General features: G+C 45.0%; 1 protein-coding gene across 3 annotated transcripts; it reads right to left on the reverse strand.

Annotated features, from left to right (window-relative positions):
* Positions 1-17341: 17341 nt before the first annotated feature.
* LOC132387136 (NACHT, LRR and PYD domains-containing protein 3-like) lies at positions 17342-53483 on the reverse strand. 3 transcript variants are annotated; one of them, XM_059959481.1, is made up of 14 exons: positions 53157-53482; positions 50260-50428; positions 45161-45220; positions 43400-43463; positions 41088-41173; positions 38871-39158; positions 38134-38300; positions 27733-27904; positions 27560-27625; positions 21110-22847; positions 18894-18980; positions 18566-18736; positions 18243-18410; positions 17342-18081 (listed from the first exon to the last, which is right to left on the reverse strand). In XM_059959481.1, the coding sequence occupies exons 5-14, from the start codon at positions 41095-41097 to the stop codon at positions 17922-17924; spliced, it is 3027 nt and encodes a 1008-aa protein (XP_059815464.1). In that variant the 5' UTR covers positions 41098-41173; positions 43400-43463; positions 45161-45220; positions 50260-50428; positions 53157-53482; the 3' UTR covers positions 17342-17921. The 3 variants fall into 3 exon arrangements, with proteins under 3 accessions (XP_059815464.1, XP_059815465.1, XP_059815466.1); XM_059959482.1 differs by lacking the exon at positions 53157-53482 and adding an exon at positions 52608-52724; XM_059959483.1 differs by lacking the exon at positions 18566-18736 and having other exon boundaries at positions 53157-53483.
* Positions 53484-72089: the final 18606 nt, after the last annotated feature.

Genomic DNA, 72089 nt, shown 5'->3' on the forward strand with positions numbered 1-72089 from the left:
GAAGTGTTTTTCTGAACGTCTATAAGCGCACAGACTGTTCTGTTGATTGAACTGAAGTGTCTTTCGGAAGGTCTATGAAAGCACAGACTGTTCTGTTTATTGAACTGAAGTGTCTTTCTGAAGGTCTATGAAAGCACAGACTGTTCTGTTTATTGAACTGAAGTGTTTTTCTGAACGTCTATAAGCGCACAGACTGTTCTGTTTATTGAACTGAAGTGTCTTTCTGAACGTCTATAAAAACACAGACTGTTCTGTTTATTGAACTGAAGTGTTTTTCTGAACGTCTATAAGCGCACAGACTGTTCTGTTTATTGAACTGAAGTGTCTTTCTGAAGGTCTATAAAAACACAGACTGTTCTGTTTATTGAACTGAAGTGTCTTTCTGAACGTCTATAAGCGCACAGACTGTTCTGTTTATTGAACTGAAGTGTCTTTCTGAACGTCTATAAGCGCACAGACTGTTCTGTTTATTGAACTGAAGTGTCAGAACGTCTATAAGCGCACAGACTGTTCTGTTTATTGAACTGAAGTGTCTTTCTGAACGTCTATAAGCGCACAGACTGTTCTGTTTATTGAACTGAAGTGTCTTTCTGAACGTCTATAAGCGCACAGACTGTTCTGTTTATTGAACTGAAGTGTCAGAACGTCTATAAGCGCACAGACTGTTCTGTTTATTGAACTGAAGTGTCTTTCTGAACGTCTATAAAAACACAGACTGTTCGGTTTATTGAACTGAAGTGTCTTTCTGAAGGTCTATAAAAACACAGACTGTTCTGTTTATTGAACTGAAGTGTCTTTCTGAAGGTCTATTAAAGCACAGACTGTTCTGTTTATTGAACTGAAGTGTCTTTCTGAAGGTCTATGAAAGCACAGACTGTTCTGTTTATTGAACTGAAGTGTCTTTCTGAAGGTCTATAAAAACACAGACTGTTCGGTTTATTGAACTGAAGTGTCTTTCTGAAGGTCTATAAAAACACAGACTGTTCTGTTTATTGAACTGAAGTGTCTTTCTGAAGGTCTATGAAAGCACAGACTGTTCTGTTTATTGAACTGAAGTGTCTTTCTGAAGGTCTATGAAAGCACAGACTGTTCTGTTTATTGAACTGAAGTGTCTTTCTGAAGGTCTATAAAAACACAGACTGTTCGGTTTATTGAACTGAAGTGCCTTTCTGAAGATTTATAAAAACACAGACTGTTCTGTTTATTGAACTGAAGTGTCTTTCTGAACGTCTATAAGCGCACAGACTGTTCTGTTTATTGAACTGAAGTGTCTTTCTGAAGGTCTATAAAAACACAGACTGTTCTGTTTATTGAACTGAAGTGTCTTTCTGAACGTCTATAAAAACACAGACTGTTCTGTTTATTGAACTGAAGTGTTTTTCTGAACGTCTATAAGCGCACAGACTGTTCTGTTTATTGAACTGAAGTGTCTTTCTGAAGGTCTATAAAAACACAGACTGTTCTGTTTATTGAACTGAAGTGTCTTTCTGAACGTCTATAAGCGCACAGACTGTTCTGTTTATTGAACTGAAGTGTCTTTCTGAACGTCTATAAGCGCACAGACTGTTCTGTTTATTGAACTGAAGTGTCAGAACGTCTATAAGCGCACAGACTGTTCTGTTTATTGAACTGAAGTGTCTTTCTGAACGTCTATAAGCGCACAGACTGTTCTGTTTATTGAACTGAAGTGTCTTTCTGAACGTCTATAAGCGCACAGACTGTTCTGTTTATTGAACTGAAGTGTCATTCTGAAGGTCTATAAAAGCACAGGCTTCTGTTTATTCAACTGCTGCGTCTTACTGAAGGGCTATAAAAGCACTGACTGCTCTGTTTATTGAACGGAAGTGTCTTTCAGAAGGCCTATAAAAACACAGACTGCACTGTTTATTGAACAAGTGTCTTTCAGAAGGCCTATAAAAACACAGACTGCACTGTTGATTGAACTGAAGTGTCTTTCTGAACGTCTATAAAAACACAGACTGTTCTGTTTTAAGTGAAGTGTCTTTCTGCAGGTCTATAAAAACGCAGACTGTTCGGTTTATGAACTGAAGTGTCTTTCTGAAGGTCTATAAAACACAGACTCTTCTGTTTATTGAACTGAATTGTCTTTTTGAAAGTCCATATTTCGGCTTTGATGACTTTAAAATGTTGGCATAACATTCAGTTTGTGTTCGTCTCTGCTGGTCCTCTTCAGTCCTGGTCGTGTCTCTCCGGGAAGTCACAGACATGCCGAGTGGAGAGTTTGTGCCGATCCCATCGGAACTGATTCACTTCCTTCTCCGTCTGCAGATTTGCCTCGATTTGATTCCCTGCTGCGTACAGACTCACATTCACAAATCTTTAAAACGCACCTTCTCAGTTGTTTGGCAGCGGCTATCGGCATATGTGTAGCACTTGGGGGGAAATAGTTTACTTTTCTTCCACACCCTCCTGTAACAGCCAGAAAAGAAAAAGATCTTGAGGCAGGATATGGTAACATATACGGATTTTGATGATAGACTCACTTTGAACCGGTGATTTCTAAAGTATCCTGAGATTGGAATAACATAGGGATTCGTGTTTTAATTGCAGTTCGTTTAATAAATTATCTTAATTTGATTTTGCGCAATCGCACAACTGAGAAGTTCATCCCGTGATTGTACACTTTGGCTCTTGATGGAAAATTCACAATTTAGTATGTAGAATTGGGGTTGGGTATTTAGAATTAAATGTACAATTGTGCTCGGATATTCAGTCACAGTCCGTGGTCGATGATTAAGGGGTATTATTATTGACGAGTTTAAATATGAACGTCATTGCTGTGTCCGAGTTGGGACAGGAAATGTAACGTCAGTGTTAGTTTAGTGAGGGAAGTTCTGAATGAGCAATGACATGATCTGTGCGAATATTCATGGACCTGATAGAAACATTTCTAACACGATTGCCGATATTGAGGGAGAAGCCTCGTCCGTGTGGTCAGTGACCAGTCTGAATACACAGTGACAATACCAGAGCGTCAGTGATGCGTCACCAGCCGTCGTGATCGCTCTGTTTACTGCATGTTGAAGTGATGGGTCAGATCACTCGTTTTTCTCCTCTGATTCAGGGAATAAAGTGATAACCTATTCAAGCTATCCTTATAGCTCTGTCCTCAGCACCCCGCAACAGTCTCGTAAAATCTCTATGAACTCATTCAATCTTTTTGATATCGTTCCTTCAGAAAGGTGACCAGATCTGCATACAATACTCCTAATCCGCCGTCACCGGCGTCATAAAATGTCAACATAACATTTCATCACCGATACCCAATACCTTAACTTATGAAGGTCGATGTACCAAATACCCTCTTTACGGCCCTGTCGACCTGTGATGCGGCTTCCGAGAGTTTATGGATCTCCATTACCCGATCCCCCTGTTCCACTGCACTCATCGCTGCCCCAACATTCAACGTGTGAATCCTCCTAACTCAACAGCTCGCAGTTCCCTGAATGAAATTACATCGACCACTTCTCAGCCCATTTTACCGGCTGGTCCAATGACTCTGAATGACTTTGATAGATTTGGGGGAGTCAGGTAAGTTTGGAAGACACGCCAATAGCATTAGGACTGCGTTAAGTCTGAAGGAACACGCAGTTCCAGAGTTTTCAGTCTCTCGATCCCTATAGATAAAACACCAAAGTAAGTGCGCTGTATTTTCCCCGCGTTTCTTTCACATTGGAATCCGGCGACGTGTCTGTCCCCGCCTTCCCCCTCGACCAAACTGAGGCTTTATAAAAAAACTACAGCAATTGCACCCCTCATTGCGGACTGACGTTCGCATTTCCACCAAGCTAACACCGACTTTTCAAGCTCCCGTTGACACTGAGATTGCAAGATGTTTCCGGAATCCTTGGTCTCGGTCACCGATACCCGGGACACGATCTCCAGTCTCGAACTGCGAACTGGGAGAACTGGACCGCTGAATAGGAGAGGTTTCGGGAACACAAAATCTCACGCTGGAGTGGGGCAGTGCATCCACACCAGGTGGACGGTGGGACTTGCAAGACAGAACTGTGGGTCACCAGGGCGGCGCTATATACACTGACAAACGTAGGTCGTTCCACTCGGGAAGAGAGGGGAATATACACTGGTGAATGCAGAAAATAAAACGATTGAAAGGGTCGTCAGTTGAGCTGGAGTGAGGAATCATGCGCGATAGTAAAGCGAGTGACAAATGAGACGAACACGTATTTACACGGGTCCCCTTTGGTGCAGAGATTGCCTGCAATGAGTGGTGAATTAGTAGAACCAGGCAGGGAAACATCATTACTTCATGATATCCTACCAGCAATGAGAGCCAGGGGATACTTTATCGTGTCCTTCAGTTGCTCCCTGAACTTGGTCTGGGTGACCGCGTAAAGAGCCGTGTTTGTGCAGCAGCTCAGAAGCTGCAGCATCGAGCCCAGTTCTCGCAGAGAATCCGGAGGAAGATTCGCCGCAGAGGCAACAGACAGTCGGGTCCACAAAGAATACACAGTGAACGGTCCCCACAGCAGGACGAAATTGCCAGAGATGATCAGCAGTAAAACGAGGGATTTCCTGCGGCTCTCCATCTCCGGGTCCCCGGCACCCTGTCCCTTGTCAGCACACCGGAGTCTCCTTCGCCCTCTGCTGGTGACTAAAACATGCCGGACGGTTAATGCGTTTGTCAGGAGAACCAGCAGGAATGGGAATACAGGGGTGAGAAGGTAACGAAATAAGTCTATTGGCATTGATACAGAAAAAGACAAATAATACACGTTGTCCATGCAAATAAAAGGAGCAATTATCCATGTATAATGCCTTGAGAGCCGAAAGTACCAGTAAATGTTCTTGAAACAGCTGATCACAGTCACTGTCCCCAGAATCTACAGCCGCAGTTTTCCCGGTGCAATATTTTGTTTTCAGCTCCTGGCAACAAATGGCCACAAACCGGTCAAAGGTGAAAGTGACGGTGAACCAGACCGAACAATCGGTGACGGCGTAAAGCAGGGCGGCGTGGATTTTACACAGTGGTGCATCTATAGGCCAGAGGATAAGTTCCATTGGCGCGTAAGTATACGGAATCTTGCTCAATATCAGGTCCAGGACAAGGACCATAAGATCCGCCGCTGCCATGGCAACCAGGTAGCGAGTGACAGCTCTGGAGAGACCGCACTTTCCTCTGGACAGGATTAAAATCGTCACCAGGTTCACTGCGAGGAGGAGAAAAATAATATTCAAGTGACACACATCAGGAAGCGATTTCTGTTAAGAATCTGTCCGATTTGTGGCTAGTGTGTAGATTTGTGGCTGGCGCTCAGTCGACAGGGCAGTTGGCTGCGAGAATATTGCGGATTTGGATTATATTTCCAAATATTTGGATTTGGAAAATTAATTTGCTTTGTAAACACAAGGTCTGAAAGCAACTTGATTCGGCAGTTGATGTTCTCGAGGGAGAAGAAGCGACAGGAAACAAGCAACGTTTCAGATGCAAAATATCAAAGGTCATGACATTATGTGTGCAACGTTTGGACAGATTTTACCGGTTACATCACCGACCTGCGCAGTGCCGGGAGTCACAGGGAACAGCATCGCTACAGAATTTGAATCTATCAAAATGTCTTATCCGCAGTGTGCGACAGCAGCAATGATTTCAAATGGGTGATAAACATTAGAAAACAGTTTAATAGTGTTGCATAGTTGAGCTTTAGAGAGAGACTTACCGGGAAGAGCAATGATCGCGAGGACGGGGAAGTAGATCAATTGAATGATTTTTAATGCATACGTAATTCGAAGGTCTAGGGTCATCCATTCATAATTAGCAATGATAAACTGAGCAGCCCAGAAGACATTCTTCGGAATTTCTGTCACTCTCCACTCTGCTGTTCCCGGACTCTGATCCATTCCGGAACCAGCAAACCTTCCTTCTGCAGCGTGCTCTCTCTGTCCCGCTGTGTGGATCGGCGAATCACTGTGAGTGCCGGAGCGGCTGTTCAGTGAGAGCTCAGTGATTTAGATGCTTATTAATAGGAGAGGGAAACTCCCTTGTGACGCTGAAACCTTCCGTGGAAATGACGACATCGGCATTTAATGAAATGACACATGCAGTTAACTCTTTTTGCATAGTACCTGAGTAGCAGGTGTGGGGAGGTGTTGTCAAGTAATACCGATGTATGAAGTTTTATATATTCACAATTTATTTATAAAATATTCAGTAGATTTCGCAAAAAAACTGAGAGTAAAATTCGAAGATAAGGTTAGAACAAAACGTGCAGATTCTATCATTAAGCTCATTTAAAGAAAAGCGCTCTCTGTTTCAGAAGCTGACTTTTGAATATTGTGATTGAAAAGCAGGCTGGCATGAGTACGTAGAACATAGAACTCCGTACACAGTATTTGGCTTAAAGAGAGAGAAAGTGAGAGCGAGAGATAAAGAGAGAGAGAGAGAGAGAGAGAGAGAGAGAGAGAGAGAGAGAGAGAGAGAGAGAGAGAGAGAGAGAGAGAGAGAGAGAGAGAGAGAGCGAGCGAAGAGCATTATTATTCTGTGCCGTCCGTCTTTCTGCTCCTTTTCAAGTGTTTCATGGCCAATTTTCATATCATCATAATACAGTAGAATGTCCATGAAACATATGGGGGAGAGTTTCTGATTTACAAAACATTTTGCATTGGGACAGTTCCACTCTTTTGACCTCAGGAGTCCGTATCCAGTGGCACAAAGTGACCTCTTTCTTGGTTCCAGTGAAGAACCATGAATTCATCTGTGTCTTGACATGTCCTTCGCTCTCCGCGGAGCGTTGCAGTACCGGACGCAAACAGATATTCTCATGATCAAAATCACGTTTATCACCGACATGTGCCGTGATATTTGTTATCAGCAGCAGCAGGTCAAAGCAAACCATAACATAGCAAAAGTAGATAAATAAGTAAACTAATTACATAGGGTGCAGAGTGAATTTTAAAATTCTTGCGAAACAGAAATAATATATGATAAAAATGTGAGATAGTAAGCACCTGCTCAATGTCCATTTAGGAATCGGATGACAGAAGGGAGGAAGCTGTTCCTGAATCGCTGAGTGTGTGCTTCAGTCTCCTGTACCTCCTCCCTGATGGTAGCAATGGGAAAAAGGTATGCCCTGGGTTACAGAGATCCTAAATAATGGACGCTGACACTTTCCAAGATGATGTCCGGGGAAGTTTAGAGGCTATTACCCAAGATGGAGCTGCCTAAACTTCCGACACTCTGTAGCTTCTTTCGGTCCTGTGCAGTAGCACCGCATTCCACCCCACCCCCCAACAACCCTCCATACCAAATCTCTTCAAACTAAAAATGATGTATAGTCTCTGTCTTGCCGTCTTTATTGCTGCATCGATAGGTTGGCACCAGGTTAGGTCCTCAGATAAACAGACACCCAGGAACTTGAAACTACTCCTCTCTCCACTTCTGATCCCTCTGTGAGGATCGGTATCTGATCCTTTGTCTCGCCGTTCCTGAAGTCCACAATCAGCTCTTTCGTCTTACTGACGTTGAGTGCCAGGTTGTTGCTGAGGCGTCACTCCACTAGTTGGTATATCTGTTCCCGTGCGCCCTCTCGTCTCCATCTCGTATTCGACAACAATGGTTGTATCATCAGTAAAGTTATAACCACACAGTCATGGGTGTACAGAGAGTAGAGCAGTGGGCGAAGCACACAGCCCAGAGGTGCACCAAAGTTGATTTTCAGCGTGGAGGAGACATTTTCACCATTCCGCGCAGATTTTCGCCTTCCAGTTAGGAAGTCGAGGATCCAATTGCAGACGGAGGCACAGAGGCCCGGGTCCTGTAACTTCTTAATCAGGATTGCGGAATGATGGTGTGAATGCTGAGCTATTGTCACCAAACAGCATCCTGCACAGGTGTTTGTATTGTCCAGGTGGTCTAAAGCCGTATGAAGAGCCATTACGAATGCTTCTGACGTTGACCTGTTGTGGCGATAGGCAAATTGCAGTGGGTCCAGATACTTGCTGAGGCAGGAGATTTCCCTAGTCATAAGCAACCTCTCAAAGCATTTCATCACTCTCGATGTGAGTGCTACCGGGCGATAGTCATTAAGGCAGCTCACATTATTCTTCTTCGGCACTGGTATATTTGTTGTTGTTGGTTTTTTGAAGCAGTGGGAAATTCCGCCCGTAGCAGTGAGAGTTTGAAAATGTCCTTGACTACGCCCACCAGTTGGTTGACACAGACTTTCACAACCTTACCAGGAATTCCATCGAACCTTTCCACTTGCGAGGATTCACTCTCTTTGAAGACAGCCTAATATCCGCCTCTGAGACGAAGATCACAGAGTCACCGCGTCCAGCAGGGATCTTCACAACTGTAGCTATATTCTCCCTTTCAATGCGCTCATAGAAGGCGTTGGGTATATTTGGCAGTGAAATGTCGCAGCCATTCGTACTTCCGGGTTTCGCTTTGTAGGAAGTCATGTCTTGCAGACCGTGACGGAGTTGTCGTAATCCGATGTCGCCTCCAAACCCGTTCGAAGTTGTCGCTTCGCCCTCCGCAAATCATACCTGGTTTTCTGGTACAGACCCTGGTCGCCAGATTTTAATGCCACAGATCTAGACTTCAGCAGACGATGTACCAACTGGTTCAGCCATTACCTTTGGTTTAGGAATGTACAGTAAATCTTTGTAGGCACACAGTCATCCACACAGGTTTTAATGAAGTCGCCAACAAATGTACCATACTCATCCAGGTTGGAAGATGAATCGCTGAATACAGTCCAGCCCACCGATTCAAAGCCGTCCTCTAGGCGCTCCTGCGCTTCCCTGGACCAAACGTTCTTGGTCCTCAGTCTCGGCCTAGACTCAGGGAGCAGAAGTACAGCTAGGTGATAAAACTTCCCGAAGTGAGCGAGTGGGACCGCACGGTAGATGGTGGTGTAAGAGTGGCCCAGTGTGTGGTTTCCTCTGGTACTGCAAGCAATCTGTTGATGGTAATTGCTTGGTGATTTTTTGTCAGGCTGGCCTTGTTAACATCCCCCAAATCTCTGGTGAAGGCGTTAGGGGGCGCTGTTTCATGCATGTTGATCCCATTTCTTCTTCCTTATGCCACCGAAAGTAGGGTTCACATCTATGAAGTTTCTGACTGAAATGTCTGTTCTCTCTCTTCTCTCTGACAACCTGAAAAGTAGTGGAGTTACGGTCATTGGTCGCGAACGAATTCCCATCTGACACAGGAGCGACGTGAAACGTCTCGTCCCCTCACAAGTGATCGAGTGTAACGGTCTGACTTTCAGCATCATCTTCATTTCACTTCTCAAAGCGGTCCTGGATTCACATAACACATTTGACCCGATCTACATTGGTGGCACTTCGGCAGTCTTGGGCAATATTTGGGGGGAATTCTTCAAGTATTACTACTACTTCTATTATTATGCTATTATAGCGATTATTATTCGTATACCTATCTCGGAAGTCCACACGTATTCTCACCTCTACTTCCTCCTCACGACTGGGTGTCCCGGTGTGCTGTCCCAGGTATTATGGATTGACATTCCCGTGATAATGGATCGCTCGTCACGTTATTGTAGTCCTCTGAATCTAAAACATGACGCAGATGGTATTTATAGTAATCTATGGCACCTTTTATGAGTTTGCCGTTTAGAGCAACATTTTGGTGAATGATGTTTACCACGTGATTGTGTCCGTGTTAGTAACCAGTTGATAAACTCGGGCACGGGAGGTTGGTCTGGAAGGTTCAGTCGCTCGGCATTCATGATGAGGTAGTAAATGGGATCAGACATCGGCTTTGTACTGGAAGCCAGAGAGTGGAGGGAGATTGTCGCATCTCTGACTGGAGGCCTGTGACTCCTACGGTGCCGCAGGGAGCAGTGCTGGGTACGTTTTTGTCTCTCGTCTCTGTCACCCATCTGAATGATAATGTGGTTTACTGGAAATCTGCGGATTACAGCCTTATTGGAGGTGTAGTGGACAGCGAGGAAGGCTGTAAGGACTTACAGCGGGATCCGCACCAGCTGGAGAAATGAGCTGAAAATGGCTGAAGGAATTTAACGCAGACAAATGCGAGGAGTTGCTCTTCGGTAGAACTGACCAGGGGAGGTTGAACGGTCGGGCACTGAGGAGTGCGGTAGAACAAAGGGAGCTGGGAATACTGGTCCAGAATCTGTTGAAAGTGGCATCACAGGTAGATAGGGTCGTAACGAAAGCTTTGGGCACAACTGGTCTTCATGTATCAATGAGTTAAGTACAGGAGATGGGATGTCACGCTGAAGTAGTATGATACAGTTTTGAGGAAATTTACAAGGATGTTGCCGGGTCTGCAGTTCATTCTATTCCATTGATTAACAGTTTCTTCTGTCGTGATACATTTTTCACTTTACATATTTACACTACACGCTGCATCCGCAAAGGAAACAGCATTATGAAGGTCCCCATGCACCACTCATACGATCTCTTCTCCCTGCTGCCGTCTGGGAAAAGGCTCCGAAGCATTCGGTCTCTCACGACCAGACTATGTAAGAGTTTATTCCCCAAAGCTATCAGACTCAGTACCCGATGCTTGGACTGACACCTTGCCCTACTATCCAGTTTATAATTTATTGTAATGGCGGTACTGTTTTTGTGCACTTAATGCAGTCCAGTGTAGGTCTGTAGTCTAGTGTAGCTTTCTCTGTGTTTTTCTCTTTATTACGTAGTTCAGTCTAGTTTTTTGTACTGTGTCATGTAAACCATGGTCCTGAAAAACGTTGTACCAGCAGTTATGGTCGAAATGGCTAAAAATTTGACTTGACTTGGCTTGATTTTCATCCTTCTGCTTTCATTTCATTTCAATTTCGTGTACTTCATATCAGAATAGTTTGATTCCCGTATTTGTCTGCCTGTCTGACTGTCCCTCTCTTTCTTTTTTCACACTGCCTCTAAATCTTTCTGTATAACAACCCTTCTCTCTCCTCGCACTTCCTCTACTTCCTCTCGTGGGAAATTCTGGGATTTGGGATAGAGCGAAAGGGACTGCGGCAAAAGAGGAGAAAGAGAAAGAGGGCGAGGGAGAGAGTGAGAGTGAGAGAGAGAGAGAGAGAGAGAGAGAGAGAGAGAGAGAGAGAGAGAGAGAGAGAGAGAGAGAGGGGGGGGGAGAGATAGAGGGAGAGAGAGGGAGAGGGAGAGAGAGGGAGAGAGAGAGAGAGAGAGGGAGAGAGAGAGTGAGAGAGAGAGAGAGAGAGAGAGAGAGAGAGAGAGAGAGAGAGAGAGAGAGAGAGAGAGAGAGAGAGAGAGAGAGGGAGAGAGACTGGAGAGGAAGAGTCCTGGGTTAGCGAGTCTGGAGAGGGACTGAGAGTCTGAGGCCGACTGATGGGGTGAGGAGAAAGTGCAGAAGGACCCTGCCTAATTACCATCAGCAGATATATTTCATTGATTCTATGCTGGTTATAATTTTATGTTGTTTTGTGTATGCCTGCAATAAAATGGCATGTTCGGCTCAGTGTGGGCCGAAGGGCCTGTATTGAGCTGTAGGTTTTCTATATTTCTGTGTTCTATGTTTCTAAGCTGAATCTCAGAGCTGTTTCTGGTGACATAGATGTGCTTGCATAATAAATTTGCTTTTAACATTGACAGAGAGAGTTCGAGAGAGGGAGTCTGGGAGAGAGAGAATCTGGGAGGGCGGAGAGAGAACGACTAGGGAGGGCGGAGAGTGAGACGGTGAGAAAGGGCATTGAGAGAGAGGGAGAGACCAGGTTGGGAGAGACCAGGAGGAGAGGGAGATAAGCCATAGATGCGAGAGCAGCCGGGGCGAGATGCGTGGGGGAGGGTAGAGAGACTGGGGGCCAAGACAGTGTAGGAAGGTGGTAGGAATAGACAGGTGGGAGCACGAGAGCAGGAGGGGATGAAGAGAGTGATGTGGACGGGGTAAATAGGAAATAAAGGGCAGTGAGGGGTGGAAGGAGGAGGATAGGGTGGGGAGAGAGTTGGGGGAATAGATGTAGTGAGAATAGGGAACAGAGAAAGGAATGTGGCAGAGGGAGGCTGAGGGGGTGGGGAATGGAAGATGGTAGGGTGATAATCATTTTATTCATCTCGTCTTGTCTCCCCACCTTTTCTTTCTCCCCTCTCCTACTCAATCTGATTCCTTCCTCTCATACCCCATCCGCAGAGAATAGTGGTGATCCACGCTAACCAGTCCGCATCACCGGTCCTCGCCTCCATCTCCAGCGAGCCAACGCCCACTCCTGCCTTAGACGGGTCTCAGTGACGTCACGTTCTCCAGTCTTCGTGACAGTCTGAAGGATTCGGGCCGAACCACCTGAGGACGTGTTGAAAAATTATCGAAGCGGTAATCTGGAGACCCTGGTGGTGGGGTCAGGTGATATCTGTTCCATCCTCTTCCTCCCCATGGTGCCTCATAGTTACAGCACCCTTGTTATGGGTCGCCCTCTCCCATCTTAGCCATCCCGCCACTCCTGAAACACTCCGCTCTCTATTCCGTCGCTCTCCCCTCTGTTACAGTCCATCTCGCCCTGGCTGACGGTCATTTTGTGATGGTTACCATTTGCAACCGTTCTCCCAGCATCGTAGAATGGGTCACACACATTTCCACACCTTCCCTGTTTATTCAAGCTCAACTGCCCATCCTTCCTCGCCTTTCCCTCGGTGCCCGCTGTCACATCTCTCCATTTAACTTTATACAGACATCTCACCACCTATCCTTCCTCCACTATTGAAAAAGTCACTCACCCACCCTTCCCAACCTGTTCCTCCCCTCCCTGTCCAATCAGATCACTCCCTCCCGTCCCATTACATCCTCTCCCTCCCCATCCCATTACATCCCGTCCCCCCATGTCCCATCACTTCCCGTCCCTCCCCGTCCTGCCACCGCATCCCCCCCCCACCTTTCCGGCAGCTTCATCCCGTCCTTATCTTTTCCATGTCGGCCTCCAGTTTGTGACAGGAATTTCCGCCCCTCCCTTTTCCGTCCCCTATTGAGTCAGTGACTTCGCCACGCTCACCGTCTCATCAGTCCACTCCTCGTCCCATCACTCTTCTTCCTCCCAAATCCCTCACCTTCCTCACGAAAACCCTCACGTATATGTGTATGTGTGAATATCTGAGATATATAGTTTATTCAATGACAAAATTATTAGAATTAAAAAATATACACAATACCCAGGACTGTGCGAAACATAAATTAAAATACTGTTATTACAATCAATAACACACTGGTTCCCGGGATTGTATCCATGGGCACCGCATGTTCCTTCGCCATAGATTCTGAGTGTGACAGTGGCCATTGTAAGTCAGTGTCTCACTCCATCCCTGGCGGCCACATTAACCAAAGATTCGCCCATTTTAAATCAGCGCGTCCCTCCCTCTGTTGTGCTCACTTCTACCAAAGCCGTCACTCCCTCCCCAGTGGCCATTTCAAGTGAAGCGTCGGCAATTTGAAGTCAACGTGTACTTCACTCCTTCTCTGCCGCGCTCTTTATCCAAGGCGTCGCACCCTGCTTGGTCCCGTTTCAACCCGGCCGAACGGGGTCTCCTACAGTCAATACATCTCACCCATTTGCTCAACAAAACTAACGACGGTGGCGGTCAATTTCAATCGGCCATTCACGCCCTCCCTACACGGCGCTCACTTTAAATAAGGTATCACGAACACTAAACTGCTTCGTCAGACAGCTGAAGCGAAGCAGTGGCCATTTCATATCAGTGCGTCACTTTCTCACATTTTATCATTTTACATCGACCCATTATTCCCTTTCTCTTCTCAATGTGCAACTGTCTCCATTTCGGTCATTTTACCCGGTGCGTTCTTCCCTCCCTGTGGGCCATTTGAAGTCTGTCCATCACTCTCTCCCTGTTGGCCATTGTTACAAAGAAATCAGGGGCTATTTCAGGTCGCGCCGCCACTCCCTCCGACTTGTCACTTTCTGGGGTCCATTTTCTCACGGTGCATCCCTCCCTGTGGGCCATTTGAAGTCTATCCATCACTCTCTCCCTGTCGGCCATTGTAACAAAGAAATCAGGGGCTATTTCAGGTCGGGCCGCCACTCCTTCCGACTTGTCACTTTCTGGGGTCCATTTTCTCACGGTGCATCCCTCCCTCCCTCCCTCCCTGGAGACCATTTTCAATTCGCACGTCACTCGCCTGGTGGCAATATCATGTTGATGCGTCACTCTGTCCCGGTAGTAATTTTATTTTCTGGATTTAATTCAGAATCCTATTTTTTAGTCAGCAGGTAACTGCCTCCCTGGAGATAATTTTCACCCAGTGCTACATCCCCACCCTGTTGGTCATTTTAACTCCGCCTGTCACTCCCATTTTCTTGTCAGTGTATCACTCCCTCCCTGCCGGCCCTGAGAAACGTGGTGACCCCGGCCATCTTAATTCCGCCCATCGCCCCCTCCCTGGCGCCCATTGTCACTCAGCCCATCACTTTCTGCCCGGAGACCATTTCAGTCAACCGTTCACACGCTCTCTAATGACCATTCTAAATCCTTCTGTCGCTCCCTCCCTATTCACCATTTTCAGTCAGGAGCCCCTCGCAGGACAGACACTCTCGACCACCCTCCACTCAATTGCGCGGACTGTTTATCACAAATAATAAATATATCCCAAACGATGGAGACCGATCCGACATCCTCATCTCCGAATCCTGTGCGTCATCACTCCGAGTGTCGTGGAGAGAGGAGGATACAGACACCAGGAAACGTGTGCGGTATTATTCCCGGTGTCGATACAGAGAACCGACACCGTGAACGGTAAAATTTTCCGTGTGGAAACAGAGATCGGGAACCGTGCCTGGCAAAATTTCCAGTTTGGGATATGGAGACCGGGAACCGTGCCCTGTATAAGTTCGTGTGTGCCACCCGGGCACCGGGAACCAGGCGTAATGAATGACCCCGTGTTGGGACACTGAAACCATAAACCTCTCTCTCATGCACCCCACCCCATTTGCAGGAAGACCTGCCGAAGGTCCTTCCTTTCGATCGTATCCGCCGTGTCCGCCAGAAGTGAGAACTCGTCAGTTTTACAAAGTCGTCAACATCCTCACGACCCTCGACTTTCCTTGTAATTAATAAACCATCGGCGTTCTCGTCAAATTCCCTAAACGCAGCCCTGAGTTCTGTCAAACACGGAATTCAGGAGTGCCCGGAATTTCCAGGTTCAAGAGACACGTTGGAAATGAACTGGAAGGGGTGCCATTGGGAGTCAGATGGTGGCAGTGAATAGGAAGGGGTGGAGCCCAGTTGAAATGTTCGGACGATGGAAACGAATGGGTAGGGGTGCGTCCCGTTAGGAATGCGGATAGTTTGAGTGAATGGGAAGGGGTGTGTGCGGAGGGATATTTACTCTGCGTCTGACCCCGGTTTGTGTGATGGGACGGTATAGAGGGAGATTCACTCTTTGTCTGACCCCGGAATTGTGTGATGGGACGGTGTGGAGGGAGATTCACTCTGTGTCTGACCCCGGTATTTCATCCCCAGTTCCTCTCGTACTACGGAGTTTAGTGATGTCACGTCTGATATTACAGTCGATTTTAACTGTCTCCCGGGGGGGGGGGGTGGGCCGAGAGGGTGTCAGTTAGCCAGGAAGGGGTTTTGGAGGAAATGAGATCCTGGGCATCCGACCTCCCTCAGCCTAGAGCTGAGACGCGACTGTGTCAGTGTGAGGAGTTCCGACCCCCGTTGCAGTGCAGAGAACTGCAGCAGAAAACTCAGATAAAACTGGCACTTTTAAGAAGTTTAAAAGTGGATAACTCTCCGGGTCCTGACAGAATATCCCCCAGGACCTTAAGGGAAGTTTCTGTAGAGATAGCAGGAGTCCTGACGGAGATCTTTCAGATGTCATTAGAAACGGGGATTGTGCCGGAGGTTTGGCGTATTGCGCATGTGGTTCCATTGTTTAAAAAGGGTTCTAGAAGTAAGCCTAGCAATTATAGACCTGTCAGTTTGACATCAGTGGTGGGTAAATTAATGGAAAGTATTCTTAGAGATAGTATTTATAATTATCTGGATAGACAGGATCTGATTAGGAGTAGCCAGCATGGATTTGTGCGTGGAAGGTCATGTTTGACAAACCTTATTGAATTTTTTGAAGACGTTGCGAGGAATGATGACGAAGGTAAGGCAGTGGATGTAGTCTGTATGGACTTCAGCAAGGCCTTTGCAAAGTTCCACATGGAAGGTTAGTTAAGAAGGTTCAGTCGTTAGGTATTAATGCTGGAGTAATAAAATGGATTCAACAGTGGCTAGATGGGAGATGCCAGAGAGCAGTGGTGGATAATTGTTTATCGGGATGGAGGCCGGTGACTAGCGGGGTTCCTCAGGGATCTGTTTTGGGCCCAGTGTTGTTTGTAATATACATAAATGATCTGGATGATGAGGTGGTAAATTGGATTAGTAAGTAGGCCGATGATACCAAGGTAGGAGGTGTTGTGGAAAATGAGATGGGTTTTCAAAGCTTGCAGGGAGATTTATGCCGGTTAGAAGTATGGGCTGAAAGTTGGCAGATGGAGTTTAATGCTGAGAAGTGTGAGGTTCTACATTTTGGCATGAATAATCCAAATAGAACATACAGGGTAAATGGTAGGGCATTGAGGAATGCAGTGGAACAGCGATATTTTGGAATAACAGTGCATAGTTCCCTGAAGGTGGAGTCAAATGCAGATAGGGTGGTGAAGAAGGTTTTTGGAACGCTGGCCTTTATAAATCAAAGCATTGAGTACAGAAGTTGGGATGTAATGTTAAAATTGTACAAGACATTGGTAAAGCCAAATTTGGAATATTGTGTACAGTTCTGTTCACCGAATTATAGGAAAGATATCAATAAATTAGAGAGAGTGCAGAAACGATTTACTAGGATGTTACCTGGGTTTCAGCACTTAAGTTACAGAGAAAGGGTGAACAAGTTAGGTCTCTATTCATTGGAGCGTAGAAGGTTGAGGGGGGATTTGATCGAGGTATTTAAAATTTTGAGAGGGACAGATAGATTTGACGTGAATAGGCTGTTTCCATTGAGAGTAGGGGAGATTCAAACGAGAAGACATGATTTGAGAGTTAGGGGGCAAAAGTTTAAGGGAAACACGAGGGGGTATTTCTTTACTCAGAGAGTGATAGCTGTGTGGAATGAGCTTCCTGCAGAAGTAGTAGAGGCCAGTTCAGTTGTGTCATTTAAGGTAAAATTGGATAGATATATGGACAGGAAAGGAGTAGAGGGTTATGGGCTGAGAGCGGGTAGGTGGGACTAGGTGAGTTTAAGAGTTTGGCACGGACTAGGAGGGCCGAGATGGCCTGTTTCCGTGCTGTGGTTGTTTCATGGTTATATGGTTATAAAACTCAATCCGACAACAAGACAGGAAGTTACAGCAGTTTATTGATTTCATTATGACAAATGCAAATTAAACAGTGTATGAGCTTCTGACGTGCGGGAATAAATAAGCTGTTCCCGATTCATTCACGGTCACACACAATTAACTGTTCGGAGACAAGGAGTGACAGGTTAAATATTCAGATACGTCTTTCACCGTCACTCTGTATCGGGGAACCGATGATAATAAAATCACACTTTCGGGCCGATTTCGAGATCGCTGCAGATCCAGGGTCACTGCCGAGGTATTTGTCAATTTAACTTCATTATATCTGCCAGACTGTGAATACACCGTCCTCAGCAAAGGGAGTAAAGGGATTCTCTCCCGGGATAATCCCACCCCGGGACACCGGTGTCCCGGACTGAGCCCCGGATCACGGGCTCTTCCTGTCTGTGTAATTCCGCCGGGTCTCACGTGGGGGAGTCTCGAACCCGCACATCCGGCGGAAGCTGCGCCGCCGAACAGCAGGCGGAAATACGGGATGGCTTCCGATGTCACTGAGCTGGAGACTGGAATCGGTTCCATTAAAACCGTTGGGAATTAACCCCGGCGCCAGGCCATTACAGGTAAAGGCGGGAGTTAAAGGGGAGGGGGAATTAAAGGGGAGTGCGCGGAATCGGCCAAAATGTCCCCATCCCGCGGGCGCGGATGTTCACAGTCCACTCTCAGTCCCGGTCTGGGTTCCTGCAGAGATCTCAGTTCCGTCTCCCCGGTCCGACTGAACCGATTCTCCCCCAGCCTGAAACAGATGGAAGAATAAAGATGAAATAAACAGATTACACGACAGAGTCAGTAACAGGGGACTGGGGTTAATGTTTCAACACTCACAGACAAATATCACCAGAAAACCCGCGGATCCGCTGATATTTTATCCCATTGAACATTAACACAAACACTCACCAGATCCGCTCCAGTCTCGGGAGGGTCAGTATGAGGCGGCGCAGAGCGGGGACAGATCGGTCTGTCAGCGAGTTGAATACCAGGTCCAGCTCCGTCAGGGATGGGTTTGTTCTGAGAGCGGAGACGAGATCCTCGGCACCAGAATCTGTGAGACCGACACACCACAGCCTGGAGATGAGAGAGAGTGAGGGTGAAGGAAACAGAGAGACAGGAGACGGTGCAAATCCCCAGTATTTATCAGTGACACAATTACTGATCACATGAATGTTCAGTGTCAGACACCCAGTGACTGTAAACACAATCTCCCACAGTCTGGTACTTACCGCAGTGTCTGTATTTTACACACCGGGTTCCTCAGAGCCGCAGACACCTGTTTCACTCCTGAATCTCCCAGTTCATTATGACTCAAGTCCAGCTCTGTCAGTGATGGGTTTGTACTGAGAGCGGAGGCGAGAGGCTCGGCACCAGAATCTGTGAGACCGACATCCCACAGCCTGGAGATGAGAGAGAGAGTGAGGGTGACGGACACAGAGAGACAGGAGACGGCAGAAATCCCCAGTGTTTATCAGTAACACAATTACTGATCACATTAATGTTCAGTGTCAGACACCCAGTGACTGTAAACACAATCTCCCATAGTCTGGTACTTACCACAGTTTCTGTATTTTACACTCCGGGTTCCTCAGAGACTCAGACACCAGTTTCACTCCTGAATCTCCCAATTTATTATAACAGAGTCTAAACACAAACAAACAAATTGATGAACAAAGTGAATCAGACCGTAGGTTTGCGGGAATTTCTCTCACTCGGATATTTCAGGAAACATTAAACCCTTCAGCAAATCACTGACCGGAGTTCCCATCAGCTTCAGGGTATTCGTCAAATGTCAGTAGTCTGTCGATGTGACCCTGTAAACTCCACATATTCTGTCCCATTCCCGATGGAGAGAAAAGTGTTCCTGACCGAAATGCAGAAATGTCAATGCAACACAGTGAAATAGACCCATCCGAGCTAAAGGGATGGGGAAGAGAGATCCCACAGGATGAAGGGGGATGGGGAACAGAAATCCCACAGGATGTTAGGACATGGAACACAGGACCCAAAGGAGGAAGAGGGGTGGGGAGGAGAGATCACACAGGATGAAAGGCGGTGGGGAAAACAAATCCCACAGGTGGAAAGAGAATGTGGAAAAGAGATCCGACAGGAAGAGGAGAGTCGGGAAGGAGTTCATACAGGAGGAAGGGAGATAGGGAAGAGAGATCCCACAAGAGGAAAGTGTATGGGGAAGGGAATCCCACAGGATGAAGGGGGATGAGGAAGACTGATCCAAAAGCTGTAATTTGATGGGGAAGAGAGAGCCCACAGCAGGAAGGGGGATGTGGAAGAGACATCCCACAGGAGGATCGAGAATGGTGAAGAGAGATCAGACAGGAGGTTGGGGGATCAGTAGGAGAGGACCCACGGGAAGAAGCATGGGGAGGAGAGATCCCACAGGAAGACGGGTGATGGGGAAGAGTGAGGGCAGATGAAGAAGGGAGATGTGGAAGAGAGATCACACAGGAGGAAGGGGTTGGGGAAGAGGAACCCACAGTAGGTTGATGGGGAACAGAGATCCCACAGGAGAAAGGGAGATGGGGAGAGGGATCCCACCGGAGGAAGGGGGATGGGGAAGAGAAATCCCACAGGAATAAGGGGATGTGGAGGAGAGGTCCCACAGGCGGAAGGGGGATGGGGAAGAGAGATCCCACAGGCGGAAGGAGGATGGGGTAGAGAGATCCCACAGGAAGAAGGGGGATGGGGAGGAGAGATCCCACAGGAAGACGGGTGATGGGGTAGAGTGAGGGCAGATGAAGAAGGGAGATGTAGAAGAGAGATCACACAGGAGGAAGGGATTGGGGAAGGGAGAACCTACAGCAGGAAATTGATGTGGAAGAGAGATCCCTTAGGAGGAAGCTGGATGGGAACAGAGGCCCCACAGGAGGAAGTGGGTTGGGAGCATAGGCCCCACAGGAGGAAGGGGAATGGGGAATAGTGATCCCACAGGAGGATGTGGTGTGGTGTAGAGAGTTCTCACAGGAGGATGGGGGATGGGTTGAGAGATCCAACAGGAAGAAGGAAGATGGGGATGAGACATCCAACAGGATGAAGAGGGTGGGGTAAAGCCATCCCACAGGAGGATTAGGGAAATGTAATAGCGAACCCACAGGAGGATTAGGGAAATGTAATAGCGAACCCACAGGAGAAATGGAGATGGGGACTTGATCCCAAAGAATGGAAGAGGGATTTGGATGAGAGGTCCCACAGGAGGATTCCAAGAGTAAACGATAATCCTACAAGACGAGAGGATGCAGAAAATATTTGGACGTGTGTGTTGGGTCTGAACAGAGGCGCAGAGGAGTTGCGCCCTCTCTCTCTGCGTATCTGGAACTGAGCAAAGTCACACACGGGGAAGGGCAGGGGAGGACAATCTCACAATGGTATTTATTTCCTTCTCACTGGGACAGTCTGCTGACGGTCTTTTGTCCCTCACCGGGAAGGGGGTGTGAATCTCTGACCCACCTGCTACAGTCAGTGTCGGTCTGGGTGTCAGTAACAGTGAGAAGGAACATTGTCAATGGACGTGTCACAGGCAGCGAGAAACACGGGTATTCCTGTGATTTATACCAGTAAACTAATGATTGTTGTTCACTGATCTGATGAAGTCTCCAACATCTCCTTAGAAGGAACCACAGAACACTACCAATCCCCTGGGCATTTGTCACAAGTCTTCTTAATCTGATTTAGTACAAATTTACCGAAATTCCTTTACATTGAAACAACACAATGAGGCAGTTTCACAGTTCAGAGTGAGAGATAAATCAAGTTACCTCAGCTTCTGGCACTTGTGCAGCCCGGGTCCCAGCTGCTGGATTCCTTCACACTGAATGTGGCAGCCCGTCAGATCGAGGTGTTTTATTGTATCACAGAATCCGATGGCATGAGACAGGACCGCACAATCAATCGGGGTCAGTGTCATTCCACTGAATGAAAGTGTTTCCACAGATCCCAGTGTTTCCTGAGCCAGACCACGATTCTGAGACTCAAACAGGTAGTGCAATGTGTTCAGGAGGCTCCTTTTACGAGCTTCAGTCCCAGTGTTTGCAGTCCGGTGCTTAACCTCCTCCTTCACCCAGTCAATCACCCGGCAGGATGTTTCATGAAGAAATGGACCCAGAAACTCCTCCAGGCCCCGAGTTGACATTGGGTCGCAGAGACCAGCAAGAAAACGGAGAAATACCTCAAATTGCCCATCTGTAATGCTGTAGGCTTCAGTGAGGAATATCAGGATATCCCCGGGATGTGGATTCAGGAATTGTGCGACTGCAGCTACAAACTCTTGGATGGTGAGGTGTGGGAATGTGTACACCACGCTCCAAGCGGAATCCTCTCTCTCTAAAAGCTCCATCAGGAACCCGGACAGGAACTGGGAAGGCTGCAGGTTGTAGTTGATCAAATCTCCATCTGTAAAGACAATCTTCTTCTCGGATAATCCTCTGAAGGCCATCTGACCAACCCTGAATAACACATCACGGGGGTTCTCAATCTCACGGCCGTGATTTTTCAGGATGTTGTAAATATAGCACGAATACAGTTGGGTGATAGTATTGGGAACTCGCTGTGGGTCCCTGACTCTTTGTGTGAAGAAGGGGCCCAGTGCCAGGACGAGGATCCAGCAGTAGGCAGGATTGTAGCTCATGTTGTACAGGATCTCGTTCTTCTTCACGTGTTTGAAAACAGCTGCTGCCACTGTCTGATCTTCAAAATGTCTGATGAAATATTCCTTCCGTTCCTCACCAACAAATCCCAGGATTTTAGCCCAGATACTGATCTTCGCCTTTTTCAATAAATGTAACGCAGTGGGGCGGGTGGTCACCAGCACTGAACACCCCGGGAGCAGCTTGCCCTGGATTAAACTGTACACAATGTCAGACACCTTGCACTTGAATTCAGAATCTGTGCATGTGGAGCGAGGTACCGTGTCTCCCCGACTGTCAGCAAATTCAATTTTATCATTGAATTCATCCAAACCATCGAATATAAACAGCAAACCCTCTGGGTTCTTCCAGACCTCTGCCAGGATATTCCCAAAGTAAGGATACTGACCTAGAATCAGTTCCCTCAGGTTTATTCTGCAGTTAATGGAGTTTAAATCCCGGAATTTGAAACTGAATACAAACTGGAACTGTTGGTATATTTTCCCCATGGCCCAGTCATAAACAATCTTTTGTACCATTGTGGTTTTCCCGATCCCCGCGACTCCGGTCACTGCTGCTGAATCCCCAGGTTTGGATTTACTCCAGGAAAAGCGGTTTTGGAACAACTGATCAGTCTGGATTTTTTCCAGCTCTCCGCAGAGATGTTTCTCTCTCCACTCCTCGTGGTCTCTGCCTCTTGCCAGCAGCTCATGTTCCACCAGTCTCCGATCTCGAACAGTAGTAATCACCGTGAGCTCAACGAATCGATCAACCAGCTGGAAAACCTTCACCTTCTCCCTCATCAGGATCGTGTTCACTCTCAGTGTTTCAGTTTGTGCCCGCAGAGCCTCCTTGTGTTTCTGTTGAACAGCTTCCATGGGAACAGAGAACATTGTCAAAAAGTAAAATGGCTCAACTGACAGAGAACATTATAACTGCATTTCAACATTCAGTGTTTGAGATTACATGAATTAATTCAATGCTTCCATGGATATTAGGACAGAAAGTAAAGTTCTGTTCAGAGACAGTGGAATTGACAGCGATGGATGTCCCAGAAAATGTCCAAACCTCATATTCTGATATTAATTAATCTTCAATTGAAAGTTCCCCTGATATCTGATCGTAATCCTGACTGTACTTCCGTTACAATAACATTTGACTATATTTAAAACATCATTAGCAGTTAATGAACACAGAGGAACTGCAGAGACTGATACGGCTTGGCACCAGAAGTGTCACAGGAGTTGCCTGACCGCGTTGAATGCAAACTAAGACTGTCCTAAGGGCTCCAGCACCAGATTTTTCCCCACTGGGTTTACTCATAAGTTTCCCCCTTGAGGGGTGGAGCGTGAGGTCACTGTTTTCCTTCATCTGGATGAGCTGCCAATCACGGCCGACGAGCCCCAATTGCCCGAAATGACTGGCTATCAGGTGTCAGTAACGCGTATTTGTCCTTTCTACTATCGGAAAAAATGCCTCTACCAAGCTTAGTAGCTAAGTCACAAGTGAAGGCCAGGAGCTGGACCTGATTGTCAGAGGCTATTTGAGTCGCGCGCCACTGGGAGCATTTAATAGGTCGTGGGAGCGTATCCCCGCTACCACCCCTGGGTGTAACAATCTTAAACAACCAAGCAGCTCTGTGTTATTGACAACAACAACTTGGCACATTGTTTTTTTTTTATAGTCACATGTACCAAGATACAATGAAAACGTTTATGCATGCGATCCAAATAAATAATATCATCACGTCGGTGCAATAAGGTTCTACAAGGAAAAACAGAACAGAATAGTTCAGTGAAACAGTGTTTCAGTTGCCAACAAAATGCAGTGCAGGCAGACAATAAGGTACAAGGCCAAAGGATCGTTGGCAGGTCAGATTTTTTTTTTTGCTTGTTTTTGAACTATTCTCCTAAACTGTAGAATTCAAAACTTAAAACAACAGTACTGTATAAAATTCGGAGGCATATATATATATATAACTAGGGAGACCAAGATTTCTGCAAGTACTGTGTAAGGGATGTAGACTCAGTTAGTCACTTTTAAGAACCAGTGTAAAACTTCTTTTTTAAAATTTGAACCTTGCTTGTAATTGATATTATTTTGTCTTTTATTTTCTAGTTTTCATTTTATCCAATTGTAACGCAATTTGAACGACGTTCCCCCGATGAAAGGTTCTTTATAAATATCCTAGAATTATTTTTTATTATTTCTTAACTCAAAATGGCAAATCCTGAGGTACGGGCATATCCAAGCACATTCATTTCTCAATTAATAGATAATTTCAGATTACTCTCGTGGTGTATACTACTGTGGCTTTCGTAACATTTACATGAACATTACTGCGTGGAGCTAATTCTTTAATACTATTGTGTGGCGCTGTTTGGATGATACCAGCTGTCGATATTGTTATTGGGACAATGTATACTGTGTTCCACAGTCTTTCAATTTCCTCTTTTAATTCAGCATATTTCTAAAGATTTTCATTAATTGATTTCTGTAAGTTATGTGAATTTGAAATGGCTTTATCTATTTAAGAATTTGTTTTTGCTAGATTATCCTGTAAAATTATAGCCGGACAGTTATTATGAATTGTCCTATCTGTAATAATGGATCGGTCACGGTGGATTTGTCGGACACTAACTCTAAAAGTGGAGCAGACTTGTATTTATAGTGAGGGATGGTGTTTTTCGTCAGTTGTAGTTTATGCAAGATCTTGGTGAAAGTTGTCTAGCACTTGATTGTCAGTGCTCAGATTGAGTAAAACTACTGCAGGATCCTGTAATCTGTTCAATTGTTTCTGGCAGCTCTTGTAATTTTCAGCATTTATCACCTTGAACCTGCTGGCCTTTATTCTTTATTATTGATAACTGGATGTGTTAACCACCTGGACTTGTATTGCTACAATGATCTCTTCCGTTTCTGGGAAGAGGTCTCCAACTCTGAGCCAGGCGCTCAACGCCTCCTTGTCAACATCGCTCAGATCGTGGGGATGTCTTCCGTGGGGAGTCAGGATCTTCCACTCTTCCAAGTTTAACGTTCTTCTGTTATGATTGCTTCTTCATTTTTATGGGTTATGCTTTCATTTACGTTCAGTGATGTGTACCCCTTATCAGAATTGTACATGCTTGTACGGAGTGCTGAATGCTCCTTGCGTTGATGAAAATATATCGTTAGAGCTAATTGTAGGTTTCAGAAAGGGTAGGATGAGGAAACACGGCATACCAATCCTCACAGGTGGATCTGAAGTGACGAGTGTGGGCAATTTCAAAATCCTGCCTGTAAATATCTCCGAGTACCTGACCTGGACCAAATATATCGATGCAGCTACAGAGAAGGCACAACAGTGGCTATATTTCATCAGGAGTTTCCAACATCACTCGAATATTTTTACAGGTGTAACTTGCAAAGCAACGGCTGCATCACCGTCTGGTTCATGGGGACTACTGCACACGATCGGACACTCAAGCACACTCAACGATTGAGAAACAACTTCTTATTCTCTACCATCCAGTTTCTGAATGGACATAGAACCTATCGATACTGACTAAATAATCTCTTTTTTATTTCTATCTCTGCACAACTTATTTAATTTATTATTTTATACAATCACATAGTCACGCCTAGCAATATATGCTATATATGGCTTCTTTGGAAATTGGTTCCATTATTGGAAATAATTGTTTTAGCTCCACTGATGCAAGAGTAACTAATTCCAATCATCCCTGTATAGCTGTGTAAGGTATAATTCGTTGCTTTTTTCCCCGGATTCGATGCAGATTTTTGTCTGATTCAGGAAATTCAAGTGTGGATTTGACGCCAGACAAAACCATAGTGGGCTTAATGTGTCACTCTGGAAAAAGTCTGCATTTATTTTGGTAACAGTGGTTGTTCCGTTGTGGATGTTATTAGGGCGTTTATTGTAATTCATTAGATGTTGTAGAAGTTTAACAAGTATTGGATGCATCTTTTATAATATTGGAAACTCTTAAGCATGTGAGAGACAGAATCAAATGGCTTTTGATAGACAATATAACATTGAAAGATTTCTACTCTCCACAGTGCTCGATAGATACATAATCTATTATTAGTTGCTCCTTAAATTCATTCATACACTAAATGTATTCGTTCTGCTCTTCTGTAAGTATATTGTGATTATCTAAGTGAGTGGTTATTAGTTACGAGATGCAGGATGTTGCAATTTTATAAATAAAGTTGTCTTATTATTATTAATAGCCAATAATAACATAGTTGCTGATAATCAATAGCCTTATAAATGCAGAATTAAAACTATCCTTGAGGCTGGTGGTACGGACCTTCAGCCTTTTATATCTTCTGTCCCACGGGTGTATGACAGAATGTTTGAGGTGGTTTGATGTTGAGCAGCGAGGCTTTGGGCGGGGTTTGCTTCTTGCTAACATAGTGGAGTTCTTCCAGGAGGTGACAAAGGTGACGGATGATGTTACACATGGAGATTTTTTACTTGGATATCAGTCGGGTGTTTGACAAGGTCCCACAAGGAATGCTTATACAGGAATTTAACATGCTTGAGAACTGTGTGAACTGTCCTGGCTGGGGATGATCCACATTGGGAGAATCTTCTTTCACTAGCAGGTGGTGAATCTGTGAAATTATTATTATAGACAGCTGAGGAAGACAAGTAATTTGGTATATTTAAAATGCAGGTCGATAGGTTCCTAATTAGGAACAGCATTAACGTTTACTGGGAGAAGGCAGAATAATGGTGTTGAGAGGATTTGCAGAGCAAATTCACGTAGCCGATTGGCTTAATTCCGCTCCTGGACCTTATGGTTTTGGGTGCATCTGGAGTATTGTGTTCACTTCTGATTGTCCAGCTCTTGGAAGTATTGGAGAGGCTGCAGATCAGGTTCATCAAAATGTTGCCTGGATTCGGTGACATGTGCTACAAGTAGAGGTCTGATAAACTTTGTTTGTTTACTCTGGTGGTAGAATAGAGATCTGACTGAGGTGTACAAGTTTGAGAGATAAGAGTTTGGGTCAACAGCCCTTATTTAGTTTGTTTATTTTTGCATAAGTCCAGTGTCTAATACCAGAGGGCCTTTGGTTAAGGTGAGATGGGGTAAATTTACAGCAATTGTGAGTAGTTTTCTACACAGTCTTGTAGGTGCCTGTAATTTACTGTGTGGGTCGTGTTGGAGGCAACTATGTTATAAATGCTCCTAGATATACATGAATGTGCAGGAAATGCAAGCAAGTGGTCAATAATATAAGAAAAAGTACCAAAGTATTTTTTCTTTACCAGATGTATAAAGAATAAAAAAGAAGATATCGGACCGCTGAAAAATGATGATGTAGATGCAGTAACAGGTGAAAAGGAAATACCAGACGATCTCTGTGGAGGTAAATAGCGAATTGTACATCTCCCTATAGATGCTGCCTGGCCTGCCACGTTCCACCAGCATTGTGTGTGTGCTCCTTCAAATTCCAGCAGCTGCAGATTTCCTCGTATCAGCGAATGATTAATGGTGAAATCTGAATCCCAGATTTTGCGAAGTCCCAGACTAACATTTGAGGCGTGATTTGAACTGTGCATTCATCACTCACCTATCAGTTGAGTAGGTAACTCAAATAACTCTTGGGCAATGTTCATGTATTCCTGTGGATCAGGACCTGTTTAAATATATTAAAAAAACATCCATGGAAACAGAGCAAAAATAATTAAATAACTAAAATTTATTTCAACGTACCTTTGTGTTCAGAGTATTTTTTAAACATACCTTTCTCCTGTATTTGCCTCAGTATTCTGTCCAACTTCGGTAACTCAGTCCTCAAAGTCACAAAGCATTTCCACATCGCCCTCCGGGCCCGGGAGCCTTTGCCCATCACCAAACTGAGGAGGAGTCTGGAACTCTCTGCCCGGTTTCCCTTCTCTGCCAGTTCAGTGACTTTCTACAAAAGGAAAACAATGAACTTGTTATGGAGCAGATGGACAGACATGAAGAATGTTGAGGAAAATATATGTTCATGGCCCCACTAGCTTCAGAACGGATGCAGGCACTGACCTGCTGTCTCATCCTTACCGTGTTCAGTCATTAATAGAGAAACAGGAACTGAAGGAAATTCTAAATCAATATTGTGTAAGATTAAGGATTCACTGACGCCCTGCAGTAGATGCAATGTGATTAATTTACTCGATTTGTCAATGTGCAGCAGTACCTCAACAAGATGTGATAAGAAGAACAGAAGAGAGGGGAGAGCGAGAGAGCAAATAATAATGCATGTTGGGAATCACTGAATCATGGCTGAAAGCAGTTCATAGTTGGGTGCTCACATCCAAGGATAAATATTGAATCGAATGGATAGGCAGGTCGCTGAAGGGGTAGGGTTTACTATGTTGTCATTAAAAATGAAAATCCTGAGAAAGAGGTGATATCGGACTGGACGATGTAGATGTTAAGAGACTGCATAGGTAAAATTACCCTGATGGACATTATATACAGGCCTGTTAATAGTCGCCGGGATGTGAGCTACAAATTACAATGGGGGAGAGCAGACGCCTGTAAAAATATGAATGATAAAGTTGTCTTTGGTAGCTTGGAAAATCAGTTCCGTGCTGAATCCTGTGTCAGGGAAATTGTAGAATGCCTGTGAAATGGCTTTTGAAGGAAGCTTATGATTGAGCCCACTATAGGAAAGGCGGATCTGTATTTTGTGTTGTGTATCGCACAAGATTTGATTAGGGAGCTTAAGGTAACTAAACCCTTAAGAGGCAGTGATCATGAAATAAAGGAACTCGCACTGCAGTTTGAGAGGGAGAAGGTAAAGTTAGATGTATCAGTATTTCAGTGGAATAAAGGAATTGCAGAAGCATGAGAGGAGCTGGGCAAAAATAGCTTCGAAAATGACACTAACAGGGACAATGGCAGAGCGGGAATGGCTGAAGTTTCTCGGAGCAATTCAGAAGGTGCAGGACAAAGGATCACAAAGATAAAGAATTATTCTAACGGGAGCATTTTCAACCGTGGCTGACGAGGTAGTCAAAGCAGCACAAAAGCAAAAGAGAGGGCACAGAATATTACAAAATATATAAGAAAGCTCGAGGACTGGGATGTTTTTACAAATCAACAGAAGGCAATTAAAAAGCCGTAAGTAGAGAAAATATGAAATATGAAGGTATACTAGCGAATAATGTAAAATAGTTTAGCAAAAGGTCCGTCTGATATATGAAGAGTGAAAGAGAGGGAAGTGCATATTGGGCCTCTGGAAAACGACAGTGGAGAGGTTCTGTCAGGGGAGAAGGAAATGCCAGAAAGTATTAGTAAGTATATGCGTCAGTCTTCACTGTAACAAACACTAGAACGTGCCAGATATTTGAGAATGTCAGGTGGCAGAAGTGAGTGTATTTGCAATTATTAAGGAGAAGGTGCTCGGGAAGCAGAAAGTTCTGAAGATAGATGAGTCCAGACCAACTGCACTCGATTGCTTCTGAAAGAGGCTGAAGAGATTGTGGAGACATTAATAATGATCCCTCCAGAATCATTAGATTTTGGAATGGTTTCGGAGGACCGACCATTTAAAATTATAGGCCAGTTAGTCTGATCAGTATTTGGGAAGATGTCAACAGTCGATTATTGAGGATAAGTTTTCGGGGTATTTGGACGCACATGATAAAAAAAAGGCCAAATTCCATGGAAGGGATCTTGCCTGACAGACCTGTTGGAAGTTTTTGAGAGAACAACTTACCAGGTCGACAACGGAGAGTCCGAGCAAGCTGTTTACTTGGACTCCCCGAGGTCCTTTGACTAAGTGCCGCACATAACACCATTTAACAAGACAGTAGGACAAGAAAGACAAGTGTATGGATAGAGGGTCCATGTTATCCTCCAGACAGAATTTGTCTGACTGTCAGGAAGCACAAAATGGGAACAAATAGGGCGTTTTCTTGGTGGATTTGGTGACTAGAGGTGTTCTACAGTGGCTGGTTTTGGGATAGTTTCTTTTTTTCCATTATGCTGATGTTTTGATGCTTTACGGCCCAGACTGCGCACGTTACGAAGATATCGGGAGGGAAGCAGGGAGGACATGCACAGATGGGAAAAAATGGACAAATCAGTGGCAATTGGAATTTAGTATAGGGAAGTACATGGCCATACACTTTCGCAGAAATAATGACGACGTAGACTATTTTTGAGAGTTGTAAACTGTCTCAGGAGACCTAGTGCGGTGTTTCTTGCAGTTTGAGTCGATGTTAGGAAAGGCAAAAACAAAATGTTAGCATTCATTGGTACTGACAGCTGCGGAGACCAGGTCATTGGGTATATTTAAAACAGAGGGTGGTACCTTCTTGATTAGTCAGGTCAGCAAAGATCACTGGGAGAAGTCAGGGCAATGGGGTTGAGAGGGAGAGTAAATCACCCATGATGTAATGGCGGAGCAGAATCGATGGTCCTAATGACCCATTTGTGCTCCGATGCCTTATGGTCTTATGATGTGTAAAGACAACAGAACATTTTAAGTCAAGGAATGTTGTGAACAAAGTGGATGAGGTTAAAGCGTGGATTAGTACTTGGAGATATGACGTTACAGGGACTTGGATGTTTCAAGGACAGGAATGGTTACTTCAAGTGCCGGGTTTTAGATGTTTCAGAAAGGACAGGCAGGGAAGCAAAAGAGGTGGGGACATGACACTGTTGATCGGAGACAGCGTCACGGCTGCAAAAAAAGTGGACGTCATGGAGGGATTGGCTGTGTCTGAGTGAGTCTCTGTGGGTGGAGGTTAGGAACAGGAAGGTGTCAATAAATTTACTGGGTGCTTTTTATAGGCCGCCCAATAGAAACAAGGATATCGAGGAGCAGATAGGGAAACAGATCCTGGAGAAATGTAATAATAACAGAGTTGCCGTGATAGGAGATTTTAATTTCCAATATATCAATTCGCATCTCCCTAGAGCAAGGGGTTTACATGGGGTGAAGTTTGTTATGTGTGTTCAGGAAGGCTTCTTGATTCAATATGTAGATGCACCTACAAGAGGAGAGGCTGTACTTGATCTGGTATTGGAAAATGAACCTGGTCAGGGGTCAGATCTCTCAGTGGGACAGCATTTTGGAGATAGTGATCATAATTCTATCTCCTTTGCAATAGCATTGGAGAGAGATAAGAACAGACAAGACAGAAAAGCGTTCAATTGGAATAAGAGGAATTATGAGGCTATCAGGCAGGAAATTGGAGGCTTAAATTGGAAACAGGTGTTCTCAGGGAAATGTCCGGAAGAAATGTGGCAAATATTCAGGGGATATTTGTATGGATTTGTGTGGATATTTCTGCGTAGGTACGTTTCAATGAGACAGGGAAGTTATGGTAGGGTACAAGAACCGTGGTGTACAAAGGCTGTAGTAAATCTGGTCAAGATGAAAAGAAAGCTTATAAAAGGTTCAGAGAGTTAGGTAATTTTAGAGATCTAGAAGATTATAAGGCTAATAGGAAGGAACTTATGCAGGAAATTGGTAGAGCCAGAATGCGCCACGGGAAGGCCTTGGTGGGCAGGATTAAGGAAATCCCAAAGGCATTCTATAAGTATATGAAGAGCAAGAGGGTAAGACGTGAAGAATAAGACCTATCAAGTGGGACAGTGGGAAAGTATGAATGGAACCGGAGGAAATAGCAGAGGTACTTGATGAATACCTTACTTCAGTTTTCACTATGGAAAAGGATCTTGGTGATTTTAGTGATGACTTGCAGCAGACTGAAAAGCTTGAGCATGTAGATATTAAGAAAGGGGATGTGCTGGAGGTTTTGGAAAGCATCAATTTGGATAAGTCGCCTGGACCGGATGGGATGTACTACAGACTACTGTGGGAAGCGAGGGAGGAGATTGCTGAGCATCTGACTATGATTTTTGCATCATCAATGAAGGCGGGAGAGTTTCCGGAGAATTAGAGGGTTGCGGATATATCCATATAACAATTACAGCACGGAAACAGGCCATCTCGGCCCTTCTAGTCCCAGCTGATCGTTTACTCTCACCAAGTCCCACTGGCCCGCACTCAGCCCATAACCCTCGATTCCTTACCTGTCCATAACCCTATCCAATTTTACTTTAACTGACAATACCGAAACTGCCTCTACCACTTCTACTGGAAGCTCATTCCACACAGCTGCCACTCTCTTATTAACTAACTTATTCAACGTTTCCCTGTAACTTAGGTGCTGAAACCCAGGTAACATTTCAGTAAATCTTCTTTGTACTCTCTCGATTTGTTGACATCTTTCCTATAATTCGGTGACCAGAACTGTACACAATACTTCAAATTCAGCCTTACCAATGCCTTCTACAATTTTAACATTACATCCCAACTCCTATACTCAATGCTCTGATTTATAAAGGCCAACATACCAAAATTTTCTTCACAACCCTATCCACATGAGATTCCAACTTCAGGGAACTATGCACCCTTATTCCTAGATCACACTGTTCTTGCATTCAAATCCCTACCATTTACAATGTCCTACCATTTACAAATGCACTACCATTTACAATGTATGTCCTATTTGAATTATTCCTACCAACATGTAACACCTCACACTTATCAGCATTAAACTCCTTCTGCCATCGTTCAGCCCACTCTTCTAACTGGCCTAAATCTCTCTGCAAGCTTTGAAAACCTACTTCATTATCCACAACGCCACCTACCTTAGTATCATCTGCATACTTACTAATCCAATTTACCACCCCATCTTCCCGATCGTTAAAGTATATGACGAACAAGATTGGACCCAATACAGATCCATGAGACACACCATTAGTCAACAGCCTCCAATCTGACAAACAGTTACCACCACTACTCACTGGCACCTCCCATCTAGCCACTGTTGAATACATTTTACTACTTCAATATTAATACCCAACGATTGAACCTCCCTATCTAACCTTCCGTGCGGAACCTTGTCAAAGGCCTTACTGAAGTCCATATAGACAACATCCGCTGCTTTAACCTCAACTTCCCTCGTAACTTCTGCAAAAAATTCAATAAGATTTGTCAAACATGACCTTCCACGCGCAAATCCATGCTGACAATTCCTAATCAAAGCCTGTCTATCCAGATAATTCTATGTACCATCTCTAAGAATACTTTCCACTAATTTACCCGCCACTGTCTTCAAACTGACAGGCATATAATTGCTAGGTTTACTCTTAGAACACTTCTTAAACAATGGAACAACATGAGCAATACACCAATCCTCCGGCACCATTCCCGTTCCTAATGACATTTGAAATATTTCTGTCAGACCCCCTGCTATTTCTACACTAACTTCCCTAAAGGTCCTGGGGAATATCCTGTCAGGACTTCGAGATTTATCCACTTGTACATTCTTTAAAAACGCCCGTACTTCCTCCTCTTTAATTGTCATAGTTTCCATAACGTCCCTACTTGTTTCCCTTACCTTACACAATTCAATATCCTTCTCCTTAGTGAACACTGAAGAAAAAAAAATGTTCAAAATCTCCCCCATCTCTTTCAGCTCCAGACATAGCTGTCCACTCTGATTCTCTAAGCGACTAAATTTATCCCTCAATATCCTTTTGCTATTAATATAACTGTAGAAACCCTTCGGATATATTTTCACCTTCCTTGCCAAAGCAACTTCGTATCTTATTTTCGCTTTTCTAATTTCTTTCTTAAGATTCTTTTTACATTCTTTATATTCCTCAAGCACCTCACTTACTCCATGCTGCCTATATTTATTGTAGATCTCCCTCTTTATGCGAACCAAGTTTCCAATATTCCTTAAAACCATGACGCACTCAAACTTTTAACCTTTCCTTTCAACCTAATAGGAACATAACGATTCAATAGCGTCAAAATTTCAACTTTAAATGACCTCCATTTCTCTATTACATCCTTCCCAAAAAACAAATTGTCCCAATCCACACCTTCTAAGTCCTTCCGCATCTCCTCAAAGTTAGCCTTTCTCCAATCAAAAATCTCAACCTTGGGTCCAGTCCAATCCTTCTTCATAATTATACTGAAACTAATGGTATTGTGATCACTGGGCTCCCCAACACATACGTCCGTCAACTGACATATCTCAGTCCCTAAAATGAGAGCCAACACTGCCCGTTCTTTAGTCGGTACCTCTATGTATTGCTTTAAAAAACTATCCTGCACACATTTTACAAACTTCAATCCACCCAGCACTTTTACAGGGTGGGCTTCTCAGTCTTTGTGTGGAAAATTAAAATCTCCCACAATTACAACCTTGTGCTCACTACATATATCCTTACAAGGTTGCTCCTCCAATTCTCGCTCCCCATTAGGTGGTCTATAATACACCCCTAAAAGTGTTACTACACCGACCCATTCCTCACTTCCACCCAAAGTGGCTCCCTAGACGAGCCCTCTAATCTATCCTGCCAAAGCACCGCTTTAATATTTTCTCAGAGAAGCAATGCAACACTTCCTCCTCTTGCCTCTCCGACTCTATTACACCTGAAACAAAGAAGTCCAGGAATATTTAGTTGCCAATCACACCCCTCCTGAAACCATGTTTCACTAATAGCTACAACATATTTCCATGTATCAGTCCATGCTCTAAGCTCATCCACCTTTCTTACAATGCTCCTTGCATTAAAATAGATGCATTTCAGAAACTCTCCACCTCTTCCTCTCTGTTTATCCCTAACAATGCAATCAACTTTATTATCTTTTTCTTCCTTCTCCTCTACAACTTCTGTCTGAGAGCTCCCCTTCTCTATCACCTGCCTAGCCTCTCTAACACACTGTCTACTAGCTTTCTCTGTTTGTGAACTAGCGTCCTCTCCCCTAGTCTCTTCAAAATGATTCCCAGCCCCCAACCATTCTAGTTTAAAGCCTCCCCAGTATCCTTAGCAAATCTCCCGCCAGCATATTGGTCCTCTTAGGATTCAAGTGTAACCCGTCCTTTTTGTAGGATCACACCTGCCCCAAAAGAGGTCCCAATGATCCAGAATCTTGAATTCCTGCCCCTGTTTCAATCCCTCAAACACGCATTTATCCTACACCTCATTCCATTTCTACTCTCACTGTCGCATGGCACAGGCAGTAATCCCGAGATTACTACCCTTGCGGTCCTTCTTCTCAACTGCCTTCCTTATATTCTCCTTTCAGGACCTCTTCCCTTTTGCTACCTATGTCATTGGTACCTATACGTACCACGACCTCTGGCTCCTCGCTCTCCCACTTCATGATATCTTGGAAGGGATCAGAAACATCCATCCAGGTCTCCTGACTCCATCCACAGAATCGCCTATCTGACCCCTTAACTATCGAGTCCCCTATTACTACTGCCTTCTTCTTCCTTTTCCTACCCTTCTGAGCCACAGGGCTGGACTTAGTGCCGGGGGCACGGCCATTGTCGATTCCCCCAGGTAGGCTGTTCCCGCCCCCCACAAACAGTACTCAAACAGGAGTACTTATTGTCAAGGGGTACAGCCACTGCGTTACTCTCTAGTACCTGACTCTTCCCCTTTCTCCTCCTAACCATGACCCACCTGTCTGCCTCCCGTGGCCCCGGTGTGACCAACTGCCTGTAACTCCTCTCTATCAACACCTCACTCTCCCTGTCCAGACCAAGGTCATTGAGCTGCATCTCCTGTTCCCTAACACGGTCCATTAGGACCTGCAGCTCGGCGCACCCGGCGCAGATCTGGACGTCTGGGAGGCTCGGAGACTACAGGGCCTCCCACACCCGACACCGAGAACAACAATCTGCCCTCACACTCATTCTTCCCCTTCCTCAAACAACAGGAAAAACTGAAGCCTAAACCTACCTTGCCTTGCCCTCTTCCGCCTAAGCCCGATGAGATGATATTCCTTTATTCAAGAAAGTGAATAGAATTAGCCCAGGATATTATAGACCAATGAGTCTTACCTCAGTGGTTGGTAACTTGTTGGAGTAGATCCTTAGAGGCAGGATTTAGGAACATTTGGAGAGGTATAATGTGATTAGGAGTAGTCAGCATGGCTTTGTCAAGGGCGGGCCATGCCTTACGAGCCTGATTGAGTTTTTTGAAGGATGTGACTAAACACATTGATGAAGGAAGAGCAGTGGATGTAGTGTTTATGAAGTTCATCAAGCATTTGTTAAGGTACCCCATGCAAGGCTTATTGAGAAATTAAGGAGGCATGGGATCCAATGGCACATTGCTTTGTGGATCCAGAACTGGCTTGCCCACAGAAGGCAAAGTGAAATTGCAGACGGATCATATTCTCCGTTGAGTTCGGTCACCAGTGGAGTGCCTCGGTGATCTGTTCTGACACCGTTACTCTTCGTGGTTTTTATTAATGAACTGGATGAGGAAGTGGAGGGATTGTTTTGTAAGTTTGCTGATGACACAACGGTTGGGGGTTTTGTGGATAGTGTGGAGGGCTGTCAGAGCGGGACATCGATAGGATGCAAAACTGTGCTGAGAACTGGCAGACGGAGTTCAACCCAGATAGGTGTGAAGTGGTTCCTTTTGGTAGGTTAAATATGATGGCAGAATATAATATTAAAGGTAAGTCTCTTGACAGTGTGGAGGATCGGAGAGATATTGGGGTTCGACTCCATAGGACACTCAAAGCAGCTGCGCAGGTTGACTCTGTGGTTAAGAAAGCAAACGGTACATTGGCCTTCATCAATCGTGGAATTGAATTTAGGAGCTGAGAGGTAATGTTGCAGCTATATAGGACCCTGGTCAGACCCCACTTGAAGTACTGTGCTCAGGTCTGGTCGCCTCGCTACAGGAAGGGTGTGGAAGCTATAGAAAGGGTGCAGAGGAGATTTACAAGGATGTTGCCTAGATTGGGGAGCTTGCCTTACGAGTGCAAGTTGACTGAACTCGGCCTTTTCTCCTTGGAGCAACGGAGGATGAGAGGTGACCTGATAGAGGTGTACAAGATAATGAGAGGCATTGATTGTGTGGATAGTCAGAGACTTTTTCCCAGGTCTGAAATGTTTGCTACAAGAGGACACAGGTATAAGGTACTGGGGTGTAGGTACAGAGGATATTTCACGGGTAAGTTTTTTTACTCAGAGTGTGTTGAGTGCGTGGAATGGGCTGCCGGCAACGATGGTGGACGTGATTATGATATGGTCTTTGAAGATACTTTTCGATATGTACGTGGAGCTCAGTAAAATAGAGGGCTATACGTAAGCCTAGTAATCACTAAGTTTGGGACATGCTCGGCACAAATCTGTGAGCCGATGGGCCTGTACTCGGCTGAAGGTTTTCTGTGGTTCTATATTTCTATGTAATATTAAGGAATGTCAGTGCGGCTGTCTCATGATGAAGATGGTTACTGCCTGGCACTCATGCTGTAAAATGGTTATCACTTCCTGAATGCGGGCTTGGGCTCCCTCATTAACTGAAGAATTATGAATTACACGTCGAATAATCTTCAAGCAACATACAGCGATAATGGAATTAAGGTAATTGATGATGCAACTGAATATGGATGGGCTTAGGTCATTGCTCTGAGAAATAAGAGGAATGATGTTCATTATTCTGAGACATTGATGCCTATCTGATTAATAACATAGAGCGCCAATGAATCCCAACGAGAACAGATTCACTCACGGGTATAACGCACTTGATTTTCTAATACCACTCATGGCTGAATAGGTCAGATCTAGGACAAGACAATCACTGTGTGTGTGCTCCAGGGAGAGTGACCTGAAATGGTGTAATCTTGTCTCCATTAGTTAGATATTAAACAAGTTATCAGATTTCTTTTTCGGTTGCCAAGACCGGATGTGGTCAGCAGGTTTCCCTCCGTCAAGTGCCACAGTGAAGCCGGTTGGCCCAATTTACAATCTGACTGTTTCATATTCATCCTGTATCAATGAAATGAGGTGAATCTGCTCGGCGGCTCAGCCAAGATTTCAAATCAGTTTCAGACTGAATGCCTGTTCAAAGTCCAGATATGCAGCCACTGCTCTTATTTCACACTGATAAATACAGCAGAGATGAAAAGGTGATGCTGAACCTGTAGTTCCCAGAGCTCCCCACATTGACAGCTGAAACCAGATCTGTGAGAGACAAGTCAGAGATCAAAGTCTCCATTCCCATGTAGAACTCGTAGAACGTGCAGGAGATTAATACTGATTACTATTCCCTCTGATACCAGCAGTTCGGTGACAATACATTAAATAAACTCACTTCATTTTCTTCTCTACTGAAATGTCCCGCCTCTGTCAACATTATACCGAGTCTCTCAACCTTTTCTTCAATCGCTTGTTGGAGTCTGTCTCTGTAGAACTTTGTCAGTTGGTACAGTCGGTATTCCTCCCCCTCTGCCAGGAGGTCGGAGATTGTAAACTCTGGCTCTGTGAACATAAAAAGGAAAATGTAGACTTGAACTCAGATATTGCTCGTCTCCACCGCTCTCACCCAACTGAACAAAAACAAAAAACATGACTTGAACCTGCTCACAGACACAAAAACGGTTTAATTCCCCATCTCCAACACTGGCCTTAAAACCGAATCCGCAATATCCTGGGCATTAGGTTAATAGCAGGACCACATTTAATGCAAACCAGTGCATCCCTCATCCCAGCCACTCACCTATTTCAATTCTGGATGGGCAATCAATGTCGGGACTGTCGATAATATTCACTTCCCAGAGGTACTCTTTCCATCCTGGCGAATACATTTCCCCGGATTCACAACCCGGAAATACCCTTCTCATCTGGATAGCTGCATTTCCTCTAATACACATCCTAGAAATCCTCACAGCAGGTAGTACATTTACTGCAGTGGGGTAACGGCTGCCCACTACACCACAAGTACCACACCTACACATTCCCCCTCTCGTCTGACAACCCTCCAACAAGGCCTCACCTTTACCCTCCGCCCTGCTATATTCTGTGAACACCTCACCCTCATATTTCACTCACCTGCTCCTTGTTGGGCACTTGACAATTCCATGTTCAATGAGCTTCCGAGCTGACAGGGGGTCGCCTCACTTGTGCTGGTTCCAGGGTCCTGATCGGTGTCGCTGACGTCACTGTCTCCGGGCTGAATTTGCTCCTGCTCCTCTGCGGCGGGACCACTTTCCATTGGGACGTTGCTCTTAATCTGACCCTGATTTGGTACCTTGCTTCCCGTGTCCCGATCATCTTCCCTCGATGATCCGCCTGATAAAATCCTCTTCAGTCCTATCGCTGCTCGTTTCAATTTCCCAACTGAAATAAGTGATGAATTGCAGGTTACACCAGTATGATTTATGAGCAAAGCTGATTCAGATTGCAATAGAGCTGAGACTCTGGCTGACCAGATTTGGAGTGGGACTGTGCTGGGTAATATGAACCGTATATCCTGCCAGGTGACCATCCCAAAAGCCGGTGACTGGACACATTCACTCCCAGTAAAATAACAGGATAGACATAGTAATACTGATAACTGAATTCACAGCAGTTGAAAAGAAGGATGACCACGGGATCTTATTGCGACGGTGTCCGGTGATACCGGGAAATATCACTGTATTTATCATCCACAAGCTAAATTCTCCTGGGTCACTTAGTGTCCAGTAGTTTGTGTCCCACACAGACCAGCAACGGGATTACACATGGTTCACTCTGTTGGATCACGCATTCTCTAATCTCTTTGTCACACAATGTCCAGTCCCCTTGGTCACAGACTGACCATTCCCTTGAGAGGCACATCGTCCGGTTCCCTGGGTCACAGGCTGACCATTACCTGGAGAACTATGCTGACCGCTCCCCCGGTTCCCTCCTTATCCCCACCTGATGATCCTCATGTAACGACCATGCAAAATCTCGCTTAGAGAGCTTTGTGTGCAGTTGTAGTTGCTAATCTATAGGATGGAGGGGATTAAGCTGGAAAGAGTGTAGTGGAGAATGACCACCACGGTACTGGAGTAGGATGTTGTTTTTATGTTATATGGTTCGGCTGGGACAGTTTTCCCTGGAGCTCAGGAGCTTGAAGGGTGACCTTACACATGTATGTGAACATAAAATAATCCAGGACATAGATAGTGGAGAGGGTCATGTTCTTTTTCCCAGGGTAGTGGAGTCTGAGACTTGAGTCTTTTAAAAGAAATTTAAAAGGGACCAAAGGGGCATTTTTCACGTGGTGTCTGATGGGTATAAATTACGCGCAGACAGAGGAGGCCGCAAACACTAATAAAATTACAAAGTAGGCAGCATGCGGGCAGTAAAAAGGATAGAAGAAGTTTACAAGGGAAATTTGGGAAAGGCTGCAGGAAAATGGGGCAAGCTCAGACATTTAGATCAGCAAGAATTAGATGGGCCGAATGACAGGTTTCCAGGCTGTTACATCGTTTATTACAGCTGGAATCACAGATTTAAGCACAATCACAATGTCTACAGATGACAGGGACATTTGGTGATTGGTTATGCCGGCTTTCCCAGCAGGGATCCTGGGAAGAGTATATCAAGAGGGAAATATGTAGAACTCAGGCTCACCATTTCTCCACAGCCCAGACATTCACTTCGGTATTAAAACCCCGAAGCAGACCTCAAATGTATCTACAATGAGCTGCCTCCTGATCCTCAGCCATTCCCAACACCGGCAATGATCTCCGCTCTGCTACAGAAAACAGATTTCCGAAACACCCCTCTTCTCCTTTGTGCAGCAGCCAATAAAAACCCGGGGGGAGTTGGTACCTTTCCAACCAAAACCTGAAATGCTGTGTTAACACACAATCTCTGAAAACCGGGAAATATTCCTATCATCTGGCGTTTAGTTTTATAAGTGAAAGTTGTCGATGTCTTACACATTAGTGCCTGTCTAGAGGTGAAACGGAGCCTGACCCTGAACATTTTCATAACCACAAGACCGCTGTCGCACTCCCGTCTGTGTTTCACTCACAACCACCTGAATCAGGAGCCTCTGTTCCTTTCACCCAGCTGAAGCTATGCCTGGTGAGCGGAGTGATTCGACCATTACTGGTGTCAGGTCCCTGCACTGGAACTGTTCGATTGATCGATTACACAAAGCCGCTTTACCAGTGGGATCAATGACACTGCTTGAAAATTTTCTCTGCCCTGTTAGCGCCTGTGTCAGTTTCATCTGAACTGCTGTGTACAAACGCGACAAAAGTTTAATTCAGAAATCCCAACGTATCATACCTTTGTCCATTCTGATTCTGACTGACGATTGTTGATCGTCGCCGTCTTGTTTTCATCCTGGTCCCGCTTCGGGAAAGCTCCACCTGCTGGTGATGTTGTGAATTAAACAACAAGCAGACCGTGTGTCAGAGAGAGTACGATTACTTTGCAAATATGACAGTATCTTCATCCCCTGTATCAGAGAAGCAGTTGGCTTGGGGACCAAGCATTCCCCATTAACAACACCTTCCACACGATGTCTATGTCTCTCCGCTGATACCTGGCGCATCTACTGACAATCTCAAAGAGCAATAGAGTCCAAATTCAGAGCGTTCTGCCCAACGAGTCAATGCCAACCACAGTGCCCACCGAGATGGTCACAATTTCCTGTGATGGGCCCATTTCCCTTCTGGCCTTTTCACTCCATCAACGCATCCCAGCTGCTTTTTGAAGTAATCGACTGCGCCTGCCTCATCCACTTCCTCTGGCTGTTTCCTCGATATAATCCCCAACATCTGCCTGAACCCGCTACTGCTCGGGTTGGTTTTGCAATCTGATTACCACCCCGTGTCCATTTAAATCCCATATATGCTACGATAATCTTCTCTGTGAACAACAACTACTAATGTTGTGCATTCTGAGAACTTACCGAACAGCACAATAGAATCATTCGCTTGAATCAGCTTTTGTGTCATATACTTAATGCGTTGTGGATCAGGGTGTGGAATTACATGCTGACTGATGTGAAGCCCAGGTTTACATGTGTGTATTCAACTGAATCTTGCTCACGGTGTGTTCACTTACTGTTTGCACCCACTAAGTTCAGGGACTCGGACTCGCTGGAACAGAAAGAGAAGCTCAGCACCAAGTACACACAGAGACCGTACTGGGTGGGGAACGTTGTGGTGTTTCAATACGTCCCTCGTCAGGAAAGGATTTCCAGTGTTTCTACCTGTTCAACATCATCTTTACGGACATTACGGACATAGATGCTCTTACGGCATTACGGACATAGATGCTCTTTTTCTGTGCGCATGTATTTAAGGTAAACAGACTTGCACCTGGCAGTGATATTTACAATGCAGAGATTACAGAATTAATTGTAACAATCTGCTTCTGCTGAATGTTGAGGAGGCAATTCCAGAGACGGGAGGAGAGAGAGGGGGGGGAGAATGGGGGGAGAGAAAGGGGGAGAGAATGAGAGTAGACAATGGGGGAGACTTATCTTCAACTGCTTTCAGTTCCTCCCAGAAGAGGAACTATTTTGTCGACGTCCCTGTCAAGACGCCGCAGGATACTTTATTTCTCATTAAATATCCCCACTGATTTTACCAAACTACTACGGATACAATCAGGTAGACCACCGTGTAAACTTAGGTCATGTCGAATTCTTCTCAATCACTGAAAAAGGCCAAGATCACAGAGGTTTCCTCACAGGACAACTCACAAGGTGCAGATGTCTCTGTGTTAAACCTTCTTTTCCTAGATCTTTTCCTAGATTTCCTTGTGTTGCCCTGGATTGCCAACAACTTCAGATTTTCTCGTGTTCGTAGATGAGCAACGTGCTCATTTTACCGTTTCCATCCTGATCTCGGTCCCTCTATTGTACTTTTGTTCGAATCTGTGTTTGTGCATTTCCAATTGTATTAACTTCATTACTTACATCCCTCATATACATGAGAAGCAAAATTCTTTACGTTACGTCTCTGTTTAAATGTGCAATCTCCCACCTGCCCACACACTTCTGACAGAAGGGAATCAACACTGCAGGCGGTGATCCACAACAGGTCTCATCAACCGACTATATAATGGAACCATCAACTCCTTACACCATCCGCCCCCCTCCCCCGCTATAAACCAGTGTCAGTAGTTCTCATAATTTCGACCTCTCCCAGCAGCTACCTACCGAAATGTAGTAACGGGCAGACAGATAGTGTCAATCCCGCCTGCGATGGAATAAGCAAAGCGAATCCTCAGTTCCCTCGGTCGGGGATCAGTAAATACGCGAGTGTGGATGGACTGGCTTCCTGCTGTTGCAAGCAGTAGCCCGGGGACAGTTCCGAGATGCCGGAAGCTCGCACCTCCCGAGCCTTTGCTGATGATTCGGAGCTCGGTTGAAAGTGCGACGCTTCTGATAACACCTCCAACTGCACCGGTTTCCCCCGGGACATGCACAGGAAGTCGATGCATTCAATTAGCTGAAGGGAATTATTAATTCTTTCACAAGCGATTCGCTACAGTTCAATTGTTGAACATGCGAATACGTTCTCAGTCTCATTTAAGTGTCTATCTGCCTTTCTGATGTTTATATTTCAGTAAAAAGAGCTTCTTACCGTGTACAGCCAGCGGCTCCAGCTTCTGTTACCACCCTGTCCCAGTAAGGCAGTGTTACGGGTTCTGTAAGTAATGAACACATCCTGGTTAATGTTCAGTCAGCTCCTGGTGATAATCATTAACTAAACCTACAGCGTTACCAGCGGGTCTCTCCGCCTCCTGTTCCTTAGCACAGGGTACGTTCTGTCTCCAAACAAACATCACCATGGAGATGAAATGTGATCTCAGTGATTTTGAGAGCGGAATGTTTGTCGGTGCCAGAGGGTGCAGTTTGAATATCACAGGAACTGCTGAACTCCGGGGATTGTCCCGTTCAACAGTCTCAGTTTTGCGGAGAATGGAGCGGAAGAAGATCAGTGAGCGGCAGTACCGAGAGGGAAAACGCCTTGTTAGTGAGAGAGATCGAATGGGAAAAGCGAGATTGGTTCAATCTGCCGGGAAGACGACAGTAACTCAAATAACCACGCTGCAAATGCATTGTGCAGAGAGGCGTCATTGGACGTGTAACATGTCGAACTTTGAAACGGACGGGCTACAGATGTAGAAAACCACGGACATACAATCAGTGGCCGCAGTATTGGGTACGGGACGTGCACAGTACAGTGCCCATTGATATGTGTGTTTGTCAGCCAGAATTTGCTGATGGGAGATCGGCATCCCGCATTCACTGTGACCAACGCAGATCTGACTGTGATCTCGGCGCATCAATCCTGCCTCTCACCTGTAACATCTCAATCATTTGTGTATCAAGGGCCACCACACTGCAGGATTACAATATTAACTGAAAGACTCTCCTTCTCCTGAATATTGAGGGCGGCCATTCCCATGACACACTGGACCCAGCGAGAGAGAGAAAACATATCAACTGTCTTCAACTGGCGGTGCCTGGTTTCAGACCCTCACACAACAGGAACCGTTTTGTCCACGTCCCTGTCAAACTCCGCGGGATATTTTATGTCTCATCGAAGTTCCCACACATTTTACCAAATTTCCGCGAATGAAATCAAGTACATTGTCTCTTTTTTAAAAAAAACTGTAATGCATAAAAGCAGGTCTCTCCTGTTTTAAGTCACATCACAAGTCAAGATCACAACAGATTCCTCATAGAAAAACTCACGGGGGCAGATATCTGTCTGCTGAACCTTCTTTTGGTTTCCCACCTACCCTTCTGTCCCTCTCACATCTGACAGAAGGGAAACAACAGGTCTCACCAACCGACTATGTAATGGAACCATCAACTCCTTACACCGCCTTCCCCCACGACCACCCCCCGCCCCGGCTGTAATCTCCAATGTGGGTGGTTCCATACTTTTGACCACCAACCGAAATGCCCTCTAGGATGGACAGTTAGTGTAGATACCGCCAGTGAGGGAATAGGCAAAACGAATCCTCAGTTCCTCGGTCCGGGATCGGTAAAGCCCCGAGTGTGGACGGATCGGCTTCCTGTTACTGCAAGCAGTAGCCCGGGGACAGTTCCGAGATGCGGGAAGCGCGCACCTCCCTAACCTTTGCTGATGATTCGGAGCTGGGTTGAAAGTGCGGCGTTTCCGATAACACCTCCAACTGCCCCGGTTTCCCCCGGGACATGCACAGGAAGTCGATGCATTCAACTAGATGCAGGGAATTATTAATTCTTTCAAAAGCTATTCTTTACAGTTCTAATATCGATCAACACTATACGTTATCAATCTCATTCAAGTGTTCATACAAGTGGCTAACTGCCTTTGTGATTTTATATTTCAGTATATAGAGCTTCTTACCTTGTACTGCGGCTCCAGGTTATGTTACCACTCTGTCCCAGTGAGGCTGTGTTCCGGGTTCTGTCGGTAATGAACACGCCCTGATTAATATTCAGTCTGCTCCTGGTGATAATCATTAACTAAACCTATAGATTTATTAGCGGTTCTCTCCCTATCCTGTTCCTTAGTGAAGAGTACGTTCTGTCTCCAACAAACATCACCATGGAGATGAAATGTGATCTCAGTGATTTTGCGAGTGCAATGTTTGTTGGTGCCAGAGGGAGCAGTTTTATAGACAATAGACAATAGGTTCAGGAGTAGGCCGTTCGGCCCTTCAAGCCAGCACTGCCATTCAATGTGATCATGGCTGATCATCCACAATCATTACCCTGTTCCTGCTTTCTCCCCATATCCCTTGACTCCGCTATCTTTAAGAGCTCTATCTAACTATTTCTTGAAAGCATCGAGATAATTGGCCCCCACTGCCTTCTGAGGCAGAGTATTCCACAGATGCACAACTCTCTGGGTGAAAAAGTTTTCCGTGAACTCTGTTCTAAACGGCCTACCCCTTATTCTTAAACTGTGGCCTCTGTTTCTGGGCTCCCCCAACATCGGTAACATGATTCTTGCCTCTAGCGTGTCCAAACTCTTAATAATCTTATATGTTTCCATCAGATCCCCTCTCGTCTTTCTAAATTCCAGTGTACACAAACCTAGTCGTTGCAATCTTTCAACATATCGCAGTCCCTCCCACCCCGGGAATCAACCTATTGAACATATGCTGCACTCCCTCAATAGCAAGAATGCCCTTCCTCAAATTTGGAGACCAAAGCTGAACACAACTCTCTAGGTGTGTCTCACGAGGGCCCTGTACAACTGCAGAAGGACCTCTTTACTCCTATACTCAGCTCCCTCTGTTAAGAAGGCCAACATGCCATTAGCTTTCTTCACTGCCTGCTGTACCTGCATGTTTACTTTCAGTGACTTCTGAACAAGGACACCTAGATCCCGTTGTACTTCCCCTTTTCCTAACTTGACAGCATTCAGACAGTTATCTGCCTTCCTGTTCTTGTCACCAAAGTGGATAAGCTCACATGTATCCACATTAAACTGCATCTTCCCACACACCCAACCTGCCGAAATCACCTGCATTCTCCTAAGATCCACATCATATTTCACACTGCCACCCAGCTTTGTGTCATCTGCAAATTTGCTAATGTTACTTTTAATCCCTTCATTTAAATCATTAATGTATATTGTAAATAGCCGGTCCAAGCACCGAGCCTTTCGGTACCCCACTAATCACTGTCCGCCATTCTGAAAAGGAGCCGTTAATCCCTACTCTTGGTTCCCTGTCTGCCAACCAATTTTCTATTTATGTCAGTACCCTACCCCCAATACCATGTGCTCTAATTTTACCCAGTAATCTCCTATGTTGGACCTTATCAAAGGCTTTCTGAAAGTCCAGCTACACTACATCACTGGCTCTCTCTTGTCCATTTTCATAGTTACATTCTCAAAAAATTCCAGAAGATTTGTCAAGCATGATTTCCCCTTCGTAAATCTGACTCGGACCGATTCTGTTACTTCTATACAAATGTTCCGTTATTTCATCTTTTATAATTGACTCCAGCATCTTCGCCACCACTGATGTAAGGCTAACTGGTTATAATTCCCTGTTTTCTCTCTCCCTCCTTTCTTAAAAAGTGGGATAATATTAGCTATCCTCCAATCCTCAGGAACTGATCCCGAATCTATAAAACATTGGAAAATGATTACCATTGCGCCCACGATTTCGAGTGCCACCTCCGTAACTACCCCGGGTTGCAGACCATCAGGCCCTGGAAATTTATCAGCCTTCAATCCCATCAGTCTACCAACACAGTTTTCTGCCTCATGTGAATTATCTTCAGTTCTTCCGTTACCCCAGGTCCTCTGGCCGCTATTACATTTGAGAGATTGTCTATGTCCTCCCTAGTGAAGACAGATTCAAAGCACCTGTTCAACTCGTCTGGCATTTCCTTGTTCCCCATAATAAATTCACCCATTTCTGCCTTGAAGGGCCCAAGTTTGTTCTTAAATATCCCCCCCCCCTTCACACACCTAATGAAGCTTTTATTACCCTCATTTATATTCTTGGTTAGCTTACCTTCGTACCTCATCTTTTCTCCCCGTATTGCCGTTTTAGTAATCTTCGGTTGTTCTTTAAAAGTTTCCCAATCGTCTGGCTTCCCACTCATCGTTGCTATGTTATACTTCTTCTCCTTTATTTTTATACTGTCCTTGACTTCCCTTGTCAGCCATGGTCGCCCCTACTCCCCTGAGAATCTTTCTTGCTCTTTGGAATGAACTGATCCTGCACCTTCTTTATTATTCGCAGAAATACCTGCCATTGTTGTACAACTTTCATATCCGCGAGCATATCCTTCCAGTCAACTTTGGCTAGCGCCTCCCTCATAGTTCCATGGTCCCCTTTGTTCAATTGTAATACTGACACTTCCGATTTTCAGTTCTCCCTCTCAAATTGTAGATTAAAACTTACAATATTATGGTCACTACCTTCTAATGGTTCCTTTACCTCGAGTTCCCTTATCAACTCCAGTTCATTACACAATACTAGATCCAGAATTGCCTTCTCCCTGGTAGGCTCCAGTACAAGATGCTCGAAGAATCCATCTCGGAGGCACTCCACAAACTCCCTTTCTTGGGCTCCAGTACCAACCTGATTTTCCCAGTCTACCTGCATGTTGACATCCCCCATTACAACCGTAGTATTACCTTTACAACATGCTAATTTTAACTCTTGATTCAACTTGCACCCTATATCTAGGGTTCTATTTGGGGGACCTGTAGATAACTCCCATTAGAGTCTTTTTGTCCTTACAATTCCTCAGTTCTATCCAAACTGACGCTACATCTCTTGATTGTATGTCACCCCTCGCAAGGGTCTGAATTTCATTCCTCACCAGCAAAGCCACCCCACCCCCCTCTACCCAACTGTCTGCCCTTTCGATAGGACATATAATCTTGAATATTCATTTCCCAGCGCTGGTCATTTTGCAGCTATGTATGTTATTCCTACAACATCATACTAACCAACTTCCAACTGAGCTTCAAGTTCATCCACTTTATTACTTATACTTCGTGCATTCATATATAGTACTTTCAAACCATTACCCCCCTCGCTTCTCACATCAGTCCCTATTGCACCTGACCATACTGAGCTTTCTTCATACGATCCCTTCTTGAGCTTTCTGCCCCTTTAAATCTGTTGTCTTTCTTAACTTTTCTTATTCTGTCTTTCCCTTTTACTCCATCCTTATATTTCCAGTTCGTCTCCTTCACGGCCCCCATTTATTAGTTCAAACACAACCGTGTAGCAGTGGCAAACCTGCCTGAGAAAATGCTGGTCCCCCGCCTGCTAAAGTGCAACCCGTCTCTTTTGTATAATTCATCTTTACCCCAAAACAGATCCCAGTGGTCTAAGAATCTAAAACCCTGCTTGCCGCAGCAGCTCTCAGCCACACATTGAGATCCCATATCTCCCCGTTCCTGCCCTCACCAGCAAGAGGAACTGGAAACAAACCGGAGATAACCACCCAGGTGGTCCTGCTTTTCAGTCTTCTTCCGAGTTCTCTGAAGTCACGCTGCAGAATTTCTTCCTCTTCTTTCCGATGTCATTTGTGCCGATATGCACTACCACATCTGGCTGTTCACGTTCACCCTGGAGGATTCCCTGCAATCGGTCCGAGACGTCCTGGATCCTGGCTCCAGGGAGTCAACATACCATCCTTCAATCCTGCCTGTTGCAGCAGAAACCCCTTTCTGTACCTCTTACTATGGAGTCCCCTACTACCACGGCTCTGCTTGTCGTCTGTCTTATCTGCTTTGCTTCAGTGCCAATTTTCGACTCGCAGACCGGTCCGCATCTCAGAATGGCAGTATCTTCTGTGCCGACAGCTTCCAAGAGGGTGAACCTGCATTCAAGAGACACATCCCCCGGGGTCTCCAGTACTTCAAGCATCCATCCCTTTCTCATTGTCGCCCCCGTTCTCTCCTCCAGTATCTTCGGTGTAACAACCTCACTGTAGGTCCTGTCCAGCAAACTCGCGTTTTCCCGGGCGATCCTGAGGTCATCCAGTTGCCTCTCCAGTGTCCCAACACTGTCCTTCAGGAGCTGAACCTGTACAAACTTATCACAGTTGTAGCAGCCTGTTGCACCATTATTGTCCCTGACCTCCAACATCAGGCAAACATCACATTGAATCAGTTTACCTGTCATCTCTTCACCACCTTTTACCCTCTCCAACTGTGGTGTAGTCTCCTCCCTCAGCCTCCTCGCCGAAGACTCTCGAGCCAAAGTCTCGAACTTCCCTCGGCAGGGCCGCTTCGCTCGACAGGGCCACTCCCCTCGACAGGGTCGCTCCCTTCGAAAAGGCCGCTTCCCTCGACAGGTTCACTTCCCTCGACAGGGCCACTTCCCTCGATAGGGCCATTCCCTCGACAGGGCCGCTTCCCTCGAAAAAGTCAGTATCCTTTCATGTCTTGACTAATAGAGAATCTATCAACCTCTTCTTTAAATACACCCAAATACTTGATCTTCACAGCCACCTGCGGCAAAGAGTTGTCCACATTCGCCACTCTGGTTAATTAAATTGCTCCTTATTTATGCTCCCAATGGACGTCATTCTAGGACTGAAGGAAATGAAGTGTTGCGACAAATGCTTCAAAGGGGTTTGTTCTCTGCAACGGGCTGCACGACAATATACTCGAGGGTAAATTCACCATTGCAGCTTGCAATAGAAAGAGAAGTCAATGACCTGTTACTGCAGTTCATGGTAGTTCCACATTTCCGCAATCACTACGGCACGAAGATCAGAACAAAAGTTACTTCAGAAGATACGAGACCATGAAATGAGTAATCAATGACGGAATGTGAGTGGCTTTGAAGAGCTGAGCTGCTGAAATCAAATTACCAGACCTGGATCGATTGCGACTGGGTCTGATACAGGTTTACCTGGCAATATGGGCACATTCACTTTCGCTCCAAATATTTCCTACATTCCTTGGTGAAGATATATAATGTCTAACTGACCAGAGTTTGAGTAAATGAGACTCACCAAACTGTCTCCTGACTGAATCACCGGAATCTCCGAGTCAGATGGGTTCTCTCCAGTCGGTGCTCTCAGTCCTCGGGCTGGTTCACTTGTTGCTGTTCCCTCGTCTTCAGTCGCGCTCTGCTTCCAGGTATGTGCTTTTCTTCCAATAAATGTCTCACTGCAGGTCTAACTTGAACATGAAAGATAACGAAGTACGTTAACAATACCAAATAAAACAAAACATTTCTGTTCAATGTTCCTAAAGACATAAACTCATAGAAATTTAAATGTTGAATACAAATATCTCAATCTCAGTGAACAAATCAGTAATTGTCCCTCACACATCAGAAAACCTGATGTGGGTAAGAATAAGTCATAATTCAGTCATTGTAAGACAAAAGATACAGAAGCAGAATTAGTCCATTCGCTCCATCTTGTCTGCAACACCATTCATCAAGGTTGAAGATTACCCCCCCTCCCCCACCCCCGCAATGCTCCATTTCTTTCTGCTTTCCTACTGTAACAGCAAACCTAGTTATCAATCAAGAATATATCAAACTCGGCAATGAATATACCCAATAATAGCCCCCACCCACATGTGGCATCAAATTGAACTGATCAACCAAGCCTTGGCTGGGAAATAAAATAATCTTTCATCTCAGTTTTAAAGGAAAGTTTATTTATTCTCATCGTGTGCTCAGACCCACCAAAGGAAACTCACCACACACGTCTAATCTGTCAAGACCAATCTTCTGAATGACAGTGAGTGCAGGCCCAGACCCACCAAAGGAAACTCACCACACACGTCTAATCTGTCAAGACCAATCCTCTGAATGACAGTGAGTGCTGGCCCAGACGCACCAAAGGAAACTCACCACACACGTCTAATCTGTCAAGACCAGTTTTCTGAATGACAGTGAGTGCAGGCCCAGACGCACCAAAGGAAACTCACCACACACGTCTAATCTGTCAAGACCAATCTTGTCAGCTCTCTCGACATCCAAGTTTCCCCTACCTTGCCATCCTTGCCCTTTCGTCTTCCTGGAAAGTACATGCCCTGTATTCCGTGCAGTTGGTCCTTAAATACCCTCCACATCTGGACTTGCCAACATTCAAAACAGCCGTTTCCTATTAACTTTCCCTAATTCCTGTCTAATAATTTCGTAATTTGCACAGCTCCAACTCATTACTCCTCGGCAAAGTCCAGAACTTTTCTCCAAAGCAATGGTAAAACTTAAATTGTGTGGTGATTGTACATCAGTTGAATGTAAATCGGCCAATCGTGAGGCAGCAGCTCTGTTAGTTTAATAAACGAATGAAGACATGGCCAAGAGGGTCAGATATTGTTCAGATCAGACGCAGAACTGGGAACAAATGTGACTTTAGTGGCATTAAGCAAGGAATGATTGCTGGTGTCAGACCGTGTCGTCTGAAACTGCTGAACTGCAGAGATTTCCACACACAGCAGTCTCAGTTTAAAGAGAAACGGAGCGAAAAAATGAAACATCCAGCGATGGCAGTTCTGTAGGAGACAATGCCTTGATAATGAGAGAGACCAGAGGAGGATGGGCAGACTGATTCAATGTGAAAAAATGAAACATCCAGCGATGGCAGTTCTGTAGGAGACAGTGCCTCGATAATGAGAGAGACCAGAGGAGGATGGGCAGACTGATTCAATGTGAAAAAATGAAACATCCAGCGATGGCAGTTCTGTAGGGGACAATGCCTCGATAATGGGAGAGACCAGAGGAGGATGGGCAGACTGATTCAATGTGAAAAAATGAAACATCCCGCGATGGCAGTTCTGTAGGAGAGAATGCCTCGATAATGAGAGAGGAGGATGGGCAGACTGATTCAATGTGAAAAGAAGGCGACAGTAACTCAAATAACCACAGGATACAATGTGCAGAAGAGCACCACTGAACGGGTAACCTGTCGAACATTGACCATTGACGTCGATGGGATACAACAGCAGAACATAAAGTCTGTGGCCACGTTAGTCGGTACAGGCGATACACAGTAAAGTGCCCACTGTGTCGACTTCGGTCACTTAAACAGCCAGTGAGATTCAGGAAGTGTTATTTTAAATATCCCTGCCAGCTGTACCCAGTCTTTGATTAAAAAAAACACATATAGAAAAACAAAACACACACACACACACACACACACACACACACACACACACACACACACACACACACACACACACACACACACACACACACACACACACACACACACACACACACCACACACCACACACACATATCCGTAACACAGCACAATTTCAAAAGCCGGTAATGAACTGGTAGCAGTGTGCGTATTAAAACACCATCTCATTGCCTATTTAGCACAGTCTCTGTCCTTACCTTGTGCTGAGCTTGATTCCCTTTCCAGCGAGTCTGAACACCTGAGGTTTATGGTTCCGAACAGTAAGCAAACACAATGTTCGGATAATCCTGGGCTTAACATTAATCAGAAAGTCACGCCACTCCCTGTTCTCACAGCGCTTCTATTGTCCAACACAAAGCACATTGAAGCAACTATTTCCAGAATTTCCAAATGTTTGAGCCAGATTTACCGCTTCAGTGCCCGGGGCCGATGATTACATTTCTCTCCAAATGTTTAATCTGCGCCAGAGAGGAATCACAACTCACAACTTGGTTCCGACCGGTTGGTGTTGTCACTTTGATTTATTATTCATCTTGGGACCGGTTCATTTTTGGATTATAAACTCCAGCGACAACTCAAAACAAAGTTGTTTGTGGTTATATTGAACAGAGACAGCAGAAATAAAGGCGCGTATCTCCACACCCTACTCCCCAGCGCTTGCATTGAACCACAGAAATACTAATTCAAACAGCTAGTGCCGATCATGCCTTTTTGGTGATTTTTGATCAGTATATCCTGGTTCCTACCTTTCAGAGCGGCCGCAGATCCTCTTCTTACACTGGCCATTGCGAGACTGAGCTAATGGCTCTGCAGGTAAATGAACACACTCCGGTTAAAAATTAATCTGCTCCGAGTGAAAATCATTAAGTAGACCCGGGATTTTATCAGTGGATCTCTCCGTGACCTGTTCCTTGGTACAGGGCTTTTTCTGTGTCACACGCCCTTTTTGTTTTACAAACAGGACAGCTCGGACAATTTACCGATGTTACGTTGCTGCCAGTAATAAACGAGACTGCCGCCATTAACCCTCCCATTAGCGCAACAGAACAAACGCCGTGACCTGCAGCTCAGTGAGTTATCAGGTCGCAGGTTCAGTTGCATGCGCCATTATGCATGTCAGAATAGACAATGTCTGTCTCATGTTTCGGAAGGAAGTTCAGTCATGTCAGGGGGGAATTCTAAGGGATAGATTTCATTCGCTTCTGGAAAAGACAGGGGAAGACACAAAAACAAAGGAGAAAAGAGACAGAGACAGAGAGCGACAGAGAGAAACAGCCGGGCAGAAATACACACACACACACACACACACACACAAACACACACACACACACACACACACACACACACACACACACACACACACACACACACATACACACACGCACACACACACACACACACATACACACACGCGCACACACACGCACGCACACACACACATACACACACGCGCACACGCGCACACACACACACACACACACATACACACACGCGCACTCACACGCACGCACACACACACACGCGCGCGCGCGCACACACACACGCGCGCGCGCGCACACACACACAGAAACAGACAGAGACAGACGGAGAAGGGGAAATATACAAATAGAAAGGGATAGTAGGAGAATGGCAGACAGGCAGACACTGACGGGAACTTGTGACCCTCAGATTGAGACCGTAAGTGACTCCGGAGCCTCTCATTCATCCAAGGACGGGCGGTCGAGTTGAACTGGGTGCTTTGTACGGGGCTGAGTGGGGGAGGGGCAGGACGGGGGTAGATGCTTCCGAAGAGTAGGAAAGCATTTGGCGGGAAGCGGTGGCGGGGCCAAGAGAGATGAGGAGGGGACTGGGCAACTGGGATCCCTAACCTGAGATGTCAGGAAGTTCATGGGACTAGTTGCCTCCTTCAGCTTCTCACCATTAATTCTGTCATCTTATCTGCTGCAACCGAATGAAGCTGATTCACCTGTCAGTGGGGAACCCCATTCTCAAACGCCCCCAACTTCCCCAGAGGTGGAATACGAATCTGTTTATCCGATTCGGCCTCTTAACTTTAATCGGAATCGTTTATACACTCTGAAAATTGTTTTCCAGGGGCCATACTTGGATTTATTGTATAGCTCCGGATTACTGGTCTTGAAGGCCACAGGTCTAGCCCTCAGCAGATGGCCAATGTCCTGGTCCATCCACGGCATTTGATTTGGTCAGTGTCCGGCAAGATCTCCAAGGCAGACACTAATCTACACAGGACTTCGTGTAGTCGGTAACAACTGTGGCCTTCTTGGTCCACACCACTGGTGCTGTGGTCTTTAGTCTCTGCCCATATGCCGGGAATAGAAGTCCAGCCAAGTGACAGACTTTCAAAAGTGTGGGTCTAGATGGTACTGCAAGCGTTCTTGAATAAGGGACAATGATAACGTGCGTTGCCTCCTCTGGGTTCACGAGCGATACTTTGTTGATAACTGTTCAGAGACTTCGTCAAGCTGACCTGACAGCACACACCACCCCTACCCCAACCCCTACCATCCCCCCCCACACACACACACACATTGAGAGGCAAAGCATTAGGTTGTGGTGTTTCGAACCTGCAGATAATAGAGCTTAGCTCCTTCAGTGCCTGGTTAATGTTCGCTTGAGTTCGAATGTACACCACTGCTAGAAAAAAAACTGATAAAATGGATTGCATTTGACTGATAGGTGTTCTAGTTCAAGTGGATAGGAAAGACACAGAACTGATACGTCTGTGCATCAAGACAGGTTAATCACAAAGCATTTGACAAGGTTCCACACGAAAGTTAGTTAAGAAGGTTCATTCGTTAGGTATTAATATTGAATTAGTTAAATGGATTCAGCAGTGGATGGATGAGAGATGCCAGAGAGTAGTGGTGGATAACTGCTTGTCAGGTTGGAGGCCGTTGACCAGTGGTGTGCCTCAGGGATCTGTACTGGGTCCAATGTTTTTTGTCATATACATTAATGATCTGCATGATGGGCTGGTAAATTTGATTAGTAAATATGCAGATGATACTAAGATAGGTGGCGTTGTGGATAATGAAGTAGGTTTTCAAAGCTTGCAGAGAGATTTAGGCCAGTTAGAAGAGTGGGCAGAAAGATGGTAGATGGAGTTTAATGCTGATAAGTTTGAGGTGCTTCATTTTGGTAGGAATAATCCAAATAGGACATACATGGTAAATGGTAGGGCAATGAGGAATGCAGTAGAACAGTGTGATCGAGGAATAATGGTGTATAGTGCCCTGAAGGTGGAATCTCAAATGGATAGGGTGGTGAAGAAAGCTTTTGGTATGCTTGTCTTTATAAATCAGAGCATTGAGTATAGGAGTTGGCATGTAATGTTAAAATTGCACAAGGCATTGGTAAGGCCATATTTGGAGTATTGTGTACAGTTCTGGTCACAGAATTTTAGGAAAGATGTCAACAAAATAGAGAGAGTCCCGAGGAGATTTACTATAATGTTACCTTCGTTTCAGCAGCTATGTCACAGAGAAAGGTTGAACAACTTAGGTTTTTTTTCTTTGGAGCGTAGAAGTTTGAGGGGAAACTTTCTCCAGGAACGGGACGAGATCGCCTGTTCGGGGAAGTTAACGGGACTGACTGTCCAACATCAGGACTCCCCGCTTGGTACCGGCCTCAAAACTCACCGATGTGAACGTGATGTCTTCACCCTGCAGTCAGCGATCCTTCCCTCGGCTCAGTAAAGCAGAGCGGTCGACAGGGCTTTGGAAACAAACCCCCAACTGCTTCAGCGTCGTCGTCGTCGTCGTCGTCATCATCATCATCATCATCATCATCATCATCATCATCATCATCATCATCATCATGTGCCAGAGCCTCGGCGACCACTTTCTTCCACTGCAATCTGTGGCAGTCAAACCTCTTGCATCTCTGGCGGTGAGTCTGGTCCACTTCTTGATGTTGTCGATCCAGGTTTTCCTCTGTCTACCTGGGGAGCGGCTTCCTTCTACTCTGTCTTCAAGCACAGTGCGTTCCATTGTGTCATCAGTCCTTGAGATGTGTCCAAAATAACTGAGTTTCCTTTGTATAACGGTTTCCAGAAGGATTGTTTTCGTGCCAGTTTTTTTCTCGATGCAATTTACAGAGAAGAGTTACTAGAATTTTACCTGGGTTTCAGCACCTAAGTTACAGTGAAAGGTTGGACAAGTTAGGTCTTTATTCTTTGGAGCGTAGAAGGTTGAGGGGGGACTTGATAGTGGTATTGAAAATTATGAGGAGGACAGATAGAGTTGACGTGGATAGTTTTTTTTTTCCATTGGGAGTAGGGAAGATGCAAACAAGAGGACATGAGTTGAGAGTTAGGGGGCAAAGGTTTAAGGGTGACACGAGGGGGAACTTTTTACTGAGAGATTGTTAGCTGTGTGGAACGTGCTTCCAGCAGAAGTGGTAGAGGCAGTTTCGATATTGTCATTTAAAGTAAAATTGGATAGATATATGGAAAGGAAAGGAATGGAGGGTTATGGACTGAGTGCAGATCGGTGGAATTAGGTGAGAGTAATCCTTCGGCATGGACTAGATGGACAGAGTAGACCTGTTTCCGTGCTGTAATTGTTATATATTTATATGGTTATACGATAAAACGTCGATTCAGAGGTAAATTGGCATTAGGATAAAATGGTGTGCACTTGAATTAGGAATTTGAAATTGGTATTTTTTAAGTTGTAGGTTTCCATTAGCAAACATGTTTTGAAGTCATTGTAGCATTTGCACTGTAATATGTAAATTACAGGTCAGTTTAGACCACGTGGCGGTGCAGTCAATTGCTCAGCGATTTGCTGACGTCGTCAGCCCTAATTCCATAAATTATTCAGCTGCCGCTGCGTGGTCAGATTGAATCGATTATTTCACTCTATAACTACAGAGTCCCAATAAAATTATAAATTGTAACAAAATTTCGGCCCTCCTTGCGGAACACGGGTGCCCGCTGTCTTCCAGCCAGAATTCACTCTGTCTACTACATCATCCAATTCCACATCACCGCAGCTGGGTTTCTCTAGATCCCATGCCTCCTGACTTCCTGAATGATTCTACTATTGGGAACGGATCAAACGCCTTATCAAAATTAATACATCCACGTCGACTGTTCTCATTCATCTGTTTGTTCCTCACTGTTACAAATAATTCAATCTGGTTCATAAAGGGCAATATGCCCCTCAAGAAGCCATGTTGACTCTCCGTATCTGGACTACGTTTCTCCAAATGTCCATAAATCCCCTCCACAATAGTCTTCTCCAATAGTTTACCACTACTGACATAATATTCACTGGTCTCTAATTCGAAAAAGTGTACCTATTGTCTTTCGTCAACAGAGGGATTACATTTGTCGTCCCCGAAGCTTCTAGTTCTGCTTCCACGGCCAGCGAAGAGACAAATATCTTGTCCAAAAGTGCAGCAATATCTTCGCTCACCTTTCAGAATTACCTGGACGGTATCGGGGAATCATCTATCATTATGTTTTCCAAAATTCCAGCGCATCTTTTTTCTGAGCCTCGGCATGGTCGACCATATCTGCCTTTTTACGCTTTGTTCACATTCATGAATGTATTCAGTGAGGAGGTTCACCGCCTCCTTGACCCCAGACACAAGTTTTCCTCTGATCTGCCCACACTCTCTCCAGTCTCCTCCGGTTCATCACAGGGCAACTCGCTAAGGGTTCTCAAGTCCCCTTCTACCTCCTCTAAGCCCATTGCTAAATTCTTTCCTGTCTGCATTGTGACTCGCCATAACCCCACCCATCTTTTCTTCCTAAACCTTAGTTATCTTCCTGTCTTCCTCTTGGCGAGCTCTTCCAACTTTGTTGTCAGCCAGAGTTACTTTGCGCTATCATCCATTCCCTGCATCAATGAGACAATCTCCTACTGAACCCCATGTCAGTGCTCCCTAAACAATCTCCACAAATCTGTGGCGCATGTCCCTGACTACATCATATCCCAATGTACGTTCCCAAGTTCCTGCCAGGTAGCACCATACATCGCACACCCCCAAATTCCATGCTTCCTGGTCCTACCCCTGTGCAAGGTAAATGCCGGGGAGTTCTGCCCTGTCGTTCTGAAATGCTGACCCGTGGAGTGATCTGTCACCTGACCCATTTCCTTTTCTAATATTAGATCCGGTCTGGACTGTTCGCTAGTCCGTCTTTCTTTTTATAGTGACATGAATCCTTCCTGCACACAACTGAGGAATTATGCCACATCTAAACATATTAATCGGGGAAGGTGCCAAAGAAGAACATGGCACATGTCAAAGATCCGCTTCCCGATCGGTTCCTCACTGTTCCCGTTACTTTATTTTGTTAATCTGGTGGGCGGTTGTATAGAATACTCCGGATTGGGTGTTCACTGCCTTCATGTCTCTGTGTTCGTCTCACAGTCTATTAACAAACGAACACTCCACGTTGTCCTCCCTTTGTGCAGCTGCGGTGCCATCCCTGGTTTCCCATCGCACTCCCTTTACACTCTGTTACCTGACCCTGTCCATTTTGAAACATCTAAAACACGGAAAGTCCTGCAGCCATCCCTGACCTTGTGACAGTCGAGTGTCTGTGATAGTTCGGAACGTACTTTAGCCAGTGTAACAATCACGCCAGCAGCATTGACCGTTTGTATTGCTACCTACCTGAACAGTATGAAGTAAGCAATCTTCCGACAAGTCTACAATTTCCGGATGATCAGGCATATGATTGTTTGAGTTAATGACTTATTTGCCAAACCTATTCATTGTAAAGCGGCTTTATTTGATAACTCCGCGGAACTGTCATTAGACATGGGCGTTATCTACACAGATGGCAATTTAATGTAAACACACACATCATTCCATTCCTTAGCTCTTCTCTGAATTTACTCTGTGTCAGTGTATAGATACAAGTATTGGTGCACATGCTGAGTACTTGCAACATGAACCCTAATTGCTGGAAGATGTATACCGGGGAACTCAAATATCTGTCCTCGTAAAAATAGTTTTGCACTTGCCATTTCAGCGAATAGACTACATTGGTCACCCAAAATAATATGAAATTATCTGATATAGAAAACAACAATATCATCGACTTTCTGCGTTTTTCCACCTCGGCATCTTTCTGATTGTCGCTGCTGTGCCGAAGCCTTCTGCGGACTCCATTTGCCACAGGTATATGTCTTACGGTTAACCCGTTAAACACCAGGATTAATCCGATTGGTAGCAATGGTGTTAAAATGCTGTGCAGTAATTGGTATCCTCTCCACACGGGTGAAGTAGCGTATTCATGTGTGAGGGCGCAACGCCACGGCATGTTGTCAATGAAGACGTAAGGTTCAATGGCAAAGTATAACGGGGCACATCTCCCGCAGCTCACTATAACCACGGTCACGATAACCACCGTTGCTGTTCTCTCGGTGCAGTATCGCTCCCGCAGCTTCCGGCAACATATTGCGATGAAGCGATCGAAGGTAATACTGACCGTGAACCAAACAGAACAGTCCCTCGTTACAACCCGAAATACAAGTGTCAGTGCGCATACAGGAGTGATGAGCAGGGATCTGTAATAAATGTAGATGTTGTTGGTCTGTTCTACTAAAGCAAAAACGATAACAACCATCAGATCCGCTGCCGCCATTCCAACCAGGTAACGGGTGTTGCATTTGGAGAGTCCGCATTTTCCCCGAGATAGCATCACAATCGCCGTTAAGTTAACTACAAGAAATTTGGAGACAAAATAGAAATATGGTCATCAGCAATTCTCCGAATGCCCCCAGGTATGGTCTGTTTGGAAGTGGAAAGCGGGAATCCAGTGTGTGCGATCTCGGTCGCTGCACTCCGACTGGAGGACAATGACGGATGTGAGTGCCAGTGGATTGGCGACATTTCCACTGTTTAGAGCGAGGCATACGAGTTCCACGACTCACGGACCGGTGAGCAGTCGATCGTTCCTGTAAACAACACCATTTCCATTATTAGAGGTGAAAGAACAGACGAGATTATTTGTAGCGGAGACAAAGTGGAATCATGGAGATGCAAAGTACGAGTTCTCATTTACTGACTTACAGAACAACAGACCTACGTGTCGTAAATAGACTGAACCGTCATTTAAATAAGCTGCCACGTTGTTATAATGTCGGAGTGTCTGCACTGATATAGACTCGGACATAGAAAAGCATAGACCAACATCACTTCAGAAAGCCTAGCGAGGTGAAATTATGAAACAATGTCAATATCAGCACGAACATAATTGTCAAAAAGAAGAAGAAAACACTGCAATCGAAATACGGAAAATGGAAATAAAACAATTAGATGCCTGAATCCTCCATTGCTGAACCGGTTACCGCAGCAGAGTAACGACGGCACCATACATAAAGTAACCAGCTCCGGCATCTTACCGGGGACACCAACCGCTACAAGTGTGGGATAGAAAATTCCCGCGATGTAATAAATCGCCGCATATCCCATAATCCGTCAGAAACAGCGTTCAGTTGGACGGAGAGTTTCAGCTGCTCAGATGGACTGGTGATCGGTTTAGCAAACTTTTATTGAGTTGAGAGCAATTCCACTGGGGCAATTAGCGTGGCGACATTAGCGACAAACAACTGCACAAACACTTAAACTATTTTTACTTACTGTTCCTGTGTAATGAATTTCACTCCTCAAGGGACATTGCCATATATGTATCTTAAAACAAAATACGATGTGTTTTTTTTTCCACGCTATTTTCCATGATACCTGGCTTCAGCTATATCTGTGTTGCTTTTAAAGTAGGCATTCAACTTGAACGTGCCCTCGGGAAATTAGCGAGCCCTGTGGACAGCTTGAAGAACAATGTTTTCCTTCACACACATGGGCCATTTGGCAGGAACCTGACCTCTGCCAGTGAATGACCTGACCACCCCATACCCGTGACCTGCGATGCAGTCTGTTTAACTTAAAGATATTCTCAAACCTGCGACAATTCCATCACTATTTCTCCATCCATTCTCTGTCTGAACAAACGTAGCAAGTGAAATCTGTGAAATATCCTCAGGTTCCCAGGCTGTTCTATTATTTGCCACGAAGTTGTATGTTTTCCCCTGATTTACTGTCAGGTATATTGCCTTTGGAGCGTCACTATGAGTGTGTGCAGAACAGCGGATCTGTTCAAGCTCACCTGTCAATCACACTTCATTCTGCTCCTGCAGTGCACCGCTCCATTCCCATTGTGGTACTCGTACCGATGAGCGGCTCTGGACTTATTGGAGAGAGTCTCAGCACTCTGTTTCCATTGTAGAACTCGTACTAACGTCCGGCCATCGGTTAGCTCGAGAAAATGTCACCTCTGCCTTCAAATTCATCCTTCCAAAGTGAATCACAAGGTAAGTTTCCAGGTTGAACTTCATCTCGAGGATATAGTTCAGCTCTCCATGGCATGGAGTGAAAATCCAAAAGAAAAAATCCTACAAGTTAACATATGGTCCTTCTACGAAGCATGTCTCAAAACTGCTTCTATTGCCGATTTATCTGGGTTATCATTGTTCACAAATCAAACAATTTTTAAAATAATGTACATTTCCTCGCAGATTTGGCCACCAACACAGATTCTTCAACTGTTCCATACTTCTATCTGTTCGTTGATTCCCACAAATGTCACTGTGCAAGTACATCATCTGGTTTCTTTCACAATTCTGCACTTTAAATTTACCACTATCAAGTATAATCCAAATCCGTGCCTGTATCCATCGATATTTCCCATAATCTTCAGAATCCTCTCCTGTTACTGTGTCTATATGTGTACAGTCTGCTGGTTTTTCTGTCATCCCTACCTCTACAGGTGGATTCCATTTCACCACCCAACTTGATTCTAGTTTGGCCAACTCACTAGCCCTTCTGCTCCCTTCCGGGGATGACTTTACCTGTGCTTCCATCTTTTTAGTCCATCAGTGTTTTCTCTTGCCTTCTCAAATATTTACTTCAACAAGGGGGCTGATGACAAAGGTTTGCCTTTTCTTGGGATATAACCCCTAGATTCCCATAACGGTAAATATTCAGTCAAACCGCATGAGCATCCAGTGAATGAAGGGAGATGGGTCATGTACTGACATCAGAGTTTAGTCTCATTCGCTATCGTGTTCAGCGCAGATGTAGTGAGTCAAAGAGCGTGTTCCTGTTCTGTACGGTTCCATGATGTGTTCCAATTTTAAATTCAATCTATTCATCAGCTGCTGTCCATTCATTTACTTTCATCTCCGTCTTCTGCTCTGACGAGTGTAATATAGGACACGGTGTCTTGCAACAGCGGAACAATCTCTCCCGCCAGCCATGCCCCTGACGAGCGGAAGATTCCCGGATGTGCAGTGACGTAAACCGTGTTGGCAATTTCTCAGAGTTCATCAGTCAACCGTCTGCTGCAATGTGGATCTTTGGATGACTCCAGATGCCAAACGTGAGCTTCCCTCGCAATCCTACACGCAAAATCTCTCGGTGCCGCACAGAACAACGTAGTTAGAATTTTCCCAATCAAAAATGCATGATATATTGCAGACGAGTCCGAAACTGTCATTGGAAAATCGGAAAGATTCTTATATTATTTATGAGTGGGACATAACTCACGCTCCGGTTCACATTGAGGAATATGTGACAGAATCAGCAAACGCAAGTGTGCAGAGATACGCGGTGAAGGCAGCAATTTAGAATTGCTGAGGAAAATGTATTCATATAAATAATGTAGGAGCATGGAACAAGCTGCCTTGATGGGTTTTATTTCGAACAACTTATGAAATTAATTAAGCACTTATTTATTCAACTTAATTAATATATTTATTTTGTTTATTTTCATTCAATATTTCAGAAGCTGTGTTGCCATGCCATAGAGGTTTACGGATCAAATGTTGCTCAGTTGGCGCTGTGTGGTTTAGCAACGGATAGCATGCAGAATTATGCCGGGCCGAATGGTCTGTTTGCCATATGACCCTAAGACGCTGTTTCTGCTGCTCCATGTAAACATCATTACTCATCAGTGCAGTGTCTCACTCACAATTTTAACATAACCCAACTGCAGGAAAATCTTGTTCTAAGAATAGCTCACTGAATACAGATTCTATTTTAAGAGTATTCACTAGATTGGTGCAACAGTGGGAAAGAAGGAGAAAAAAAAACATCGGCTCAAACTGAGTCAGATATTCACAGGTCCGGGACTGAGACAACACACGTAACGCTGGAGCAGACAAATACAGAATGAAACCCTCACTCTCACGGTGCAGCAGAGACTGACAGATGCAGAATGAAACCCACACTCTCACACTGTAGCAGAGACTAACAATACAGAATGAAATCCACACTCTCACACTGTAGCAGAGACTGACAGATACAGAATGAAATCTACATTCTCACACTGTAACAGAGACTGACAGATACTGAATGAAACCCACACTCTCACACTGTAGCAGAGACTGACAGATACAGAATGAAATCCACTCCCTCACACTGCAGCAGAGACAGTGTAGATGTTAAGGAAGAGGATGTGCTTGTTACAAGAAATGACACGAACCCAAGTGCAGGACACGGGCACGGAGATATGGTCAGGATGCAGACGTGAACGGCAAACAAGAGGGAGAGCAGGTAGGCAGGAGACTTCGGACAGAATAGATCTTGACTCGGAGCGCCGAGAGATAAACGTCGGACAAAACTATTCTTCGTACGGAGAGACAGAGTAAAACTGAAGTAAAACTTTAGAAGACATCTTGGCGCGGAGGTGCTTGGTTTTTGTTTTGTTATGCTGAGTGGAATGTAGAGGGAGGCTGATTCACGTCGAATCCCACAGGTTCCACGCTGGTCAAACGAGATAACAGTCACCAAAGTTCATGCGCATCGAGTCGCTCCGAATCCATACATGAATTATCACCAAAAGTGACCAGTCACAGGAAGTCACAGTCTTCCAGGGGCTACCACACAACATACCCAGGCAAGGGACAACACACAAGTGGTCCCACGGGATATTCGAATAAATCCACTCCTATGGATTATACGAAGCGACGGTCATTTATACTTTATGCGTCCCATTCCCACGAATAATGCTAAATCTATTGGGTGAATCACGAAGAGCGATTGCCAGGCGCTCCAGGGTAATATAAAATAGTAAAGGGCTTAAAGGGCAACCCTGTCTAGTACCTCGAAAAAGCCTAAAAATGGGGACTTCTAGTTATTGGTAAATACAGCAGCCAAAGCTGTATGGTGTATCAATTTTATCTAAGATATAAATACTGGGCTAAAATTAAATTTCTCAAATATATTAAATAAATATTCCCATTCAAGCCTGTCAAACGCCTTCTCGGCATCAAGCGAAATAGCACATTCTGGAGTATTAGATGAAGTAGTGTATACAATGTCCATTAACCTCCTAACATTAAAATGTGAATAACAATTTTTAATAAATCCTGTCTGATCCTTGGAGGCAACGTGGCAATACCTTCACTAATCTAATTGCTAATAATTTGTAAAATATTTTAGAATCCATATTCAACAAAGATATAGGTGTGATGACGCACAATCAGTGGGATCTCTGTCTTTTTTAGGAATTAAAGAATTAGGTACTTCATAAAAGGATTGTGATATTTTACCTACAAATAAGAAACATCTTTAAACATTCTAAGTAACTAGTGAGAAATTAAATCTTTAAAAGATTTTTAAAAAACCTCAGCTTTATACCTATCCGGGCCAGGTGTTTTACCAGAGAACTTCGAAAAATTGCTTTCTTTATTTCCTCTTCAGTAATGGGTGCATCTAATGCTAAAGATTCATCAGCTGGTAATTTCGGAATATTCAGTTTCCTTAGAAATTCATGCATTATGATAGGATCATCAAGAAGTTCTGATTGGTATAAATTGGTATAAAATTCTTGAAAAGATTTATTAATTTCATCACGATCAATCGACAAAATACCTTCTCGTCTACGAACTTTGTTAATCTGACGTTTCGCCAAAGCAACTATCAATTGCTTAGCCAATAATTTACCCGATTTATCACCATGTATCTAAAGTCATTCGTTTTAAGTAATTGATTTTTAATCGGGGTTATTAATAACAAACTATTTTGCATCTGAAGTTCAATTCTCTCTTTATAAATCTCCAGATTGGGAGAAATAGAATTTTTTTTCAATGTCTTTAATCTCAACAACCAAGGCATTCCATAATATCCCACTGGAAATTTCTTTTTGAGATAGTTGAAAAGAAAAATGCAATTTGTACTTTAATGAAATTAATAAAATTTAAATCCTGAAGCAAAATAGAGTTGAACCCTCGGTTGTCGATTGGAATTCTCGCGCGTACTTGGAGCTCTCTTCGCGCAGGCTTTCGAGTATCCATGTGTTTCGTCTCTGGTTCGGTTCGGTTCGTAACTCCCACGCTGTAAATTGCCCAGTGTGTTCCGTTACTAACATGACTCAGTATAAGAGTTTCATCACACCACTCTGAGCTTTCGTTCCAGCAGCAGGGATTTGTGGTCACAGAGACGGGAAGGGAGGGTGAATATCGCGAAGACTGGTTGAGGAAAGTGATATCGCGGATATGGTGTGGGAAGGAGTCGGGTCAAGCGGGCGGGGTGGAAGAGGTCAGCGAGATGGCACGGGTTGCTTGTTTCAGTGGGTCTATAGAATGGAAGATCTGTAATCCCAGAATGCCCTGCAAGTGGGAAAGTCCTCTGATCGCTCAGTGCATTTTTGGACAGTATCTCTGACTCACATTTCCCTGCCTTATCCCAGTCTCTGTCTCTCAACCCCCAGTGTCTATTTCCCTCCCCAGCTCTTATGATCTCCCGTCTGCTTGTATTCACCCGTCTCTTCAACCCCACCGGCTATCAGTACCTAAACCCGCCTCTATCTCTCTCCATTGTCTCCCCAATCCTGGTTTCTCCCTCCCACGAGTTTCTCTCTCTACTTGCCGTCACTCCTGTGTTACCCATCACACAGCCGCGTCTCGGATTCTCCCCTTCCGAGTTCTCTTCCAATCTCCCTCCTCAGTCCGATTCCCAAATATCTCTCTTCACCCGTGATCTCTGAACTTTCCCGGCCCCCTCCAACTCGTCTTTCTCTAACCCGTCGATCTCCCTCTACTTCACCGGTCTCGCTCCCAGACTCTCCCCTCAGTCCCTCCGTCCCAAGTCTCTGCCTCATCTCTCTACCCTAGCTCTGTCATAGAATTATCCGTCTACCCCGCGCCCACTCTGTCTCACTCAGTTTCCGTCTTTCTCTGCTGTTTCTCCTCTCCTAGAATCTCGGCCGTCTCTCCCTCTCTGTCTCTCCCCTTCCCTCCCTCCCCCCCGTCCTTCTATACTCAGACTCTCGTCAACGTCTCTCTACATTCCCCAGTCTCTTTCTTCTCCCACCCGTCTCTCACATTCTCTCTATCCGGTCTCTCCGTAACCGCGGCTTCTCTTTACCAGCCACTCTCTCCCTCTACCTACCCCAACACTCGCCCTCCCTCCGGACTTTTCCTCTTCCATCTGTTTCTCATCCAGTCACTCTCTCGGCACCCGGTCTCTGCAAAGTCCTACGCGTTTCCCTCTCCCGACTATCCCCTTCTCGTTCTCTACTGACACCAAACTCCCGACTCCGATCTCCCTCCCCATCTAACATCTTTCCCCAGCCCCTAATCTATTTCCACGCCAGATCCCTAGACTTCCCGGACTCCTCTACCTCACCTTTCTCTCGCTACCTCACCAGTCTCTGACCCCGTCTCTTTCTCCCCAGTCCCTCTCTCCCGTCTTTGGCCGGGTAATATCTTTTCTCTTCATTGACTGTTCATGCAGAGTAATGGAGTGAAGATGGTGTATGAGCCAACCTGCATTATAGTTGAAACAATAAAATTTACTTGCTGGTAAATGCAGATTCTCGGTACCTCACTGTTCATTATTATAAAGGATGGTTTTTGTAACAGTAGCGTCCATCATTAAAGTTGCCCACCAACAGGACACGGCCTCTAAACAGAGTTACCATCGAGATGGAGATTAATTGTATTGCTACCGTAAAGTTAACACATTTGACGACGTATGCCTGTGATATTAAATCTGGTTCTAATTCTGATTCAGTTGCAGAGGTGATGTGTTATTCTGAATTAGTTGAAAGGCTGTCAGAACCTCGTGAGACGAAGGGTTGTACTGTGCTGTAATATTCTATGTTCTGTGCTCTAGCTACTGTACCGCATCTCAATATGTAAGTCCAGTCGATTAATTATTCTTTAGTAGTTAGTAGTCAATACTCCTGATAATATTGCAGGATAATTTAACAACAATAGGACATAAATGTCAAAGCCGGCCACAGGATGATAATGATAGTTTTGCTCAGACTGGACTGGTCAACTATTAGGCAATCAGGAATTGTCGTCGGTGTTCAGATTACGCTGGTCATGGGGTATGAAGGGAAGTATCCGGACAAACAGGAACATTAGCGGTGGTCAGGAATGGCCAGCTCCTAGTGGGTCATGTCTAACCAAACTTACAAAGCTTTATGAGGTAGTTACCAGGAGTGGTGTTGACGGCAAGGCAGCGGATGCCGTCTGCAGGGACTTCAGCAAGGAATTTCTCAAGGTTCCTTATGAGAGGATGCTCGGGATGGTTCAGTCGTTCGGCTTTCACGTTGAGGTTGGATTTGCCATTAGCTATGTTGGGGAAGCGAGAGTGTGGGAATGGACGGTGTCTCTCTGATTGGTCAATGACAAGAGGAGTGCCGCAGGAATTGTTCCTGTGTCCGTTGTTATTTGTAATCTAAATCAACGATCTCGATAATGATGTCGTTAACTGGATCAGCAAATTTGCCGATGACACCAACACTATGGGAGTAGTCCACAGCGAGGAAGAGTACTGGAGCAGGAGGCGGGATCTGGACCAGCTGGAGAGATGGGCTGAAAAATGGCCGATCGGTTTTAGCCCAGGCAAGTGTGAGAATTGGCACTTTGGGAGGACCAGCCAGGGTTGGTCTGACACAATGAGAAACGGGGCACTGAGGAGTACGATAGAACAAACGAATCTTGGAATGCAGGTCCATAATTCAATGTAAGTTGTGCCGCAGTTACAAAGGGTCGGAAAAAAGGAAGCTTTTCCCACATTGGCCTTCACAGACCACAGTACTGAGTACAGGAGTGAGGATGTTATGTTGATGTTGATCATTGGGGCCTAATTTGGAATATTGTGCGCTGCTGGGTTCAACTACCTGCAGGAAAGAAGTAAATAAGTTTGAAAGAATACAGTAAAATATTACACGGCTATTGCCGGGACTAAATGTTTTGAATTATAAGGAAAGATTACATATGTCAGCACTTTATTCCCTAGCAGGTATAAAACTGAGGGGAGATTTGATAGAGGTAGATAACATTATGAGGCGTATAGAGAGTGTAAATGCAAGCGGGCTTTCTCCACTGACATTGGGCGAGAATACAACTGGAGATCATGGGTGAAGAGTGAAATGTGGAATGTTTAAGGGAAACATGAGGGGAAACTTCTTCACCCAGAGGGTGGTCGGAGTGTAGACGGTGCTGCCAATGTAAATGGTAATTCAGTTTCCGATGTCAACGTTTAAGAGATGATTGGATGATTACATCGTTGAATGGGTAATGGATGGCCATGCTCCGGGTTCGGGTCGATGGGAGTATGCAGTTTAAATAATTTCTCCCGGACCTGACGGGCTGAAGACCCAGTTTCTGTGCAGTGGTTTCCTATGGCTGTCTGACTGTGTACCTGGGTTAGAACTACAGTGTCTCACAGCACCGAACAATCTAGAAAGTCTTTGATCCTATTCGATCCCTCTGTCCTTGCACACACTGAAGCATGGAGACTGAGTAAAATGGATGGTTATAGCAGGGGAAGAGTGAAGTGCAGATGTGAGATGATGAAGGGATTATCACACTACAGGTAAGGCGGCAGAGACAGTAGTTCCGGGTTGGAGGTGAGTGTGACAGTGGTCCCAGTACAGTAAACAAATCTGTAGCTTCAGAGGTGGTAATAGGGATCATTCGCCCCGATACTATACAACAAACGGTCATTTAATCCGAATCCTATCCTTGATCAGAAATTGGTGGTGAGAAGCCCTGGAAGTCGTTAGATGCCTGGAGTTGAGGAGATGTCATATTTTAATTGTGTTGAATAGTAACTCGTGGACGATATATTACTTTGTGCGTCTCTTTGACCTGGAATCGAACGGCTATATTAAATGTTGTCTGCTTGCCATTACAGATGTTTTTTACCTGTTGAATAAATGAGACCATGCTATTTTCTGTAATATTTTGAAAATATGAATGCATTGCAGATTTGAAATAAAGCATGCGGTTTGGACATAAGTGATGTCAATTGAAAGAGAGAGGGAAAGAATACGGTCATAAATGGCTTTATGTGAGTCGTATGTTTCTTTCGGTTGTGTCGGGGGGGATAATTGAATTAATCTTCTTTTTCACCATACACGTGACAAAAAAAATGTCTCCTTGCCAGAAGTGATTTCCAGGAACTGATGTGAAATTCGAAGGCTGCGTAGATTTCCGAAATTCTATGAAGTGCTGATGAATGCTCGCCTCAGGTCTCCACATCTCACTCTCCCATCTCCTCTACAGAATACGTGCTCAGGCCTTCTGCTTTGGAAGTTGTTTATTCTGTATTCTCCAATTTCCTACCATGGTGTTGAAGGAAGACAACTGTGAGACCGGATGTTTGCTTTGCTCGCTGTTTTTAGTTTGTGTCGTTTTGTATATTTCATTTGTTATTAAGTTCAGAGCGAGACACGGATTTCACACCGGCCATGTGGATTCAGGGTTAAATGGATCGAGGTTTGTGCGTATCTACACCCGATACGATGAAACCATGATTCAGGGGTATTGGGATAAATTGGTGCGTACTTGAATTGTCATTCTGGAAGGTCGGTTCTTTTAATGAGAAGCTGCTCTGAAACCTTTTAAATGCTGGTTTTAAGATGTAGGTCTGCATTGGAAAAGATTGTTTTGAGGTCATTGTAGCATCTGCCCGGTAATATGTAAGTGACCGGACAGTTTCGATAACGTGGCAGTGTAGTAAATAGCTCAGCGATTTGCTTACGTCGTCAGACCTAATTCCATAAGTTATCCAGCTGTCGTTCTGTGGTCAGATTAAATCGATTATTTCCCTCAGCCCTATTTCTCGGAACACTGTAACTGCAGAGTTGGAACTTTGTAAAATGTCCCGAAATTTCCACACTCCTAGCGGGACGTGGCTGCCCGCTGTCCTCTAGCCAGTATTCACTCTGTCTACTACATCATCTGCCTTCTGTCAGGAAGCCAATTTTGAATCAACGCAGGGTTACCTAGATCCCATGCCCCCGACTCTCGGAATTAATACACATACATCGACTATTCAGATTTTTCTGTTTGCTTTATTTCATTTTAACAAATAATTCAATCTGGCTTATATAGGATAACATACCTCTCAAAGCCACGGTGCCTCTCCGTAACCAGACTACGTTTCTCCAAATACTCATAAATTTCCTCTTCCATTATCCTCTACAATAGTTTACTCACTACTGATGAAAGACTCATTGGTCCAACCAGTATCCCTATTATCTTGCTTCAACAAATGAAGAACATTTGCTAACCTCTAATCTTCCAGTTCTATATCCTTGGCCAGGAAAATCACCAATATCCTGTCCAGAAGCTCAGCAATGTCTTTGCTTCCCTTTCCAAATCACCTGGACTATATCCCTTCCGGCATCGGGGAATCATCTATCATCATGTTTTCCAAGTTTCTAGCGTCGTCATGTCCGAGCCTATTTGCCTTTTTACCCCGTCACATTGATCAATGTATTCAGTGAGGAGCTTTACCGCCTCCTTGGACTCCAGACACAAGTTTTCCTCTTTTACATCTGATCTGCCTACACTCTATCAGGTCTCCTCCTGTTCTTCACAGTGCAACTCGCCAAGGACTTATCAAGTCCCCTGCGAACTTTTCTAAGTCCATTATTAAATTCTCCCCTGTCTGCATTGTGAACTTCCATAACCCTACCTGATCATTTCTCCCTAAATCGTAAGTAACTTTCACACTTCCTCTTGACGAGTTGTTCCAAATTTTTGTCACCCAGGGTTATCTTATGCTATTATCCTTGTCCTGCGACAATGAATCAAGTCCTCACTGAACACCATAACAGGTCTCCATAAACAATCTCCACCTATCTGTTGCGTATATCTATAGCTATATCATTTCCCAATGTACGTTCCCAAGTTCCTGACAGGTAGAACCAGAATTCTCAGACAGACATTTAAACAGATTCCATGCTTCTTGGTCCTGTCCATGTGCAAAGCAAATCGAGGGAAGATCTGCCCTTTTACTCTGAAATGCTGACCCACCCAGAGATCCGTAACCTGATACGTTTCTTCTTAAATATTACATCCGGTATGGCGAGTCGATAGTCCGCCTGTCCGCTAGTCCGCTAGTCGCTGTTCGCTAGTCCGCCTGTCTTCATACAGTGACATGAATCCTTCCTGGACACAACTGAGAAATTATGCTTTACCTGAGCCTTTCACCCTGGGGAGATGCCAAAGAATATTGTGGAAGTTTCAGATACCCGTGCCAATAACATGGCCGATGTCCAATATCCGCTACTTGATCTTTTATTTACTGTTCTCGTTGTACTTATTTGGTTGATCTGGTGGGCGGCTGTACAGAATGCTCCAAATGGGGAGATCGCGCCCTTCGTGTTTCTG

This window comes from Hypanus sabinus, unplaced genomic scaffold (genome assembly GCF_030144855.1).
Source record: "Hypanus sabinus isolate sHypSab1 unplaced genomic scaffold, sHypSab1.hap1 scaffold_1549, whole genome shotgun sequence".
In the NCBI taxonomy this organism is placed as follows: domain Eukaryota; kingdom Metazoa; phylum Chordata; class Chondrichthyes; order Myliobatiformes; family Dasyatidae; genus Hypanus; species Hypanus sabinus.

Bases quoted from the DNA above. Each gene is read 5' to 3' on its own strand.
- LOC132387136 (XM_059959481.1), bottom strand. The intron at 27,905-38,133 runs GTGAGTTTATTT...TTCCTTTTGTAG, and splicing joins TCAGTAGAGAAGAAAATGAA to AAAGTCACTGAACTGGCAGA. The intron at 22,848-27,559 runs GTGAGTGATGAA...TTCCCATGGAAG, and splicing joins GTTACCTACTCAACTGATAG to CTGTTCAACAGAAACACAAG.